A 72089-nucleotide genomic window follows, 5' to 3' on the forward strand; every position below is an offset into this window, starting at 1 on the left:
AAACATACTGTGCACATTACATACTGTACATGCATGCTTCATACACACAGATACTGTACACATTACATACTGTACATGCATTATACACACACACACTGTACACATTACATACTGTACATGCATCATACACACAGCGCACTGTACACATTACATACTGTACATGCATGCTTCATACACACAACACACTGTACACATTACATACTGTACATGCATCATACACAAACATACTGTACACATTACATACTGTACATGCATGCTTCATACACACAGATACTGTACACATTACATACTGTACATGCATCATACACACACAACATACTATACACATTACATACTGTACATGCATGCTTCATACACACACAGCACACTGTACACATTACATACTGTACATGCATCATACACACATATTGTACACATTACACACTGCACATACATGCTTCATACACACAGATACTGTATACATTACATACTGTACATGCTTCATACACACACAACATACTGTACACATTACATACTGTACATGCATCATACACACACAACATACTGTACACATTACATACTGTACATGCATGCTTTATACACACAACACACTGTACACATTACATACTGTACATTCATCATACACACACATACTGTACACATTACATACTGTACATGCATTCTTCATACACACAGATACTGTACACATTACATACTGTAAAAGCTTCATACACACACAACATACTGTACACATTACATACTGTACATGCATCATACACACACAGCACACTGTACACATTACATACTGTACATGCATGCTTCATACACACAACACACTGTACACATTACATATTGTACATGCATCATACACACATACTGTACACATTACATACTGTAAATGCATGCTTCATACACACAGATACTGTACACATTACATACTGTACATGCATTATACACACACACACTGTACACATTACATACTGTACATGCATTATACACACACAACATACATACTGTACACAATACATACTGTACATGCATGCATCATATACACACAACATACATACTGTACACAATACATACTGTACATGCATGCTTCATACACACAACATACTGTACACATTACATACTGTACATGCATTATATACACACACAACATACTGTACACATTACATACTGTACATGCATGCATCATACACACACACACACACACTGTACACATTACATACTGTACATGCATTATACACACACAACATACATACTGTACACAATACATATTGTACATGCATGCTTCATACACACACAACATACTGTACACATTACATACTGTACATGCATTATATACACACATACTGTACACATTACATACTGTACATACATGCTTCATATACACACAACATACTGTACACATTACATACTGTACATGCATGCTTCATACACACACAGATACTGTGCACATTACATACTGTACATGCATTATATACACACACATACTATACACATTACATACTGTTCATGCATGCTTCATATACACACATACTGTACACATTACATACTGTACATGCTTCATACACACAACATGCTGTACACATTACATACTGTACATGCTTCATACACACTCAATACACTGTACACATTACATACTGTACATGCTTCATACACACAACATACTGTACACATTACATACTGTACATGCTTCATACAGACTCAACACACTGTACACATTACATACTATACATGCATGCTTCATACACACACAGATAGAATAGATCAGTGTTTCCCAACCAGGATGCTTACAGAGGTTGCAAAACTACAACTCCCAGCATGCCCAGACAGCCTTTGGCTGTCCGGGCATGCTGGGAGTTGTAGTTTTGCAACAACTGGAGGCACCCTGGTTGGGAAACACTGGTATAGATACACACATGCACTTCATATAGTCATCCACAGTAGTAACACACACACACAGGCACAGTACATAGACATACACATATGTACACACACTTATATATCCACACACACCTGCTTATACACATATATACATGCAGAGACACCTACTGTATTCAGGCACCATGTTGTACAGCCTCTGCGGTCTCCTCTCCTCACAGCTCTGTGCTCTCTACTCCCCCCTCCCCCTCCTCTTGCTCAGACGGCTGAAGGCTGAGAGAAGAGTCCGAGGCTGAGGGAACATACCAAGTGCAGCGGGAGTGGGGGGAGCGTGATTGTGGTAAGGTGAGAAGAACTCCAAAGCTGAAAATGAGTTTATTTAAACAAATGTCAGACATTCAGGGGCCCTCTTGTTTGACTGGGTGCCTGGGGCCCAGAGCTCAAACTCCAAGAGCACGATTGTTAATCCGTCCCTGGTGATGGGGGGAATTGCCCCTTCGCTACAGGACGGGCAAGCACTGGCTGTGCTCGGGGGCCCCCCAGCCAGCTAGGGGCCCCAAGCAATTGCAAGGTTTGCCTGTCCTGTAGCGACGGGCCTGGGTGCCAGATGGCCAGGAGTCTGGTGACCGTAAAGAACGGGAGAGTTCCGGTGAGACTGGTGAATCTCTCTGAAGTAGCTGCGAGACTACCCAAGTATACTCCGGTGGCCCAGCTGAACCACCTGGACTCCAAGGATGTAATCTCCAAGACACAGGCTGTCCGGCAAGGAGCCAATAAGCACCCTATAGAGCCCTGGTGGACGCAATTACAAATTGGAGATGAAGAGACCTCCGAGGAAAAAGTGAAAGGGATAATTCATGTAGCCAAACAACATCATGAAGCCTTCAGCAAATTTCCCACTGACTTTGGCAGGACCACGATGATCCAGCATCGGATCCTTACGGGCGACAGACCCCCCATCAAGGAGAGTCATTGGCCGGTGGCACCTGCAATGTACCAGACCATCAAGAAAATGTTGGAGGAAATGAAGGAGGCTGATATAATTCAAGAAAGCCAAAGTCCTTGGGCGGCTCCCCTGGTTCTTGTAAAAAAGAAGGATGGAACTATCCGTTTTTGTGTAGACTACCGGTGGTTGAACAGTGTGACCCACAAGGATGCCTATCCTCTTCCCAGAATTGAAGAATCTCTGACTGCCTTGGGGTCTGGGTCTGCAGCTTACTTCTCTACGCTAGATCTGACCAGTGGGTACTGGCATGTACCAATGGCTGAGGAGGACAAGAAAAGACGGCGTTTCATGCCCTTTGGGCTTTGTAATGCACCGGCCACCTTTCAATGCCTAATGGAACGATGTTTGGGACATCTCAATTTCCAGAGTGTCCTCCTATACTTGGATGACATCATTGTTTATTGTCGGACGTATCAGGAAGATCTAGACCACTTGAAAGAAGTTTTCCAGGTCCTTATACGGCATGGACTGAAAGTCAAGCCTTCCAAGTGTCACCTGTTAAAGCCACAAGTGCACTATCTAGGACATGTCGTAAGTGCCGAAGGTGTCCAACCTGATCCTGAGAAAATAAGTGCTGTGAGGGACTAGCCTACACCCAAGACAGTGCGAGACATCCGAAGTTTGCCGGCTACTACTGACTGTCACGATGCCGGCTGGCAGGTAGTGGATCCTCTGTGCCAGAGAGGGATTGGCGTGGACCGTGCTAGTGGACCGGTTCTAAGCCACTACTGGTCGGGGCAGGCAGCAAGGATCGTAGTCAGGGGCAACGGCAGAAGGTCTGGAACACAGGCTAGGAACACACAAGGAACGCTTTCACTGGCACAATGGCAACAAGATCCGGCAAGGGAGTGCAGGGGAAGTGAGGTGATATAGGGAAGTGCACAGGTGAACACACTAATTGGAACCACTGCGCCAATCAGCGGCGCAGTGGCCCTTTAAATCGCAGAGAACCGGCGCGCGCGCGCCCTAGGGAGCGGGGCCGCGCGCGCCGGGACAGAACAGACGGAGAGCGAGTCAGGTACGGGAGCCGGGGTGCGCATCGCGAGCGGGCGCTACCCGCATCGCGAATCGCATCCCGGCTGGCAGCGGAATCGCAGCGCCCCGGGTCAGAGGATGTGACCGGAGCGCTGCAGCGGGGAGAGTGAAGCGAGCGCTCCGGGGAGGAGCGGGGACCCGGAGCGCTCGGCGTAACAGTACCCCCCCCCTTGGGTCTCCCCCTCTTCTTAGAGCCTGAGAACCTGAGGAGCAGACTTTTGTCTAGGATGTTGTCCTCAGGTTCCCAGGATCTCTCTTCAGGACCACAACCCTCCCAGTCCACTAAAAAAAAAGTTTTCCCTCTGACCTTTTTGGAAGCTAAGATCTCTTTGACAGAGAAGATGTCCGAGGAGCCGGAAACAGGAGTGGGAGGAACAGATTTGGGAGAAAAACGGTTGAGGATGAGTGGTTTGAGAAGAGAGACGTGAAAGGCATTAGGGATACGAAGAGAAGGAGGAAGAAGAAGTTTATAAGAGACAGGATTAATTTGACACAAAATTTTGAAAGGACCAAGATAGCGTGGTCCCAACTTGTAGCTAGGGACACGGAAGCGGACATATTTAGCGGAGAGCCATACCTTGTCTCCAGGGGAAAAAACGGGAGGAGCTCTTCTTTTCTTATCCGCGAACTTCTTCATGCGTGATGAAGCCTGTAAGAGAGAATTTTGGGTCTCTCTCCATATGATGGAAAGGTCACGAGAAATTTCATCCACAGCGGGCAGACCAGAGGGCAAGGGAGTAGGGAGGGGGGGAAGAGGGTGACGGCCGTACACCACGAAAAATGGGGATTTGGAGGAAGATTCAGAGACCCTGAAGTTATACGAGAATTCGGCCCATGGGAGGAGATCTGCCCAGTCATCCTGGCGGGAGGAAACAAAATGTCGCAAATAATCACCCAAGATCTGGTTAATTCTTTCTACTTGTCCATTGGACTGGGGATGATATGCAGAAGAAAAATTTAATTTAATCTTGAGTTGTTTACAGAGAGCCCTCCAGAATTTAGACACGAATTGGACGCCTCTATCCGAGACAATCTGCGTAGGCAACCCGTGAAGACGAAAAATGTGTACAAAAAATTGTTTAGCCAACTGAGGCGCAGAAGGAAGACCAGGAAGAGGGATGAAATGTGCCATTTTGGAGAATCGATCAACGACCACCCAAATAACAGTGTTGCCACGGGAAGGGGGTAAATCAGTAATAAAATCCATACCAATCAGAGACCAAGGCTGTTCGGGGACAGGCAGAGGATGAAGAAAACCAGCGGGCTTCTGGCGAGGAGTCTTATCCCGGGCACAGATAGTGCAGGCTCGCACAAAGTCCACAACATCCGTCTCCAGAGTCGGCCACCAATAGAAGCGGGAGATGAGTTGCACAGATTTCTTGATGCCCGCATGACCTGCGAGATGGGAGGAGTGACCCCATTTGAGGATTCCGAGGCGTTGGCGTGGAGAAACAAAGGTCTTTCCTGGAGGAGTCTGCCTGATGGAGGCAGGAGAAGTGGAGATCAGGCAGTCAGGTGGAATGATGTGTTGCGGAGAGAGTTCAACTTCTGAGGCATCCGAGGAACGAGAGAGAGCATCGGCCCTAATGTTCTTATCGGCAGGACGAAAGTGAATCTCAAAATTAAATCGGGCAAAGAACAGAGACCACCGGGCCTGGCGAGGATTCAGCCGTTGGGCAGACTGGAGGTAGGAGAGGTTCTTGTGGTCGGTGTAGATAATAACAGGAAAACTTGATCCCTCCAGCAGATGCCTCCATTCCTCAAGTGCTAATTTAATGGCTAGAAGCTCTCGATCCCCGATGGAGTAGTTCCTCTCCGCTGGAGAGAAGGTCCTAGAGAAAAAACCACAAGTGACAGCATGCCCGGAGGAATTTTTTTGTAGAAGAACAGCTCCAGCTCCCACTGAGGAGGCATCAACCTCCAATAGGAAGGGTTTGGAAGGGTCAGGTCTGGAGAGGACGGGAGCCGAAGAAAAGGCAGACTTGAGTCGTTTAAAGGCGTCTTCTGCTTGAGGAGGCCAGGACTTGGGATCAGCATTTTTTTTGGTTAAAGCCACGATAGGAGCCACAATGGTAGAAAAATGTGGAATAAATTGCCTGTAATAATTGGCGAACCCCAAAAAGCGTTGGATAGCACGGAGTCCGGAGGGGCGTGGCCAATCTAAGACGGCAGAGAGTTTGTCTGGATCCATCTGTAGTCCCTGGCCAGAGACCAAATATCCTAGAAAAGGAAGAGATTGGCATTCAAACAGACATTTCTCAATTTTGGCATAGAGTTGATTGTCACGAAGTCTCTGAAGAACCATACGGACATGCTGGCGGTGTTCTTCTAGATTGGCAGAAAAAATTAGGATATCGTCCAGATATACAACAACACAGGAGTATAACAGATCACGAAAAATTTCATTGACAAAGTCTTGGAAGACGGCAGGGGCGTTGCACAGGCCAAAGGGCATGACCAGATACTCAAAGTGTCCATCTCTGGTGTTAAATGCCGTTTTCCACTCATCCCCCTCTCTGATGCGGATGAGGTTATAGGCGCCTCTTAAGTCCAATTTAGTAAAGATGTGGGCACCTTGGAGGCGATCAAAGAGTTCAGAGATGAGGGGTAAGGGGTAGCGGTTCTTAACCGTGATTTTATTAAGACCGCGGTAGTCAATGCAAGGACGTAGGGAGCCATCTTTTTTGGACACAAAGAAAAATCCGGCTCCGGCAGGAGAGGAGGATTTACGGATAAAGCCCTTTTTTAGATTCTCCTGGACGTATTCAGACATGGCAAGAGTCTCTGGGGCAGAGAGAGGATAAATTCTGCCCCGGGGTGGAGTAGTGCCCGGGAGGAGGTCGATAGGACAATCATAAGGCCTGTGAGGAGGTAGAGTCTCAGCTTGTTTTTTGCAGAAAACATCCGCGAAGTCCATATAGGCCTTAGGGAGACCGGTTACTGGAGGAACCACAGAGTTACGGCAAGGGTTACTGGGAACCGGTTTTAGACAGTTCTTGGAACAAGAGGACCCCCAACTCTTGATCTCCCCAGTGGACCAATCCAGGGTTGGGGAATGAAGTTGAAGCCAGGGAAGTCCAAGGAGAATTTCCGAGGTGCAATTGGGGAGGACCAAAAGTTCAATCCTCTCGTGATGAGATCCGATGCTCATAAGAAGGGGCTCCGTGCGGAAACGTATGGTACAGTCCAATCTTTCATTATTTACACAATTGATGTAGAGGGGTCTGGCGAGACTGGTCACCGGGATGTTGAACCTGTTGACGAGAGAGGCCAAAATAAAATTTCCTGCAGATCCAGAGTCCAAGAAGGCCACAGTAGAGAAGGAGAAGGCAGAGGCAGACATCCGCACCGGCACAGTAAGACGTGGAGAAGCAGAGTAGACATCAAGGACTGTCTCACCTTTGTGCGGAGTCAGCGTACGTCTTTCCAGGCGGGGAGGACGGATAGGACAATCCCTCAGGAAGTGTTCGGTACTAGCACAGTACAGGCAGAGGTTCTCCATACGGCGTCGTGTCCTCTCTTGAGGTGTCAGACGAGACCGGTCGACCTGCATAGCCTCCACGGCGGGAGGCACAGGAACAGATTGCAGGGGACCAGAGGAGAGAGGAGCCGAGGAGAAGAAACGCCTCGTGCGAACAGAGTCCATATCTTGGCGGAGTTCCTGACGCCTTTCGGAAAAACGCATGTCAATGCGAGTGGCTAGGTGAATAAGTTCATGTAGATTAGCAGGAATTTCTCGTGCGGCCAGAACATCTTTAATGTTGCTGGATAGGCCTTTTTTGAAGGTCGCGCAGAGGGCCTCATTATTCCAGGATAATTCTGAAGCAAGAGTACGGAATTGTACGGCATACTCGCCAACGGAAGAGTTACCCTGGACCAGGTTCAACAGGGCAGTCTCAGCAGAAGAGGCTCGGGCAGGTTCCTCAAAGACACTTCGGATTTCCGAGAAGAAGGAGAGTACAGAGGCAGTGACGGGGTCATTGCGGTCCCAGAGCGGTGTGGCCCATGACAGGGCTTTTCCGGACAGAAGGCTGACTACGAAAGCCACCTTAGACCTTTCAGTGGGAAACAGGTCCGACATCATCTCCAGATGCAGGGAACATTGGGAAAGAAAGCCACGGCAAAACTTAGAGTCCCCATCAAATTTATCCGGCAAGGATAGGCGTAGCCCAGGAGCGGCCACTCGCTGCGGAGGAGGTGCAGGAGCTGGCGGAGGAGATGACTGCTGAAGCTGTGGTAGTAACTGTTGTAGCATAACGGTCAGTTGAGACAGCTGTTGGCCTTGTTGCGCTATCTGTTGTGACTGCTGGGCGACCACCGTGGTGAGGTCAGCGACAACTGGCAGAGGAACTTCAGCGGGATCCATGGCCGGATCTACTGTCACGATGCCGGCTGGCAGGTAGTGGATCCTCTGTGCCAGAGAGGGATTGGCGTGGACCGTGCTAGTGGACCGGTTCTAAGCCACTACTGGTTTTCACCAGAGCCCGCCGCAAAGCGGGATGGTCTTGCTGCGGCGGTAGTGACCAGGTCGTATCCACTAGCAACGGCTCACCTCTCTGGCTGCTGAAGATAGGCGCGGTACAAGGGAGTAGGCAGAAGCAAGGTCGGACGTAGCAGAAGGTCGGGGCAGGCAGCAAGGATCGTAGTCAGGGGCAACGGCAGAAGGTCTGGAACACAGGCTAGGAACACACAAGGAACGCTTTCACTGGCACAATGGCAACAAGATCCGGCAAGGGAGTGCAGGGGAAGTGAGGTGATATAGGGAAGTGCACAGGTGAACACACTAATTGGAACCACTGCGCCAATCAGCGGCGCAGTGGCCCTTTAAATCGCAGAGACCCGGCGCGCGCGCGCCCTAGGGAGCGGGGCCGCGCGCGCCGGGACAGAACAGACGGAGAGCGAGTCAGGTACGGGAGCCGGGGTGCGCATCGCGAGCGGGCGCTACCCGCATCGCGAATCGCATCCCGGCTGGCAGCGGAATCGCAGCGCCCCGGGTCAGAGGATGTGACCGGAGCGCTGCAGCGGGGAGAGTGAAGCGAGCGCTCCGGGGAGGAGCGGGGACCCGGAGCGCTCGGCGTAACACTGACGTTTCATCCCTCACTTTGCACAAATTACTGGCCCCTTGACTGCCTTACTGAGGGGTACTGCCAAGGAAAATTATAATGGGAGGCTCCCGATACAGTGGGCTGAAGTACCTTCTTACAGAACCTCCTATCTTGGCCGATCCTGACCACGGTCAACCGTTCCGCTTATATACCGACGCCAGTTTCGAAGGACTGGGGGCCATCTTATCTCAGCTGCAAGATGGTAAAGAGAGGGTATAGCCTACGCCAGCCGTCATCTTCGTGGCGCGGAAAGGAACAATGCCAGCTCTTTCAAGTTGGAGCTCCTGTCCCTGGTCTGGGCCATCACTGAAAAATTCAAGGATTACCTGGCAGCCACCTCCTTCATGGCCTATACGGACAACAATCCCTTGGCCCACTTGAACACTGCTAAGTTGGGGGCTATTGAACAGCGCTGGGCCTCCTGGTTGGCCAATTATAACTTCAGTATTAAGTACCACAGTGGAAAATCCAATGTCAATGCGGATGCTCTCTCCCAGATAGCCCCAGGTGAAGAACCCCCTGCAGGGGATGAATGGGAAGATGTGGAGATGCCACCCTTCTACCAACGGTTCGTGAGCCAGAATGCTCTAACTGCCCAAGAAGGTGACGAACCCGGACCTCTGAAAGTCCCTGAAGACCAATACACGTGGAAGACTCTGCAGGATGAAAGCCGGGTCATAGGGGACCTCTTGTATTACTGCCTCCACAAGAAGGTGCCCACTCGACTCCACAAGCAGCAAGGGGACTTTGAACTGAAACGGTTGTGGCGACAGCGAAATCGCCTATTCCTCCATAAGGGGCTGCTAGACAGAAACTCACTGGACCCGGTGTCAGGAGAAGGGGTGCATCAAATTGTAATCCCCAGAAGAGATGCAGCTATGGTCCTGAATGCATATCACGACCAGTTGGGGCATTTCGGAATCCATAAGACAGAGGCCACTATTCGCCGAAGATTTTATTGGATAGGAATGCGAGGAGACATCGAAAAATGGTGTGCTGAATGCACCGCGTGCAATGTCATCAGGAACCCCTGAAAAGATGCAAGAGCACCCTTGCACCCCATCCATACTGAGAGGCCTAATCAAATGGTTGCCCTGGACCATGTGAAGCTGACCCCCACTCGATCTGGCTATTGCTATGTCTTGACCATGGTGGACCATTACTCTTCTACAGCCACTAGATCCAACCCTTGGGGTGTCCCGAAGCAGTCCTCACTGACCGAGGGACGGCCTTCGTAGCTCAGTTGTTTCAGGAACTCTGCCAGCTGCATGATTGTAAGAAGCTCCGAACAACAGCTTACCATCCTCAGGGAAATGGGCTCTGCGAAAGGATTAACCAGGTGTTTATCCATATGCTCCGAGCAGCTTTTGTCTCGATACATGAAGAGTGGCCCCGACTACTGCCTGAGTTATTGGAAATCTACAACAACACTATTCATTGTTCTACATGGTATACCCCCTTCTTTCTCATGATGGGTCGACATGGTCAATTGCCGAAGGACAGAACTTCTTCTGCTACAGGCCCCTTTCAATAATTCCCCTCAAGTCTCGCAGGACTGGGTCTCTGAACATCGCAGGAGGATCGAAGAAGCCCGAGACATTGTGGAGAAGAAAATGGGCGATGCCCAGGGCCGACATAAAATGAGTATAATCGGCATGCCTTGGCTCAACCCCTGGGAGAAAAATGTGGTGGCGGATGTGAGGATACTGTCTGGTGGGAGTGTAGGGTATTTAGGGTGTTGCTGTGCAGGATAGTTAAGGGCGCTGTTAACCCTTGTCACACGTGATGCCAGGGTGAGGGTTAAATGCTGTGTTCTTGATGGGCCTATTGCCACCCTTCCCAAGAGCAATAGGTGATGCAGAAATAAAGGATTGTCCACAACCGCTGTTAACTGAAAACTTGCAGGAACTTTTACTGAGGAATTTCTGTGCATGAAGTAACAGTAACAGTCCAGATAACAGAGTCTCTTTACATAATGTGAATTCGGTTAGAAGAAAACAGACATGGTGCACATCTACAATCTTGTATAATGATCTGATTGCTTCTCAGCATAATATCAAAAACTAACAGGTTGTCAGTATACATTTTTGATCAAAAAGTACAAGCCCACTCGCCACGTCAAGGCCACCTATTTAGAGTGGGTCCCTAACGTCCCTAGCATAAAATGGCGTAGCACCGGGCGGCGACCACCACCGCCGCGACACCAGTGCCCACGGGGGGAACGACCCACTGGCAGAGCAGCCCCAATGCCACTCAAACCAGTCTATGGGTCGCACCTCCCCACAGACACGGCGCCACGGCAGCAACGGACGCCGCACAGCACCACACCAGTGTGAACAAGGTGTAATAGCTCACTTACCATGCTCTCTCAGACTGGGAGGCTGCTAGGAATGAAATGGCCCATGTGTAGCTAACTACTACTTATATAGGGTTGGGCTGAGGGGGTGGGGAAGAGTGCAGCACATGTTCAGACAAAAAAAAGAAAACAGACATGGTGCAAATCTACAATCTTGTATAATGATCTGATTGCTTCTCAGCATAATATCAAAAACTATAATATCAAAAACTCGAGCAGCGATTGACAGTCGGTTGGGATCAGATAAGCCCAATTTAGCTTCTGAAGAATTGTATAGCAGATATCCGCTGGATTTAGGGGAGTATTTAGGTCCAGTGATCTTGCGATGAGTAGCGGGGAATTGCTTAGTCTATCCACTAGGTTAGAGGTCTAGGCCACAAGGCTTTGGCATAGCAAATTGTCTTGTAAGCTGCGAAGGTCCTACCTCTTCCAGAGTCAGTAACCCAAGAGAGGGACTAAGATGGCGCAGGTCCCTTATATGGGCAGGGGCTGGCCGTTTTGGATTGGTCCGTAACGACTGTCACTCACCGTTACAGTGCATTGTGGGTGAATACGTCACGGGAACCTCCAAAGGTCCTGAAGCAAAACCATAGAGTTTCAACCTGATCACGTGACCCGCAGGTAGACAACTAAATATATACATATATATCCTTATATTAATATTGAATAGAACTACTATATAGTCATCGATTAAGTGAGAGGTGACAAGGGGAAAACTACAAAAGAGGGACCCCGACGTCCTAGGGACTCTGACTATGGGGACCTCTATACAGGTAACGTATACAATACGGTACCGGGATACCACACAAAGTTTGGCTCAGGAAATTCCCAAGAACTCATAAGCTGGATTCTCTATGGGAAATAGAACCCTATACTATTACTGCAATTCCTTATCCCGATACGGATATGTATGAGATACAGAAAGAAGGGTTTGAGCCACAAGTTGTCCACCGAAATAGAATAAAGGTGTGCTTGAAGGAAGACTTGCCTGGATCACCTCCTCCTGCACCTCTCCCTACTCCTCCTCCAGCCAAACCAGCGAGGGTATATGTACCAGGAGAAGGAATTTATCCCAGTATGGATGTCCCTTTATTCTCCTCTCACCAACCTGTCATGTATTGGGGTATGCCATGTCCAGCTGCCAGCCAGCCAGCCGCCCCTTGTTGCTCCACCTAGCCAGCCACCACTGGTTGCTCCACCCAGTCAACCGCAACTAGTAGCTCCAGCTAGCACCAGCACCTCTCCTGTTGCTGCTTCAAGTTCAGCAAGACCTTCTCCACACCTTCTCCAATCGAAGATGTTGCTTCTGTTTCCAGCCCTCAAGCTGGTCCCTCGGAGACTGAAGTTTCCACAGAACTATTATTTGAAGAGACTCCTGCCAGCCCAGAGGTGATGTTGCAACGGTCTCAAAGGACTCTCAAAGGTAAACTACCCTTAAGATATCAAGACTGATCTTCCAAATAGTATCTGTACACATAGTACACCAAACAAATCACTTAAAGAGTACTCATCTACTTCTAACATAGTACACCAAAATAAAGTATATCTCACATTAAGAAAAAACACTTTAGGAATTGTAGCCTAAGTCATTCCAATTCCTGCCACTGTTGGGTACACTAATTTCTTTTCTTTCTACGTGTGTGAGATGCTCTACCTGGCCAGTAGTTGCTCTTGCGAGCTAAAAATAGAGACACGTATTTTCTAAAGGTAACCTAGGTAAGGTTATACTGTTGTGTTCTAGGGGTAAGAAGCGTGTAGCCTATAGACCCTAGTAGCTAACTTATTGGTAGATAGCCTCAGGCAAGCCAATATACTTTTCTGTGTACTAACAGGTAAACTTAAATGGCAAAAAAGTAATATGTTTTAGTGAGATATATGTGTCTAGACAGCTTAAGACTAAATGTTATAGAGAGCTGTATAAAAATCTAGGAAGCTTGAGAATAAATTTTTAGAGAGCTTCTTAAAATGTTTAGATAACTGTGTATAAATGTCTAGTGAGATTTCTAGTCATAGGAATGTGTCAGGATGCATATATGTATAATAATTTCATCCTTAGCCTTCATCCTAGTTCCTCTGCCTTAGGGGACAGGCGTCGGGGTTGACTTGTTTTAACCCCTTAAGGACTCAGGGTTTTTCCGTTTTTGAACTTTCGTTTTTTCCTCCTAACCTTTTAAAAATCATAACCCTTCCATATTATGGCTTATTTTTTGCATCACCAATTCTACTTTGCAGTGACATCAGTAATTTTACCCAAAAATTCACGACGAAACGGAAAAAAAATCATTGTGCGACAAAATCAAAGAAAAAACGCCATTTTGTAAATTTTGGGTGCTTCCGTTTCTACGCAGTGCATATTTCGGTAAAAATGACACCTTATCATTATTCTGTAGGTCAATATGGTTAAAATGATCCCCTACTTATATAGGTTTGATTTTGTCGTACTTCTGCAAAAAATCATAACTACATGCAGGAAAATTTATACGTTTAAAAATGTCCTCTTCTGACCCCTATAACTTTTTTATTTTCCCACGTACAGGGCGGTATGAGGGCTAATTTTTTGCGCCGTGATCTGAAGTTTTTATCGGTATCATTTTTGTCTTGATCGGACTTTTTGATCACTTTTTATTCATTTTTTAATGGTATAAAAAGTGACCAAAATACGCTTTTTTGGACTTTGGAATTTTTTTGCGCGTACGCCATTGACCGTGCGGTTTAATTAATGATATATTTTTATAGTTTGGACATTTACACACGCGGCGATACCACATATGTTTATTTATTTTTTTTATTTACACTGTTTTATTTTTTTTATGGGAAAAGGGGGTGATTCAAACTTTTATTAGGGAAGGGGTTAAATGACCTTCATTAACACTTTTTTTTTACTTTTTTTTTGCAGTGTTATAGGTCCCATAGGGACCTATAACACTGCACACACTGATCTCTCATGCTGATCACTGGCGTGTATTAACACGCCTGTGATCAGTGTTATCGGCGCTTGACTGCTCCTGCCTGGATCTCAGGCACGGAGCAGTCATTCGTCGATCGGACACCGAGGAGGCAGGTAAGGGCCCTCCCGGTGTCCTGCAAGCTGTTCGGGACGGCACGGTGAAACAGCCCAAACAGCCCGACTGACTAGCCGGGATACTTTCACTTTCGCTTCAGAAGTGGCGGACCGCCGCTTCTAAAGGGTTAATACCGCACATCGCCGCGATCGGCGATGTGTGGTATTAGCCGCGGGTCCCGGCCGTTGATGAGCGCCAGGACCGACGCGATGTGATGTGGGGTCGCAGCGTGACCCCGCTTCATATCGTGGGAGCCGGCGCAGGACGTAAATATACGTCCTGCGTCGTTAAAGGGGTACTCTGCTGGAAAACATTTTTTTTTTAAATCAACTGGTGTCAGAAAGTTAAACAGATTTGTAAATGACTTCTATTAAAAATCTTAATCCTTCCAGTACTTATCACCTGTTATATTATCCACAGGAAGTTCTTTTCTTTTTGAATTTCATTTCTGTCTGACCACAGTGCTCTCTGCTGACACCTCTGTCCATTTTAGCAACTGTCCAGAGCAGGAGAGGTTTGCTATGGGGATTTGCTTATACTCTGGACAGTTCCGGACATGGACAGAGGTGTCAGCAGAGAGCACTGTGGTCAGACAGAAAGGAAATTTAAAAAGAAAATAACTTCCTGTGGAGCATATAACAGGTGATAAGTACTGGAAGGATTAAGATTTTTTAATAGAAGTCATTTACAACTCTGTTTAACGTTTTGGTACCAGTTGATTTAAAAAATGTTTTCCAGCGGAGTATCCCTTTAAGTAAGGGGGTTTGTGGTGTCCCGGTACCGTATTACATACAGTACCTTGGTATGGGTCCCCAAAGTCAGAGTTCCTAGGAACCGTGGGGTCCTCAGGTTTAGTCTTCCCCTAGTCACCCTTTAGATAGTGAGTATATTGTAAAGGTAATTGTATATAAATGTACATAGAAAGTGTATTTACCTTGCGCTAGCGTCGCAGGACCTGCGGGTCATGTGACGAGGTTTAGTCTCTACGGTTAATGCATAGGACCTTTTGAGGTTCATAGGCCATGTGATACCCACAATGCTTTGTGAGGCTGATTAATAGATGGCGTGGACCAATCCTAGAACGGCCAGCCCCTGCCCATATAAGGGAGCTGCGGCCATTATTCTCTCTCTTGGGTTGTTGTCACTGAATGAGGTAGGACCTCCGCAACTTTCAACGACAATTCCTAGGCCAAAGCCTTACGGCCTCGGCTGAATAGCACAGTGAGTTATTCTAAATTCTCAGCAATTATTCGCGAGGACCCTGGACCTAAATATATCCCTAAATCCAGTGGATCTGCGCATACTAAATTCCTACAAGTTAAAGAACTTACTACAAGTCCCAACCAACGGTCAATATCAGCCAAGCTGTTAATAGACTCTGTTACAAAGACTGTTCTTATGTTTGCATGCTACAGAAAATCTTCAGTAAAGTTTGTGCAAGTTTTCAGCGAAGCTCTGGTTGTGGACAATACTTTATACTATCGTCCTTGGGAAGGGTGGCGATAGGCCAATACACTCAGCATTTAACCCTCACCATGGCGTCACGACTGACAAGGGTTAATAACACCCTTTATAACCTGCACAGCAACATCCCGACCACCACTCACACCCTAAAGGCGATCACCACAGATGTGTCCACATTTTTATTGGTCAATGTAAATATGCTTTTTGCTCGTGGCCACATTTTAATTGGTCAATGTAAATACGCCCTTTTGCCCTTTTTATACTGATGCTTGATGCAATAAAGTCAGAGTGTGTTCGCCATACTTACTTGTCTGTTATCTTTTCCTATGACGGAGACCCTCTCCTGGGGCCAGTAAAGGTTACACAAACCAAGGTAGAACTAAGACACTATATGCCAGGGGTATATAGTGAGGAGTAGCAGATCCTTTCAGAAGGATTAAGAATTTTTTATAGTAATTTACTGCACTAAATTACTAAATCTGGTGCTGGGAATCGCACCTGCACCTCCGGGAAGTTTAATTGTGTAGAAGCCAGTAGTGCCATCCTCCACTTTCTTTCTTTTGTGTAATTTACAAATCTGTTTAACTTTCTGGCACCCGTACTCCACCGGAGTACCCCTTTAACCACTTAAAGGTCAACTATAGTGGTACACTTTTATATATGCCCGTGCCCGGGCCTAAAAAATAAACAAAATAAACTCATACATACCTTCCTACGAGCCCCCGTTGGTCCGGCACAGGCCTCACGGTCCGGCAGTGCTGACATCATTCCACTTCCTGGAGACGGGGGCGCCGCAGAGCCGTCGGCGTATCACCGGCCGTAGCGATGTCCCACCCCGGTCGGTGATAGGCTGAGCCCAATCTCCTGTAAGGAGCTCTGGCCGGCTTCTTACATGACATTGGGCTCAGCCTATCACCGGCCGGGGTCAGTACATCGCTACGGCCGGTGATACGCCGACGGCTCTGCGTCGTCCCCGTCTCCAGGAAGTGGAATGACGTCAGCACTGACGGAAGGCCTGTGCCGGAACAACGGGGGCTCGTAGGAAGGTATGTATGAGTTTATTTTGTTTATTTTTGAGGCCCGGGCATGGGCATATATAAAAGTGTACCACTACAGTTGTCCTTTAAAGGGGTACTCCAGCGCTTAGACATCTTATCCCCTATCCCCCTCCCATAGGCTGGCATTGAGGGGCAGAGTGTGACTTCACACGGGGGCGGAGGCGTGATGTCACACGCCGCCGGCCCTGTGGTCGCCGGTAATCAGACCCGGAACAAGCATGCTCCGGGGACTGATTTTAACTGGGGTGCTGCGTGCAAGATCATGGGGGTCCCCAGAGGCGGGACTCCCGCGATCAGGCATCTTATCCCCTATCCTTTGGATAGTGGAAAAGATGTCTAAGCACCGGAGTACCCCTTTAAGGACCCAGGACGTACCTGTTCGCCCTGAGTCCGCCCCCGTTCTATAACCAAAATAGCGTATTTTTGGTCACTTTTTATATCATGAAAAAATGAATAAAAAGCAATAAATAAGTCCGATCAATACAAAAATGGTACCGCTAAAAACTTCAGATCATGGCGCAAAAATTGAGCCCTCATTTCGCCCCATACGCGGAAAAATAAAAAAGTTATAGGGGTCAGAAGATGACAATTTTAAACATATAAATTTTCCTGCATGTAGTTATGCACAATCAAACCTATATAAGTAGGGGATCATTTTAATCGTATGGACCTAGAGAACAAACATAAGGTGTCATTTAAATAAATTAAAAAATGTACTGCGTAGAAACAGAAGCCCCCAAAAGTTACAAAATGGCGTTTTTTCTTTAATTTTGTCGCACAATGATTTTTCTTTTCGTTTTGTTGTCGATTTTTGGGTAAAATGACTGATGGCATTACAAAGTAGAATTGGTGGCGCAAAAAATAAGTCATCATATGGATTTTTGATGCAAAATTGAAAGAATTATGGGTTTTTTTAAAGGTAAGGAGGAAAAAACGAAAGTGGAAAAATGGGCTGAGTGCCTAAGGGGTTAAAACTAGCCAGATAGAGATGACTTGTCACCATGGTAACAGAAAGCTTGGAGACAATCAAAATGTATTATTGCGCTTCCTAGAGCAGTGTTTCCCAACCAGGGTGCCTCCAACTGTTTTAAAACTACAACTCCCAGCATGCCCGGACAGCCAAAGGCTGTCCGGGCATGCTGGGAGTTGTAGTTTTGCAACAGCTGGAGGCAGCCTGGTTGGGAAACACTGTCCTAGAGAGAGCGAGGGAAGCATACGAGTCTATTGATAGGCTAATTTTCCTGTCGATCAAAATGATTGACAACTAACTGCTCCTGTCCAGCGCTCAGGAGACAACCAATCAGCGAGATCCGCTCTAATCCCGCCTCTCGTCATGGAAACCTTGTTCTTCAGCCAAACCTCAGACGCTTTGACCTACCTTGCTGTGGGTTAAGAGTGAACCAATAGAATGACTGGGATATCGGATTGACAGCACTGCTATCCAATGAATCGCCGCGAAGTCTGTTAATGGGCGGGCCTTGTTAAATGTCCTTTGCAAAGTGGCCGAGTGAAGGGGACGATAGTACAGGTGATGTTGGCATGGTGTTGGCTCTGGTGCAGATCGTCACGTATATGTCTGTCGTGTGTCTGTAGTAAAACAAGACTTTTATAAAAGCAGCATATTTTTTTACACTAACTGTGGTTGTGTACGTGCTAGTTGTGTGGTGACACTTTTTTTTATGCTTTTGGACTCACGTGATGCGGCTTCTGTGCGTCTTTTTTTTTTTTTTTTATGTTTTTCCAGACTATTGTCAGCAGTGGGAATATGGAACAGATTCAGTCTTGCAGCATTTTCTATTGAAATCAATAGAGGTCATCAGAGTCACATGACAAAGAGGTGACAGTCACTACAGCTGCCATGTTGTGTGACCTGATGTCCTGGACCAGTGTTTCCCAACCAGGGTGCCTCCAGCTGTTGCAAAACTAGAGGCTGTCTGGGCATGCTGGGAGTTGTAGTTTTGCAACAGCTGGAGGCACCTTGGTTGGGAAACACCGTCCTGGACACTTGAAGACGGGATTTATTTGATATTATTTTATTTTTCCTTAATATTTTTGGTCAAAATTGTGTTTTTTTTTATTTTTTATTTGGATTGGCGGTGTGGTGGCGGGGAGGGTTTTGTATTGCCGGTATTTTTAAAGGGGTAGTCCAGTGGTGAAAAACGTATCCCCTATCCTTAGGGGATAAGTTTGAGATCGCGGGGGGTCCGACCGCTGGGGCCCCTTGCGATCTCTCTGTACGGGGCCCCGGCTCTCCGCCGAGATAGCGGGTGTCGACCCCCGCACGAGGCGGCGGCCGACACGCCCCCTCAATACATCTCTATGGCAGAGCCGGAGATTGCCGAAGGCAGCGCTTCGGCTCTGCCATAGAGTTGTATTGAGGGGGCGTGTCGGACGCCGCCTCGTGCGGAGGTCGACACGCCCCCTTCCCGCGGGCTGTCGGGGCTCCGTACAGGAGATCGCAGGGGGTCCCAGCGGTCGGACCCCCCGCGATCTGCAACTTATCCCCTATCCTTAGGATAGGGGATAAGTTGCTCACCACTGAATCACCACTGGACTACTCCTTTAATATAAAAACTTAAAATACCGGCCAGGTGACAATCCTAGTGACTGCATGAAATCTATAAAATTCCATTTCTAAAATGAACTTGACCTATTTGATGGGTATTGGTTCCCAAACCTGATTCCCAATATGGTGCCCTACACTCCAGCTACTGTTTCCCCTTAAAGGGGTATTCCCAGAGAGGTCAGCAGAGAGCACTGTGGTCGTGACATCAGAGAAATCCAAAGAGGAAAGAATTTCTTCTGTAGTATACAGCCCCTAAAAAGTACTGGAAGGATTAAGATTTTTTTTAATAGAAGTAATTTACAAATCTGTTTAACTTTTTGACACCGATTCATTTAAAAAAAAAAAAAGTTTTCCACAGGAGTACCCCTTTAAAGGTGACAATCCTAGTGACTGCATGAAATCTATAAAATTCCATTTCTAAAATGAACTTGACCTATTTGATGGGTATTGGTTCACAAACCTGATTCCCAATATGGTGCCCTACACTCCAGCTACTGTTTCCCCTTAAAGGGGTATTCCAGGAAAAAACTGTTTTTTATATATCAACTAGGTCCAGAAAGTTAAACAGATTTGTAAATTACTTCTATTAAAAAATCTTACTCCTTCCAATAATTATCAGCTGCTGAAGTTGAGTTGTTCTTTTCTGTCTGACAATAGTGCTCTCTGCTGACATCTCTGCTTGTCTCGGGAACTGCACAGAGTAGAAGAGGTTTGCTATGGGGATTTTCTTCTAAACTGGGCGGTTCCCGAGACACATGTCATCAGACAGCACTTAGACAGAAAAGAACAACTCAACTTCAGCAGTTCATAAGTACTGAAAGGATTAAGATTTTTCTTAAAATCTGTTTAACTTTCTGGAGCCAGTTGATATATAAAAAAACAGTTTTTTCCTGGAATACCCCTTTAAGGGGAAACAGTAGCTGGAGTGTAGGGCACCCTATTGGGAATCAGGTTTGGGAACCAATACCCATCAAATAGGTCAAGTTCATTTTAGAAATGGAATTTTATAGATTTCATGCAGTCACTAGGATTGTCACCTGGCCGGTATTTTAGCTTTTATATTAAATAGAAGATAAATCCAAAAACGAAAAGCATTTCCTCTGTAGTATACAGCCCCTTAAAAGTACTGGAAGGATTAAGATTTTTAATATAAGTAATTTACAAATCTATTTAGCTTTCTGGCACCAGTTGTTTTAAAAAAAAAAAAAAAAAAATTCCACGGGAGTACCCCTTTTAATAAGCAAAAATGAAGCTTTTAGCCTGGGGCCCTAAAAAGAATCTGCCATGTTATACATTCAGCTGCCATGTGACTTATATAATAATGGTATTTTATGTGGCGGAGTGGTCTTCTGGCCTTCTCCCACCAGCGCTGCTACATTGGCCCCCACTACATCTACACCCCTGGGCCAATGTGCTTTAGAGAAAATGTATGCAATAGGGTACAAGGTGCGGATATTATTGATGGACATAAATTGGAGAGAGCTGGGGTCACACCATGTTTTTGCAGTACAGTTCCCGAATCAGGTTTTTAGTAAAAAAAATAAAAAATGGATTCCTCAAAACCTGACACCACATTTTTGCTGTACAGTTCCTTTATACAGTTTCAGGTTAAAAACCGTATGGAACTGTATAGAAAACCGTATGCATTGACTTAACATTGTAAACTGTATGTCAAACGCATCATCCGTTTTAGTCCGTATGTTTAGTATGTTTTTTTTCCCGTACCCAAAACCGTAGTCTACCACGTTTTTTGGTTTGGGTGAAAAACTGTATTAAACCGTATACAGTTTTTTTTTTAACATGGGAGTTAATGGGAACCGTACAGAACTGTATGTGCGTACGGTTCCATCCGGTTTACACTAGGGGTGTGAATTGCCAAGAATTTGTGTGGCAATTCGATATATCCCGATATATCGCGATACCGTCTAGGTGACGATACATCGCGATATATCCCGATTCTGTCTAAGAAACAATGTCTTTTACACTTTTATTAAAACTTTATTTTAATTTTATTTTTTTTATACACTTTATTAGTCTTTTAGGAATCATTAGATTCCTCAGACAGATGAATAGATTCTATTGAACTCCATTTATCTGCGATCCATTGATAGAGTCTGGTCCAGCCAGGATCTATCAATGACAGAGCCACGGAGAGCAGGGAAGCAGTGGATCGGCCGCCCGCAATCGCGCTGCGGGGGGGGCGATCTAGCCCACCAGGGAGCATACACATGTCCCTTTAGACGCCGCTGTCAGCTTTGACAGCGGCAATCTAAAGGGTTCATAGCCAGCCGCGGCGATCGCCGCATGCTGGCTATTAGCGGTGGCCCCCGGCTACTGAGAACAGCCGGGGGCTGCAGAGTATGGTGCGGGCAGGAGTCTGTAGCCCGCTCCATACACACTGCAGAGCACCGCATGCTGGATATTAGCGGCGGTGATGCATCAGCGGCCCCCGGATACTGAAATCAGCCGGGGGCCGCAGAGTATGGAGCGGGCTCGAGTCAGAGCCCGCTCCGTACACCCAGAGCGCCGCCGCCGCGTCAGATCCGGCTGACAAAATGTGGAACTTGTATCTCCTGATGCCCAAGACATGCTGTTCTGTGCATCAGGAGATACAAATTCCACATCACTAAAAGAATCGATTCAAAAATATTTTAAATCGATTCAGTATCGGCAAGTGAAAAATCGCGATAATCGATTTTTTCTTACATCCCTAGTTTACACCATATGGATTTTGACTTTGCACAGTTGTTTTTCTTGGAATTTCAATCAAACAAGTGAAACTATATTCAAAATGGAGTTAAAAGTTCAAAACGTATACGTTTTTTTTTTCTTAAAAAACAGATGTAACCGGACATCATTTTTCAAACCGTACATGGCTTAAAATTTGTACACACGTTTTGATACAGTTTAATCAGGTTATGAGGAATCCGTTTTTCATCAAAAACCTGATACGGGAACTGTATTGCAAAAACGTGGTGTGCATGCAGCCTTAACAGTATAAAACCGTGTGTATAAATTTTTATCCGTATACAGTTGAAAACCGTATACCAGTGGCCTTCAACCTGCGGACCTCCAGATTAGGGGTGTGAATCGCCAAAAATTTGGCGATACGATTCGAATCGCGATACCAGTGTGGGGATTCGATATATTCCGATATATCGCGATACCATCTAGGTGACGATACATCGCGCTATATCCCGATTCTGTCTCGAAAACAATGTCTTTTACACTTTTATTAAAACTTATTAGACTTTTAGGAGGAATCATTAGATTCCTCAGACAGATGAATAGAGTTCTATTGAACTCCATTGATCTGCGATCCATTGATAGAGCCTGGTCAAGCCAGGATCTATCAATGACAGAGCCACAGGACAGCAGGAAGCAGAGGTAAGCCCTCCGGCTACCTGCACTGTGGATTGCCCGCCTGCGATCGCGCTGTGGGGGGGGGGGGGGGGGGGCGATCCACCCCACTAGCCCACCAGGGAGCATTCACAGATCCCTTTAGATCTTAAGGGTTAATAGCCAGCCGCGGCGATCCCTGCATGCTGGCTATTAGCTGCAGCCCCCGGCTACTGAGAACAGCCGGGGGCTGCAGAGTATGGTGCGGGCACGAGTCCGTAGCCCGTTCCATACAGACTGCTGAGCGCCGCCTGCTGGCTATTAGCGGCGGCCCCCGACTACTGAAATCAGCCGGGGGCCACAGAGTACAGAGCGGGCAGGAGTCGGGAGCCCGCTCCATACACCCTTCTGAGCGCCGCATGCTGGATATTAGCGGCGGTGATGCATCAGTGGCCCCCGGCTACTGAAATCAGCCAGGGGCCGCAGAGTACGGAGCGGGCACGAGTCGGAGCCCGCTCCATACACCCAGAGCGCCGCCGCGTCAGATCCGGCCTGCCCGGCTCCACAAATGTGGAATTTGTATCTCCTGACGCCCGGGACATGCTGTTCCGGCCGTCAGGAGATACAAATTCCACATCCCTAAAAGGATCAATTCAAAAATATTTTGAATCGATTCAGTATCGCCAAATGAAAAATCGCGATAATCGCGCAAATCTATTTTTTCTTACATCCCTACTCCAGATGTTGCAAAACTACAACTCCCAGCATGCCCGGACAGCCAACGGCTGTCCGGGCATGCTGGGAGTTGTAGTTTTGCAACATCTGGAGGTCCGCAGGTTGAAGACCACTGCCATATACGGTTTGAAGAATGATGTCCGGTTGCATCCGTTTTTTAAGATAAAAAACGTATACGTTTTTAACTTTTCACTCCATTATGAATAAAGTTTCACTTGTTTGATTGAAATTCCAAGAAAAAACCTGTGCAAAGTCAAAAACCGTACGGTGAAAACCGGGTGGAACCATACCCACATACAGTTCTGTACGGTTCCCATTGACTCCCATGTTTAAAAAAAATGTATACGTTTCAATACGGTTTTTCACCTGGACCAAAAACCGTGGAAGGCTATAGTTTTGGGTACGGGAAAAAGAAACTGACAAAACCGTATAAGATGCAAAACGGACACAACCTGATGCATCTTTTGGCATACAGTTTTCAATGGCGAGTCAATGCATACGGTTTTCAATACGGTTCCGTACGGTTTTCACATTGAAAACATATACGGGAACTGTATTGCAAAAATGTCGTGTGGACCCAGCCTACCACCTGTGATGCCAGGGCATGTTTTGGCTCTGTCTTTTGGTGCAGTGGTGAAGCGTGGCCATTGGAAGGATCTCACATTTGTCTTTTTGTCGCAGGTGGTGAAGCAGCAATGCAGTTTTACGTGTCTCGTCTTCTGCTGATGGTGACCCGGGCTGCTCTGAAGGTATCTGGTGTGCTATTCTGGATACTAGTCTATGTTGCATCTCTTTTGGCAGCAGCCTCCTACCTGCCTGATGCTCTGAGGCTCGTAGCCAAGGGACCTTTCAGGGCTTTTCGTTGGAAGCCACGTAAGATTGCCCCAGCCTGCCTAACAAGCAGCAAGCATGGCCAACACGGGCACGTCCGCATAAAGGTAAGATTTATAGATGAAGGAGACATTATATATATTTATCAAAACCTGTCCAGAAGAAAAGTTACCCAGTTGCCCATAACAACCAATCAGATCACTTCTTTCATTTTTAACAAGGCCTCTGCAAAATGAAAGAAGCGATCTGATTGGTTGCTATGGGCAACTGGGCAAGTTTTCCTTTGCACAGGTTTTGATAAATCTCCCCCGATGTAGCTATAGTGGGAAAAGTAATGTTCTCCATAGGAAGATGAAGATGAGAAGTACATGGCGCAGTAGGGGGTCACTTATTCCTAATCTTCTGTTTGGGTTTTTCAGAAATCGGGCATACGCTTCCATTATGTGGCATCAGGAGAAAAGGGTAACCCATTAATGCTTCTCCTGCACGGCTTCCCTGAGAACTGGTAATGTCTCCTAAAAGTTATGTTTATAGGGATTGTTAAGTACAGGATCAGTAATGTAATGTATGTACTCCGTGACCTTATCAGCAGAATAGTGAGTGCAGCTCTGGAGTATAATACAGGATATAACTCGGGATCAGTACAGGATAAGTAATGTAATGTATGTACACAGTGACTCCACCAGCAGAATAGTGAGTACAGCTCTGGAGTATAATACGGGATATAACTCAGGATCAGTACAGGATCAGTAATTAATGTATGTACTCCGTGACCTTATCAGCAGAATAGTGAGTGCAGCTCTGGAGTATAATACAGGATATAACTCAGGATCAGTACAGGATAAGTAATGTAATGTATACACACAGTGACCTCACCAGCAGAATAGTGAGTACAGCTCTGGAGTATAATACAGGATATAACTCAGGATCAGTACAGGATAAGTAATGTAATGTATGTACACAGTGACCTCACCAGCAGAATAGTGAGTACAGCTCTGGAGTATAATACAGGATATAACTCAGGATCAGTTCAGGATAAGTAATGTAATGTATGTACACAGTGACTCCACCAGCAGAATAGTGAGTACAGCTCTGGAGTATAATACAGGATATAACTCAGGATCAGTACAGGATAAGTAATGTAATGTATGTACACAGTGACCCCACCGGCAGAATAGTGAGTACAGCTCTGGAGTATAATACAGGATATAACTCAGGATCAGTACAGGATAAGTAATGTAATGTATGTACTCTGTGACCTCACCAGCAGAATAGTGAGTGCAGCTCTGGAGTATAATACAGGATATAACTCAGGATCAGTACAGGATAAGTAATGTAATGTATGTACACAGTGACCCCACCAGGAGAATAGTGAGTGCAGCTCTGGAGTATAATACAGGATATAACTCAGGATCAGTACAGGATAAGTAATGTAATGTATGTACACAGTGACCCCACCAGCAGAATAGTGAGTACAGCTCTGGAGTATAATACAAGATATAATCAGGATCAGTACAGGATAAGTAATGTAATGTATGTACACAGTGACTCCACCGGCAGAATAGTGAGTACAGCTCTGGAGTATAATACAGGATATAACTCAGGATCAGTACAGGATAAGTAATGTAATGTATGTACACAGTGACCTTTTTTTGCACATTCTTTCTGTAAAATGATGTCCCAACATAACTAATGGTAGTCATTGTCAAGCTTACAGGCTTCTTAAAGTAAAAAGGGAAAGGTCATCAGGTTAATAGACCTAAGCAGCATCAAAGGAATGTAAGGCTTCTTACACAGCAGTGTGACGGCCTCGGGAGAGCCGAGCAGATTAGCGTAGTTTTCTCCCGCTACTCATAACGGCGCCCTAGCGGCATCCCATAATAGTAAATGGGAACCGCCGGGACCCTATGTTGCCCATTGCTCCCCGTCATGAGAACGGCCATTAAAGTAACCTTGACAAAGTTTCTAAGAAAGCCATACATTTCACATATCTTCTGAGTGATTTAAAGGGGTTGTCTATACACAATAGTGCCTCCAATGTGAGTAGCTGATCACCTCAGAACCTGCTCCTGGCATCACTGGGAAACAGCTACTTTTGCTGGGTGAAGTTGCAGCGTCCTCTGCAGGAATAATGTAGTATAGTCGATTGGATGGAAAGTAAGCAACTCTTTTCTGGATTGTTTGGGGGAACCCTAATAGGGCCTATAGATGGGCCCTCAGTATTAACTTAATAATCTTAAACAGTATTTCCCAACCAGGGTTTCTCCAGCTCTTACAAAACTACAACTCCCAGCATGCCCGGACAGCCTTTGGCTGTCCGGGCATGCTGGGAGCTGTAGTTTTGCAACAGTTGGAGGCACCCTGGTTGGGAAACACTGATCTACAAAGTCCAGCAATCCTGCTAGCCGGCTGATACACCTGTGACTACATTTAAAGGGGTACTCCGGTGGAATTTTTTTTTTTTTAAATCAACTGGTGCCAGAAAGTTAAACAGATTTGTAAATGACTTCTATTAAAAAAATCTTTACCCTTCCAGTACTTTTTAGCAGCTGTATGCTAAAGAGGAAATTCTTTTCTTTTTGAATATCTTTTTTGTCTTGTCCACAGTGCTCTCTGCTGACACCTCTGTCCATGTCAGGAACTGTCCAGAGCAGCATAGGTTTGCAATGGGGATTTTCTCCTGCTCTGGACAGTTCCTGCTACAGACATCGGGTGTCAGCAGAGAGCACTGTGGACAAGACAAAAAAGAAAATAATTTCCTCTGTAGCATACAGCTGCTAAAAAGTACTGGAAGGGTAAAGATTTTTTCATAGAAGTCATTTACAAATCTGTTTAACTTTCTGGCACCAGTTGATAAGAAAAAAAAAAAAAATTTCCAGGGGAGTACCCCTTTAATAGAGTTTTTATCAGGATGCTCTTCTTCTTCCTCTTGTGTTCTATAATATAATTCAATTATTTTTCTTGCCAGGTACTCTTGGCGATACCAGCTGGATGAGTTTTCCCAGGAATACTGGACTGTGGCCGTAGATCTAAGAGGATTCGGGAGCTCGGACGCTCCTCCGGAACTGCGGGATTACCGAATGGAGACGCTACTGCAGGACATCCAAGATCTCATAACTGGACTAGGTGAGGAGGACTTTGTGTCTCACAGGTCTGATTGGGATATCACTATAATCACTCTACCTTCTCTTCTCCCCCTAGGGTACTCAGACTGTATTCTAGTGGGACATGACTGGGGGGGCACCTTGGCATGGACCTTTGCCGTTCGTCACCCCGACATGGTGTCTCGACTCATCGTGATGAATGCTCCTCACCCGTCGGCCTTTCATGGTGATGTATTCATTTACCTGTAGCAGTGTTCATTTTGACAGCAAATGTTGGTATAGGGTTACTTTTGGCTTGTCAACTAAAAAGTCAGTTCCTGACATGAACAGAGGTGTCAGCAGAGAGCACTGTGGTCAGACAGAAAGGAAATTCAAAAAGAAAAGAACTTCCTCTGTAGTATACATCATCTAAAATGTACTGGAACCAGTTGATTTAAAATAAAATTTGCAGTGGAGTACCCCTTTAAGCACTACATTACACTTTAACTAAACCTGTAGATAAAGGGGGAGATTTATCAAAAAAAGTTGAACAGTTGCCCATAGCAACCAATCAGATGGCTTCTTTTATTATTAACCCCTTAAGGACACATGACGTACTGGAACGTCATGTGTCCACTCCCGATCTATAACGCGGGGCCATGGCGTGGCCCCGCGTCATAGCGGTTCGGGCCCGGCCTCTAACAACGGCCGGGACCCGTGGCTAATAGCGCGCGGCATTGATCGCTGTGCCGCGCGCTATTAACCCTTTAGACGCGGCGTTCAAAGTTGAACGCCGCGTCTAAAGTGAAACCGAAAGCATGCCGGCTAGCTCAGTGGGCTGTTCGGGATAGCCGCGGTGAAATCGCGGCATCCCGAACAGCTGACAGGACAGCGGGAGGGCCCCTACCTGCCTCCTCGCTGTCCGATCGCCGAATGACTGCTCAGTGCCTGAGATCCAGGCATGAGCAGTCATGCGGCAGAATCATCGATCACTGGTTTCTTATGAGAAACCAGTGATCAATGTAAAAGATCAGTGTGTGCAGTGTTATAGGTCCCTATGGGACCTATAACACTGCAAAAAAAAAGTGCAAAAAAAAAGTGAATAAACATCATTTAACCCCTTCCCTATTAAAAGTTTGAATCACCCCCCTTTTCCCATAAAAGAAAAAACACAGTGTAAATAAAAATAAACATAAATGGTATCGCCGCGTGCGGAAATGTCCGAATTATAAAAATATATCGTTAATTAAACCGCACGGTCAATGGCGTGCGCGCAAAAAAATTCCAAAGTCCAAAATAGTGCATTTTTGGTCACTTTCTATATCATGAAAAAATGAATAAAAAGCGATCAATAAGTCCTATCAATGCAAAAATGATACCGTTAAAAACTTCAGATCACGGCGCAAAAAATGAGCCCTCATACCGCCCCATACACGGAAAAATAAAAAAGTTATAGGGGTCAGAAGATGACAATTTTAAACGTATACATTTTTCTGCATGAAGTTATGATTTTTTCCAGAAGTGCGACAAATTCAAACCTGTATAAGTAGGGTATCATTTTAATCGTATGGACCTACAGAATACATATGAGGTGTCATTTTTACCGAAAAATGTACTACGTAGAAACGGAAGCCCCCAAAAGTTACAAAATGGCGTTTTTTTTTTCAATTTTGTCTCACAATGATTTTTTTTCCCGTTTCACCGTAGATTTTTGGGCACAATGACTGACGTCATTACAAAGTAGAATTGGTGGTGCAAAAAATAAGCCATCATATGGATTTTTAGGTGCAAAATTGAAAGAGTTATGATTTTTTAAAGGCAAGGAGCAAAAAACGAAAATGCAAAAACGGAAAAAACCCCAGTCCTTAAGGGGTTAAAGGCCTCTGAAAAATTAAAGATGCCATCTGATTGGTTGCTATGGGCAACTGATCAACGTTTTCTCTGCACAGGTTTTGATAAATCTCCCCCTTTATCTACAGGTTTAGTTAAAGTGTAATGCAATGCTTAAAGGGGTACTCCACTGGAAAACATTTTATTTTAAATCAACTGGTGCCAGAAAGTTAAACAGATTTGTAAATTACTTCTTTTAAAAAATCCAAATCCTTCCAGTACTTATTAGATGATGTATACTATAGAGGAAGTTCTTTTATTTTTGAATTTATTTTCTGACTGACCACAGTGCTCTCTGCTGACACCTCTGTCCATGTCAGGAACTGTCCAGAGCAGGATAGGTTTGCTATAGGGATTTGCTCCCGTTCTAGACAATTCCTAAAATGGACAGAGGTGTCAGAAGAGAGCACTGTGGTCAGACAGAAAGGAAATACAATAAGAAAAGAACTTCCTCTGTAGTATATAGCAGCAGATAAGTAATGGAAGGATTGGGATTTTTTAATAGAAGTAATTTACAAATCTGTTTAACTTTCTGACACAAGTTGATTTAAAAGAAAATGTTTTTCAGTGGAGTACCCCTTTAAATAAAGCAAACGGATTATATGCTCCTGAGATAAATCGCTATTAACCTGCTATTACTTATGGCATTAACCTTTTGGAGACACAGGACGTACCTGTACGCCCTGGCTGCCTGGTACTGGTACATGTATGTCCTGAGTTCCTTCCGGACTATGAAGCAAGCGAAGCAGCTGCATTTGCTTCATAGAGCGGGGGTCCCAGCCGTGGACCTGCCACTAATAGCGGAAATCAGTAATCACACTGATGCCCACGATTAACCCTTCAGAGTAAAATATTAAAGGGGCATACAGAGACTCATCGGAACACCCACATCACAATTGAGGGGCTCTGATGAATGAAGATGGCGGTCGGAGGTCTCCTCACCTGCCTCCAGGGCCACTCTGGAGATCCTCTTTTATGGTCTGCCACGGAAATTCTGCCACGTGCACGAGGCAGCAGAATCCCATCCAAAATTCTGACGTGTGAACAAGGCATTAGACAGAATACAGGGTTGTTTTTTATGCTTTTAGGGGTTGCGGAGGTGTAAAAAAAACAAAACATGGCTGCTTTCTTCCAGAAACAAACCTCATCTGTCTATGGGTTGTTTCTGTTATTACAGCTCAGCTGCATTGAAGTGAATGGGCCTGAGCTGCTACACAGCCTGTAGACATGGGTGGAAGGATAAGCATGTGCAGGGGACTTCCAGTAGTGTGGTCCCTATTAATTGAATGACTCTTTCTCATAAAGGAAGCAGTAGGGTTAATTGTAGCATAGTAGGGTATTGCCGTTTTGGTGCATTTCTGTTTGCCTCTGACACTGATGTTATTCTCTCTCCGTAGATTACGTGTTGGCTCATCCATCTCAGCTCTTCTCCTCCCGTTACGTCTTCCTTTTCCAGCTCCCCATCCTACCTGAGATCCTCCTATCATTAGGTGACTTTGAGGTGAGCAGCTTTCGCTGTGCGTCAAGTAGTTTCAGTTTGGGCAGCCTAGGACATTACAGGGGCATCAGAAGTAGCTTCATCTGAAATCTAACTTGGTAAGCGTCTTATTGCTTCCACAGTACATCCGGAAACCACTGGTAGATGCCAGTATGGGGATTCAGAATGAGGAGCGGAGGCTGAGCAAAGAAGAGATAGAGGCCTTTATATACTTCCCCTCCCAGAAAGGAGCCTTGACTCCTGCACTTAACTACTACAGAAACCTATTTGGGTAAGAATAACAAGGGGTAATGCTGGAACAATTACTTTTTTCTGCCTACAGTCACCTCTAGGGGGAGCTCTCTGCATTGGGATTTTTTGTTAGCTCCCATTGAACTCTGTTTGGCTGTGTAGATGGAATGTATAATGTACATTTTAATGTAATATAGTCTACATTCTTTATTGTTTGTATACATGTATATTAACCCCTTAAGGACGCAGGATGTAAATGTACGTCCTGGTGCGGTGGTACTTAACGCACCAGGACGTACATTTACGTCCTGTGCATAACCGCGTGCATCGGAGCGATGCCCGTGTCATGCGCGACTGATCCCTTCTGCTGATCGCAGCCAGGGACCCGCCGGCAATGGCCGAAGCCCGCGATCTCGCGGGCGTCCGCCATTAACCCCTCAGGTGCCGGGATCAATACAGATCCCGGCATCTGCGGCAGTGCGCGATTTGAATGATTGATCGGATCGCCCGCAGCGCTGCTGCGGGGATCCGATCATTCCGAACGCCGCACGGAGGTCCCCTCACCTTCCTCCTTCCGGCTCCCGGCATCTCCTGCTCTGGTCTGTGATCGAGCAGACCAGAGCAGAAGATGACCGATAACACTGATCTGTTCTATGTCCTATACATAGAACAGATCAGTATTAGCAATCATGGTATTGCTATGAATAGTCTCCTATGGGGACTATTCAAGTGTAAAAAAAAAATTTAAAAAATGTAAAAGTTAAAAAAAAAGGGAAAAATCCCCTCCCCCAATAAAAAAGTAAAACGTCAGTTTTTTCCTATTTTACCCCAAAAAGCGTAAAAAATAAATTTTATAGACATATTTGGTATCGCCGCGTGCGTAAATGTCCGAACTATTAAAATAAAATGCTAATGATCCCGTATGGTGAACGGCGTGAACGAAAAAAAAAAAATTGCTACTTTTTTTATACATTTTATTTAAAAAAATTTTATAAAAAATGTATTACAAGTTTTTTTATATGCAAATGTGGTATCAAAAAAAAGTACAGATCATGGCGCAAAAAATGAGCCCTCATACCGCAGCTTATACGGAAAAATAAAAAAGTGAGAGGTCATCAAAATAAAGGGATTATAAACGTACTAATTTGGTTAAAAAGTTTGTGATTTTTTTTAAGCACAACAATAATATAAAAGTATGTAATAATGGGTATCATTTTAATTGTATTGACCCTCAGAATAAAGAACACACATCATTTTTACCATAAATTGTACGGCGTGAAAACGAAACCTTCCATAATTAGCAAAATTACGTTTTTCTTTTTAATTTCCCCACAAAAATAGTGTTTTTTGGTTGCACCATACATTTTATGATATAATGAGTTATGTCATTACAAAGGACAACTGGTCGCGCAAAAAACAAGCCCTCATACTAGTCTGTGGATGAAAATATAAAAGAGTTATGATTTTTAGAAGGCGAGGAGGAAAAAATGAAAACATAAAAATAAAATTGTCTGAGTCCTTAAGGCCATAATGGGCTGAGTCCTTAAAGGGTACCTCTCATCAAAAAAACTTTTGATATATTATAGATTAATGTATGCAGAATAACTTTACAATTGCATGTTATTAAAAAATATGCTTCTTTCTATTAAATTTTCCACTTTGAAGAAACGACCACTAGGGGTCTCCCTACCAGTCCTGGCAGCAAGCATTTCAGACTCATGCTGGAGTCCTAAACACTACGAGCTGCCAGTCTGCTTTGTTCACAAAGGAGAACACTCAGAGCTGCCAGCCTGCTTTGTTCACAGGTTGGCTGCGCACACTGTTTGGCTGTGAACAAAGCAGGCTGGCAGCTCTGAGTGTTTAGGACTCCAGCATGAGTCAGAAATGCTTGCTGACAGGACTGATCGGGAAAAATACAATAGAAAGAAGCATATTTTTCATTAACATGCTATTGGAAAGTTATTCAACATTCATTAATCTAAAATATATCAAAAGTTTATTTGATGAGAGGTACCCTTTAACCCCTTAAGGACGCAGGACGTAAATGTACGTCCTGGTGAGGTGGTACTTAACGCACCAGGACGTACATTTACGTCCTGTGCATAACCGCGGGCATCGGAGCGATGCCCGTGTCATGCGCGGCTGATCCCGGCTGCTGATCGCAGCCAGGGACCCGCCGGCAATGGCCGACGCCCGCGATCTCGCGGGCGTCCGCCATTAACCCCTCAGGTGCCGGGATCAATACAGATCCCGGCATCTGCGGCAGTGCGCGATTTGAATGAATGATCGGATCGCCCGCAGCGCTGCTGCGGGGATCCGATCATTCATAACGCCGCACGGAGGTCCCCTCTCCTTCCTCCGTCCGGCTCCCGGCGTCTCCTGCTCTGGTCTGTGATCGAGCAGACCAGAGCAGAAGATCACCGAAAACACTGATCTGTTCTATGTCCTATACATAGAACAGATCAGTATTAGCAATCATGGTATTGCTATGAATAGTCCCCTATGGGGACTATTCAAGTATACAAAAAAAAATGTAAAAGTAAAAGTGAAAAATCCCCTCCCCCAATAAAAAAGTAAAACGTCCGTTTTTTCCTATTTTACCCCCAAAAAGCGTAAAAAATTTTTTTATACACATATTTGGTATCGCCGCGTGCGTAAATGTCCGAACTATTAAAATGAAATGTTAATGATCCCGTACGGTGAACGGCGTGAACGAAAAAAAAAAAAAGTCCCAAATTCCTACTTTTTAAATACATTTTATTAAAAAAAATTTTATAAAAAATGTATTAAAAGTTTTTTATATGCAAATGTGCTATCAAAAAAAAGTACAGATCATGGCGCAAAAAATGAGCCCCCATACCGCCGCTTATACGGAAAAATATAAGTTAGAGGTCTTGTGATTTTTTTTAAGCGCAACAATAATATAAAAGTATGTAATAATGGGTATCATTTTAATCGTATTGACCCTCAGAATAAAGAACACACCTCATTTTTACCATAAATTGTACGGCGTGAAAACGAAACCTTCCAAAATTAGCAAAATTGCGTTTTTCGTTTTAATTTCCCCACAAAAATAGTGTTTTTTGGTTGCGCCAAACATTTTATGATATAATGAGTGATGTCATTACAAAGGACAACTGGTCGCGCAAAAAACAAGCCCTCATACTAGTCTGTGGATGAAAATATAAAAGAGTTATGATTTTTAGAAGGCGAGGAGGAAAAAATGAAAACGTAAAAATTTAATTGTCTGAGTCCTTAAGGCCAAAATGGGCTGAGTCCTTAAGGGGTTAAAGGGGTACTCCGGTGAAAAACTTTTTTTTTTTTTTTTTTTCAATCAACTGGTTCCAGAAAGTTAAACAGATTTGTAAATTACTTCTATTAAAAAATCTTAATCCTTCCTGTACTTATTAGCTGCTGAATACTACAGCGGAAATTCTTTTCTTTTTGAAACACAGAGCTCTCTGCTGACATCATGAGCACAGTGCTCTCTGCTGACATCTCTGTCCATTTTAGGAACTGTCCAGAACAGCATATGTTTGCTATGGGGATTTCCATTTACGCTGGCAGTTCCTAAAATGGACAGAGATGTCAGCAGAGAGCACTGTGCTCATGATGTCAGCAGACAGCTCTGTGTTTCAAACGGAAAATAATTTCCACTGTAGTATTCAGCAGCTAATAAGTACAGGAAGGATTAAGATTTTTTAATAGAAGTAATTTACAAATCTGTTTAACTTTCTGGCACCAGTTGATTTAAAAAAAAAGTTTTTCACCGGAGTACCCCTTTAAGCTCTGTGCCCGGGCTGCAAAAAAAAATAAAAATAAAAAAACTTTATCTCCCCTTCCTACATTCTCCCGTTGTGCCGATATCGGCGTCCCAGTCCTCTGGCGCTGGTCCTCTTCCTGCTTCTTAGGGACGGTGAGTCATACTGCGCTCAGCGTATCGCCGGCCGCAGCGATGTCCCATCTATCATGGAAGGAGCTCGGGCCCTGCCTTCTCCCTGCTGCCCGGGCTCCTTACATGACAGTACGCTCAGCCTATCCCGAGGTAGGACATCGCTGCAGCCGGCGATACGCTGAGCGTAGTATGACTTACCGTCCAGAGGAAGCAGGAAGAAGACCAGCACTGGGACGCGGATATAGGTGCAATGGGGGAACATAGAAAGGGGGGAGAGTTTTTTTTTAAGTTTTTGCAGCCCGAGCACAGGGCTAAAGGAATCTTTTTCACTACAGTTTTTCTTTAATGGGGTACTCCGCTGCTCAGTGTTTGGAACAAACTGTTCCAAACGCTGGAGCCGGCGCTGGGAGCTTGTAACGTCATAGCCCCACCCCCCTCATGACGTCACGCCCCACCCCCTCAATGCAAGTCTATGGAAGGGGGGGGGGGCGGGATGTGACATCATGAGGGGGAGGGGCTATGACGACACAAGCTCCCGGCACCGGCTCCAGCGTTCGGAACAGTTTGTTCCAAACGCTGAGCAGCGGAGTACCCCTTTAAACCTTCCAGTACTTATCAGCTGCTGTATACTACAGAAGAAGTTGTTTTCTTTTAGAATTTTTTTTTCAGTCTGACCACAGTGCTCTCTGCTGACACCCCTGTCCGTGTCAGGAACTGTCCAGAGCAGGAGCAAATCCTTATAGCAAACCTCTCTAGCTCTGGACACTTCCTGACATGGACAGAGGTGGCAGCAGAGAGCACTGTGGTCAGACAGAAAAGAACTACACATCTTCCTGTGGAGCACACATCAGCTAATAAGTACTGGAAGGATTAAGATTTTTTTAATAGAAGTAATTTACAAATCTGTTTAACTTTCTGGCACCAGTTGATTTAAAATAAATAAATAAATTTCCACCAGAGTACCCCTTTAAGAATTGCCTTGTAAAAGCTGCAGTTGCAACTTCAAATCCGCAGTGGATCCTGTGTGTGAATGCACCCTAAAAGTTGTTAAATGTCCATTTGCGGACCCACAACTGTGGATTTTTCATGGAAATTCTTATTTACTTTTGGCTGCTTTCTAATACTTGAACTGTTGATCCGGTGTGTGTGAATAGACCCTATTAGTGTATTTGGGGCAGTCTGTCTGTCCTGTGTTCACATAACTGTGGTTCTTGTGTCTCTACAGATTCTTCCCAGTGAAAGCCCAGGATGTTCTTGTGCCCACACTGCTGCTCTGGGGGGAGAAGGACACTTTCCTGGAGGCTGCCATGGTCCCAGAAATGAAGCAGTACGTCCATGCCCCCTTCCAGGCGGAGATTATACACAATGCCAGTCACTGGCTGCAGCAGGACCAGCCAGAGGCGGTGAACAGGGTCATGTGGGACTTTCTAAGACAGGAGATGCCAGTGTCCACTCACTGACTGTATATAGTGTGTACATACAATAGACTGTATGGAGGAGTCTGCTGATCCGCCTCTGCTGTATATAGACAATAACTGCATCTATAGCTTTTATAGAGAGCCGTAATGTCTATATAGGATTACTGACTCTATATAGTGATTAAAAGGGTACTCCACTGGCCAGCATTCAGAACATTTAGTTCTGAACACTGTGTGCGCACTGCGAGGGTCGGCCATGCCCCCTCGTGAGGTCACACCCTGTCCCTCAATGCAAGTCTATGGGAGGGGGCGTGACCTAGAATGCATATATACCATTGAGTATACAGATTTGCTGATCCAGCAATAATTTGTGTATATTTACATGAAACTGTAACTTGTATATATATATAGAGATCTGAGAACCCACCTTTAATTTGTATATAACATTATTGACTGAACTTGTGTATAGAGATCCATTAAAGGGGTATTCCGGGCAAAAACATCTTATCCCCTATCCAAAGGATAGGGGATAAGATGTCTGATCGCAGGGGGGCCCGCAGCTGGGACCCCCGCGATCTCCCTGCAGCAACCGAATTATATGCGGGGCTGTGCCTCCCGTTTTGGAAACCTCCGGGTTTACGGGACTGGGGACGTGACATCACGCCACGCCCCCTCCATTCATGTCTATGGGAGGGGGCGTGATGGCCGTCATATCCCATAGACATGAATGGAGGGGCGTGGCATTACGTCATGTCTCCAGTCCCGGAAACCCGGAGGTGTCCGAAACCAAAGATGCAGCCCCGCATAGAATGCGGGTGCTGCAGGGAGATTACGGGGGGTCCCAGCAGCGGGCCCCCCCGCGATCATACAGCTTATCCCCTATCCTTTGGATAGGGGATACAATGTTTTTGCCTGGAATACCCCTTTCATCCCACTACATACAATGTATGTATATACAATGACTGAGCATACCATGTATATAGAAATCTGGGGTTATGAACTAATCTGTATATATCACCACAGAATCTATAGTTGGGTGTCTGGGATTGAGCTATAGTGGGTGTTTATACTAGACTCCCCCAATACTGTGGCCTGGTATATGTTTGGCAGCTATCTGATCAGTCATTTCTCCTTGGTGGGTTATTTGCCTGTTTTTATAATCCTAGGATATCTTCTAACCTTGTAGCTGCCGCATGTGGAAGAGTCCATACTTGCGTGCAGTGGTCAATGGTTGCTGTTTTTTGCTGGTAATACATTGCGCAGGCATTGGTCACCATATGTGGGCATGGTTTCCTCCACAAAACTTTTTGTAGCACTACAGATTGAAAAAGGTTGGCCAAATCTACAAATTTTGGTGGGACTGACTAAAGTGTATGGGGGCCTTCCAACTCTCCCCTGACAGATGATGTTGGGAAAATAAGGATCGGGCTTATTGTGTTTCGATTGCCCGATTCTTTTATTTTGTTGGAGAGATAAGACACCATTAAAAGAGTCTGGCAGTGGCTTACCCCCCACTCTTCATTCAGAATATATGAACATTTATGTGTCAGTGCTGAGACTCCCTCCGATCAGGAGAAGGAGTGAGGAGAAGCGCTTGGTAGTGCCCTTTACTTCTCGGATTTCTGCATACATCTTCTCTTTAATCGCTTGCTGTCTAAGGATGAGCCGGCTCGTCCTGAGATGGCAAGCGGTGTATGGCGTGGGCTCCTTACTCAAGCCCGCGCCATACCGGTCGGCCCCCAGCTGATTCCTGTAGCTGGGGGCTGCCGTTAATAGACGACATGCGGCAATCGCCTCGGCCAGCTATTAACCCTTTAGATCTGAAGGAGCCAGAGAGCTTACCTTTCGTCCTGTGCTGGCTGCGGCTCTGTTATTGACAGAGCCTGACTGAACCAGGCTTTATCATTTGAGCGCAGAGCACACAGATCAATGTAGTTCTATGGAATTACATTGATATGTATGATGAATCTTATGATGACTAATAAAGTGTAAAAAAAAAATAAAATAAAAAAGTTTAAAAAAACACATAAACCCCTTCCATATTAAAAGTTTGAATCACCCCCTTTTTCCCAAATTCCATATAAAAAATATGTAAACAAAATAAAAATAAACATATGTGGTATTAAACCAAAGTTTATGTAAAAAAAATACCAAAGTCCAAAATTGCATATTTTTGGTCACTTTGTATACCCTAAAAAAATGTATAAAAAGCGATCAAACCTTCAGATTACGCTGCAAAAACTGAGCCCTCATACATCCCTGTATTCAGAAAAATAAAAAAGTTATAGGGGTCAGAAGATGACAATTTTAAACGTACTAATTTTGATGTATGTAGTTATAATTTTTTTAGGTAGTAAAATAAAAATAAAACCTGTATAAGGCTGGGTTCACATCACGTTTTCTCCCATACGGGAGCGCATACGGCAGGGGGGAGCTAAAACCTCGCGCTCCCATATGCCTTTCTATGCGCTCCCGTATGTAATTCATTTCAATGAGCCGACCGCAGTGAAACGTTCGGTCTGGTCGGCTAATTTTTGCGCTGTATGCGCTTTTACAACCGGACCTAAAACCGTGGTTGACCACAGTTTTAGGTCCAGGGAAAAAGGGCATACGGGGCAAAAATGAGCCGACCGGACCGAACGTTTCACTGCGGTCGGCTCATTGAAATGAATTACATACGGGAGCGCATAGAAAGGCATATGGGAGCGCGAGGTTTTAGCTCCCCCCTGCCGTATGCGCTCCCGTATGGGAGAAAACGTGATGTGAACCCAGCCCTAAATTAGGTATCCTTGTGACCAGATGGACCTACAGAATAAAGATAAGGTGTCAAAATGGTGGGCTTTTTTTAAATTTTGCCCCACAAATTATTTTTTTCTGGTTTCGCCATAGATTTTGTGATGAAATGATTGATGTAATTACAAAGTAAAATTGGTGGCGCAAAAAACATGCCCTCATATGGGTCTGTAGGTGGAAAATTTTAAAGCGCTATGATTTTTGGAAGGTGAGGAGGAAAAAACGAAAGTGCAAAAATGAAAAAAAAAACTCTGGTCCTTAAGGGGTTAAGACCCCATAGACTTATAAATAGGGCTGCAGGAAGGAGATCGCCATGACCCGGGAGTGAAGTGCACGATTACATGTTTTCCATGCTTATTCTTCTAATTGGTTGGGGTGTCAACACTGAGACCCCGACTGATCACAAATTTTCACGTGAGATATAGCTGCAGTCCAGAGGAATTTATTCTGCACAAAATTCTTAGTGTAGCCCATGCCTAGGATTAAAGGGGTATTCCAGGAAAAATATATTATATATATATATATATATATATATATATATATATATATATATAAAAAATCAACTGGCTCCAGAAAGTAAAACAGATTTGTAAAATACTTCTATTAGAAAATCTTAATCCTTCCAATAATTATCAGCTGCTGAAGTTGAGTTGTTCTTTTCTGTCTGACAACAGTGCTCTCTGCTGACATCTCTGCTTGTCTCGGGAACTGCACTGAGTAGAAGAGGTTTGCTATGGGGATTTGCTTCTACTCTGGACAGTTCCTGAGACAGGTGTCATCGGAGAGCACTTAGACAGAAAAGAAAAACTCAACTTCAGCAGCTCATAAGTACTGAAAAGATTAAGATTTTTTTAATAGAAGTAATTTACAAATCTGTTTAACTTTCTGGAGCCAGTTGATATATATATATAAAAAAAAAGTATTTTTTCCTGGATAACCCCTTTAAATCTAGCAAAAAATTGTGAAATACTGAACACTAGTGTACTTGAAGCATTGGCCTGTGCCCTATACAGCATACTGAATGTTTTATTGTATATTTTAACTGCTTACTAACCTTTTAATGATTGTACTGATATACGGTTGTGGGGCTCAGACTGCCCGTGTTACTGCTGTGGTCCATAGGAATACCTTCAATTGGGAGTAGGCAGATTTTGTGACAGTGTGACACTGTTTTCAGGAGATTTTCAAATAAGTGATGATGAGCAGTTTGGCGTGATCCTGTGACAGCTTTTTTTTTTTTTATTGTTTGTTTTTATTTGATGATTTCCTCTTTTAAAGCGGATGTCCACAGGATAGGGCAGTGTTTCCCAACCAGGGTGCCTCCAGCTGTTGCAAAACTACAACTCCCAGCATGCCCGGACAGCCTTTGGCTGTCCGGGCATGCTGGTAGTTGTAGTTTTGCAACAGCTGGAGGCACCCTGGTTGGAAACCACTGGGGGTTGTAGATAAGTGTCTGATGGCTGGGGGTTCCAGTACTCCGCTATCACTGGTGCAACCATAGAAACAAATGATATGGCATCTACAGCTCCAGAATATGTGGAGAGCTGGGGTTCCTGCTATGGAGATTCCAGGGGGTCCCAGCGGTCAGACCCCCTGCAATTAGACACCTGTGGATAAGGGATACTTTCTTATTCATGGCTTGACAAATCCCTTTAAAGGGGTACTCCTCTGGAAAAAAAAAAAATGTTTTAAATCAACTGGTGCCAGAAAGTTAAGTAGATCTTTAAATTACTTCTATCTAAAATTCTTAATCCTTACAGTACTTATCAGCTGCTATATGCTCCACAGGAAAGTTCTTCTTTTCTTTTTGAATGTATTTTCTGTCTGACCACAGTGTTCTCTGCTGACACCTCTGTCCATGTGAGGAACTGTCTGGAGCAGGAGAGGTTTGCTATAGGGATTTGTTCCTACTCCGGACAGTTCCTGACATGGACAGAGGTGTCAGAAGAGAGCACTGTGGTCAGACAAGAAGGAAATTAAAAAAGAAAAGAACTTCCTGTGGATCATAACAGCAGCTGATAAGTACTGGAAGTATTAAGATTTTTAAATAGAAGTAATTTACGAATCTGTTTAAAGGGGTACTCTGGTGGAAAACCTTTTTTTTTTTTTATAAATCCACTGGTGCCAGAAAGTTAAACAGATTTGTAAATTACTTCTATTAAACAAATCTTAATCCTTCCAGTACTTATTAGCTGCTGAATACTACAGAAAAAAATATTTTCTTTTTGGAACACAGAGCTCTCTGCTGAATCACGAGCACAGTGCTCTCTGCTGACATCTCTGTCCATTTTAAGAACTGTCCAGAGTAGGAGAAAATCCCCATAGCAAACATTTGCTGCTCTGGACAGTTCCTAAAATGGACAGAGATATCAGCAGAGAGCACTGTGCTTGTGATACAGCAGAGAGCTCTGTGTTCCAAAAAGAAAATAATTTCCGCTGTAGTATTCAGCAGCTAATAAGTACAGGTACTGGAAGGATTAAGATAGAAGTAATTTACTAATCTGTTTAACTTTCTGGCACCAGTTGATTTAAAAAAAAAAAGTTTTCTACCGGAGTACCCCTTTAACTTTCTGGCACCAGTTGATGTTTAAGATACCCAGGCTGCCGCAACTAAAATAACAAACGGGTGTCAGATGACTTTGGTCCTTAGGCCATTTTAATGTAGCTGTAACACAACTGTATTTTAGTGTTTAACACCAGGACCACTCCATGCGTGTTGGTTTTCCACTCGTTCTTTTTGGTGGTAAAAAGTTGCAAAATTTTGCACAGTGGATCAAAATGTTGCAAAAGTTTGCCCAATGAATAAACCATACAAAACCTCTTGAGACACACAGGGGGTGCCCACAGGGGCCCTCTCCCGTGGATAGGAGATTAGTTTTATTCCCATTTAAAAGAAGCTTTATGGTTGTATTAACATAAAACTAAACCATTGTACAATGAATAGTTCTGGATTTTCTACAATATTTTGTGAATCAATTTGTAAAGGTTTTCAAAATATCTGCTTGCTGTCAATAGCATTTTGTTCACAGAGGGTAGAATTTTGTGTTGATCATGTCTGACTGACCTAGGTACATGGGACTTTAAATGGGCACTGTCATATCCAAAACCTTTTTATTGCTTGTTAGTGATGAAAACGAATTTCAAATATTTAATAAAGAAAATGGCTCCTGAAAATCCCACCACTAGTGGATTCCATACCTACTGGGACACTAACCAGTCCTGACCTCCCACCACCACAAGGAGGGACACACCCCTCCCACCACACACCAATCACATCCCACCTTCACAGGGGAGGGACACACCTCTCCCACCACACACCAATCACATCCCACCATCACAGGGGAGGGACACATCCCCTCCCACCACACACCAATCACATCCCACCATCACGGGAGGGATACACCCCTCCCACCACCACAAGAAGGGACACACCCCTCCCACCACACACCAATCACCTCCCATCACACACCAATCACCTCCCACCACCACAGGGGAGGGACACATCCCCTCTCACCACACACCAATCACCTCCCACCACCACAAGGAGGGACATGCCCCCTCCCACCACACACCAGTCACCTCCCACCACCACAAGGAGGGACATGCCCCCTCCCAACACCACAAGGAGGGACATGCCCCCCTCCCACAACACACCAATAACCTCTCACCACCACAAGGGACACACCCCTCCCACCACACACCAATCACCTCCCACCACCACAGGGGAGGGACACACCGCTCCCACAACACACCAATCACCTCCCACCACCACAAGGAGGGACATGTTCCCTCCCACCACACACCAATAACCTCTCACCACTACAAGGGACACACCCCTCCCACCACACACCAATCACCTCCCACCACCACAGGGCAGGGACACATCCCTCCCACCACACACCAATCACCTCCCACCACCACAAGGAGGGATACACCCCTCCCACTACACACCAATCACCTTCCACCACCACAAGGAGGGACATGCCCCCTTCCCCTGAGAGGATTTCTAACACTGTGAGCTAATGAAAAGAGGGATTTTTATAGTAAATATAGATTATAGAGGCACCAGGGATCTGACAGGTGCACTTTAAAGAGAAGTTTTCACTTACTCTTAATACCGACATATTTTTGCATTCGTATTATGGCTTTAAGTTCTGGCACAACCATGGGCCACTGGAAATGTGGTTGGGCCAGAACTTGTGTAATATGGACACCCAACTATCGTACACTTATATGAGAACACCCTTACCGTGATCTGACACACAGTAACAAACCCTGCACCTGTATCAGCCAGACATGGTCAGGACATGTCATCCATTCAGGAACAGCAAGAAGAGATCTTGAATACGGTGCAGATATGATATACAAGGGTAACTTGAACCAGAACTGTGTATATGGATGTGGTGCCTTGGAGTTGACACATACCTGTGTGTATATGTGTGTGACGGTAATTTTATTGCAGTACTATTTATTTTATTGACTGTCATGGCTCATACATCTGTTCATGTCTATTGGGCCAAAAATACATTTCTGGAACTAAAAAAAATAAAAAAAAGCTATCCAAACCTGTATATGTTATATTTCTTTGCATTTATTTGGATGTGTGCACAGGGGCGTACACAGGAAAGATCCATAGGAAATGTCTGAGAGCTCTTCAGGTGTATACACTATGGTGACATCCACAATCTACATATATATGGAATGGAGTAGACTCGGAAGCTGAGCCCGTTCCATACGCAGCAGGTATATATTACCACATTTAACCCCTTTGGGGTTGTAGATAATGCAGGTCCCCTATTTGTAATGGCGTTCACTGTGCAGTAAAAATGATGTTATCTTCATTCTGTGGGTCAGAATATAGCTTTTATGTTCTTTTTACTTTTCAAAGCACAATCCTTTTTTGTTCTCTTTATTGTGTACAGTTGCCATGTTTTTCCTCCGACGCCAATGTTAGGTCTTATTTATTGGCGAATGAGCTGTATGCTTTATTGATACTATTTACTACTTTTTCATCATTTTGATTCTATGTTTTTGACCAAAATTAGCGATTTTTGTGCCTTTTTTGATGTTTTGTTTGTTTAAAGCACTCCGCTCCACCCATTTGGCCCAGGCGTTTTTAATTACAGGAAACTGCATAAGGGTTTCCTCCTTCCATTCTCCCTGTCCTCTGGCAGTGAGCACATGGTAGGTTTCATACTGGTGTGGTTCTCTGTGGCGGCCATTGTTTCTGTGATGCTTTGTCTGTGGGGTGGGGTGGAGTGGCTCAGAGCCAGGGGCTTGGTCGGGCAGTAGTGGGGCTGCCTGGCCACTGGGTCGCTCCCCCCATTGGGCGCCACGCCAGTGTCAGGTTAGGGACCCACTCTAACGAGGTGGCCTTGACGTGGCGAGTGGGCTTGTACTTTTTGATCAGAATGTATACTGACAACCTGTTAGTTTTTCAAATTATGCTGAGAAGCAAATAGATCAAATTACATATGGTGGATGTGCGGCTGTGTTTTCTCTTTTTGTGTTGCACTTTTGATTAAAGTGTACCTGTCATTACCAAAAACCAGGGCTGTGGAGTTGGAGTCGAGGAGATGGACGAAATTTTGGGTACCTGGAGTCTGAGTCGGCAAACAATGCTCCGACTCCTACTAAATTTAGATTGGAATAAAAAAAAGCAAGTTTAAATGTCCCAATTAACAAAAAGTTATAATTAATGACTTCTCTACTTTAAGAATAAAGACCAATGCATGCAGTGCCTCACGTAACCGCAAAACGAACACGTTAAGTGACTGTGAAGAAGCATGCTTTTCATGTGCTTTACTATATGGCACACAACGCACAATTAGGACTTATACTTTCCATAGTGTTGTGTTCTGCTGTTACAGGGAACCCATGGGTAACCTAGCCTCTCACTGATAAGGGGTTAAGGAAATATGTTTTTTGCAGGACTAGAGACCCTTGTATAAGTGAAGGGAATGGAGGGTCAATAGTTCAAGACTGAAGCTGTTAACCATTGGAAAAACTGCTGCCATTCAGCTAAGGCTATAAAAACTTGTAAACTCGATTGTTAGCTTAAAGGGGTACTCCGCACCTAGACATCTTATACCCTATCCAAAGGATAGGGGATAAGATGTCAGATCGCCGGCGTCCCGCTGTTGGGGATCCCCGGAATTGCCGCTGCGGCACCGCGCTATCATTACTGCACAGAGTGAGTTCGCTCTGTGTGTAATGACGGGCGATACAGGGTTGGAGCACCGTTATGTCATGGCTCTGCCCCTCGTGATGTCACGGCCAGCCCCCTCAATACAAGTCTATGGGAGAGGGTGTGGCAGTCTTCACGCCCCCTGCCATAGACTTGCATTAAGGGGGCGGGCCGTGATGTCACGAGGGGCGGAGCTATGATGTTACGCTGCTCTGTCCACTGTATCGCTCTGCATCCGTCCCCCGAACTCGCTCTGTGTAGTAATGAAAGTGCGGTGCCGCAGCGGCGATCCCGGGGGGCACCAGCAGCGGGACCACGGGGATAAGATGTTGGCTTCCCAGCCAGTAGTCCTATGGTAATGGCAGGTATGTTACCTTTCTTTCCTTCAAGGAATGTATAAAATACATTCATATATTAATACAGAGGAGTCGGAGTTGGAAGTACAGAAAACTCCGGAGTCGGAACATTTATCTACTGACTCCACAGCCCTGCCAAAAATGTTTTAAATAATGCAGAAAATAACATATGTTTATTTGCAATATACATTAATTAAAAATGTGTATATTTCTGGGAAAGAAAAGGGTGTCCCTTCAACTATTGCACGTGTGTCTCTATGATGAGTCCAAATACAGGAAATGTGGGCCGGACAAGCAGGGCTCTGTGCAGGCTTCTGGTTTGTCAATCATCCTGATGTGAGCTGGGGGCATGTAACAGAGCCTCTGTGCACAGAGCCCCCCTTGTCCTCCGGTGCGCAGAGCCCCGCTTGTCCTCCGGTGCGCAGAGCCCCGCTTGTCCTCCGGTGCGCAGAGCCCCGCTTGTCCTCCGGTGCGCAGAGCCCCGCTTGTCCTCCGGTGCGCAGAGCCCCGCTTGTCCTCCGGTGCGCAGAGCCCCGCTTGTCCTCCGGTGCGCAGAGCCCCGCTTGTCCTCCGGTGCGCAGAGCCCCGCTTGTCCTCCGGTGCGCAGAGCCCCGCTTGTCCACCCACACTTCCTGTATTTGGACTCCTCACAGAGACACATAGACAAAAGCTGCAGGGACAAAAATATACACTTTTTTTTTAATATTAAACAATCTTTTATTTATATATATATATATATATATATATATATATATATATATATATATATATATATTTATATATATATTTTTTTTTACTTCTTGTTATACTATGCTGCAGTATAGTATAGCATCTGTACTGCAGCATAGTATAACTGTAAGCCTATGGCTGGATCTCACAGGCTTCCGTACTTGGCAGACAGGAGATCATCAGGTGGCTTCCTGCTGGCTAGAACTGTCCATAGCATCAATGGGGTTAACACTGACAAAACCTATGCAATCGTGGTCTTGGCAGTGTGATTGACAGCCAGGTTTTGCCTCTGATTGCCTGCAGAGCAGGAGATCAGTAGGATGTATGCTTATGTCCAATCGCAGGAATGTATGTAGCGGGAAGGGGTTGAAGGGTTATCCAGGAATAGAAAAACAGAGCTAATTTCTTCCAAACACAGCACCTTACCTCTCCTCAGGTTATGTGTGGGTCTACAACTTGGCTCAGTTCGCTTCAATGGAACTTAGCTGCAATACCACACAGAACCTGAGGGCAGGGGTGGCGCTGTTTTTTGAAAAAATGATCTCTGCTTTTCTATTCCTGGATAACCCCTTGAACTACTGAGGGGTCTGTGGTAGTGAACGCCAGATGGATTTTTCCCTTAACACATAAGCCATGATGTGTATTTCCGGAACTGCGCAGTAATTCCCAAATTGTACCAGTTCTATGGGGAGCGGCATACACGCTGGTGATGAGTAAGAGAAGGAAAATGATCTTGGGTAAGAAATCTCCAAAGCTTTTTCTATTATTCAGACATATTGCACAAGAGTAATGTATCACTTGGCGAGTTTCACTTAAGACATTTCAATTATGCAATTTTAAAGAAGACGTGACACCATTTTGCTACTTAGGATTCTGGGAGAGCTGGGTAACCATCCCTGTGTTAGCTGCCATGGCGGGTACATTGTTGTCACCAGCTTTCCTGGAACGAGATATAACTCAAAAGCAGTGAAAAAATTATTTTCCCAATTTGACAAATGCCAGTGAATCTGTTTTTGTTTTTTTTGTTTTTTTTTTAAGGAATGCTGCTTAAAGGGGTACTCCAGTGAAAAACGTTTTTTTTTTTTTTTTTTTTTTAAATCAACTGGTGCCAGGAAGGTAAATAGATTTGTAAATTACTTCTATTAAAAAATCTTAATCCTTCCATTACTTATTATTTGCTGTATACTACAGAGGAAATTCTTTTCTTTTTGGAACCCCGTGCTCTCTGCTGACATCACGAGCACAGTGCTCTCTGCTGACATCTCTGTCCATTTTAGGAACTGTCCAGAGCAGCATATGTTTGCTATGGGGATTTTCTCCTACTTTGGACAGTTCTTAAAATGGACAGAGATGTCAGCAGAGAGCACTGTGCTCGTGATTCAGCAGAGAGCTCTGTGTTCCGAAAAGAAAAGAATTTCCTCTGTAGTATTCACAGCTAATAAGTACTGGAAGGATTAAGATTTTTTTAATAGAAGTAGTTTACAAATCTGTTTAACTTTCTGGATCCAGTTGATATATAAAAAAATACATAAATAAATAAATACGTTTTCCACCTGAGTACCCCTTTAAAGAGATTTCCCAAAATTAGGGAAACAGAGCTAAAAATAAATAAAATAAATAAAAAAAAGAAGCCCCATATTAACCCCAGTGTGTGTGTGTGTGTGTGTGTGTGTGTGTGTGTGTGTGTGGTATTACAAGTTGGCTCCAATCATGTCAATGGAACTGAGCTGCAGTACCACACACAACCTGAGGACAGGTGTGGCGCTGTTTTTGATAAAAATTAGCTTTGTTTTTATGATCCTGGATAACCTCTTTAAATGGACACTGTCACTTGAAAAAACTTTTGACATGTCCTGGAGGCATTCAAAAATTTTGATCGGTCAGCGTCTGAAAGAGATCGAGTCAAGAGAAGATCACTCTAAGCGCGTTCACTCATGACCGTGTTTTCCTACCAAGGTGCCTTCAGCTGTTGCAAAACTACAACAGCTGGAGGCACGCTGGTTGGGAAACACTAACTCATGAATTTGTCTCATGCTGTGGTCTCAATGGAGATGGTCTCAATGCGGACGGGTCTTCATTGCGCCGGTCACATGTTCGTGTACGAAACGGGAAAAACACTACATTTAAATGGTCACTCTTATTAAAGTAAACTTTTGATATAATATAGATTATTAAATAATAGAAAGCTTTCTAATATATTCCATAAAAAAATACTTTTAACACTTTTTTTGACCTTTGAAATCCTGGCCACTAGGTGTCACCCTACTGGGTCCAGGAAGCCTTTTGTCCTCCTCACAAGGGCACGTACGGACCACTGCTGGCCGGGCAGTGGTCCCACTCTAGGAATTCACATCCGCAGCTCGCTCTATGCTTGTATATGAAACAGACAGAAAGCACGCCTAATTTAAATATCTCCACCCCCTGATTCTCCCCCTTCTCCTCCTGTATTATTCATCCCGCTGCACGCAACCCCAGTCCAGCGCGAGCGGTGGAGGAGAAAGGACGAGATAAACTGCGCAGCCAGGAGGAAGAAACCTATTGTGGTTAGTGCTGCGGCTGTATGCCTGCTCCTGAGAGTGACCGCAGCATACAGAAAGAAGGGCGGAAGCCGGCCCTGGCAGACATCAGATGAAGTTGCGCCTGCTGGGCCACACCCACTTCCTCCCTCAGCAGGCTGAGAAGCCTGTTAAAAAAAAAAAAAAAAAAAAAAAAAAAAGAGGGGGGGGGGGAGGGGTTTGAAAATAATAAGGCAGGATTAGTATCAGGATGAGTCAGGGAAAGAAAAAATAAAAAAAGGAGAGAAATACTTTTGATGTCTCTTTTGCTGCCGCCATTCTGTGGCCTTAAAGGGAAAAGAAAAATAATTTTGCCACATGGATAAGAACTAAAACTAAATTTTACCTGTGGTTTGTGATTTTTTTTTTTTTTTTTTAACCAATTTCTGTGTATACAGGTGAGATCCGTGCGGAATCTGCATAAATATCTGACGCAACGTATACGGCCGGTGGCAGATCTGAATAACAATAATGGGGGAGATTTATCAAAACCTGTTCAGAGAAAAAGTTGCTGAGTTGCCCATAGCAACCAATCAGATCGCTGCTTTCATTTTGCAGAGGCCTTGTTAAAAATGAAAGCACCGAGCTGATTGGTTGCTATGGGCAACTCAGTAACTTTTCCTCTGGACAGGTTTTGATAAATCTTCCCCTATGGGCTTTAATTTGAGGCGGAATTCCGAAAGCGGAAATTCTGCCATGTGAATTGACCCTTAGGGTACATTCCCACACGGCGTATTTGCTGCGTATTTGCTGCTGCGTATTTTATTTTCTCTGTTGAAGTCAATGAGTAGGAAAATACGCAGCAAATACGCAGCAAAATACGCCGTGTGGGAACGTACCCTTATAGTGTAAAGTTTTTGTATTATGGGGGAGATTTATCAAAACCTGTGCAGAGGAAAAGTTGCTGAGTTGCCCATAGCAACCAATCAGATCGCTTCTTTCACTTTTGAAAAGGCCTCTGCGAAATGAAAGAAGCGATCTGATTGGTTGCTATGGGCAACTGGGCAACTTTTCCTCTGGACAGGTTTTGATAAATCTCCCCCAATATGATTTTCATGCCGTTACTCTAAGGCTATGTTCACACAGCGGAATGTCTGTGCGGAATTCCGCCGGAATATTCCGCACGAACATTCTGCTGCAGCAGAGTCCCTTTGATTTCAATGGGATTCTGCTGCACTGTGCACATGGGGAAAATCCGGATTCCGGCGTCCACAGAAAGAATAGACTTGTCTATTCTTTCTGCGGATTCCACTGGAAATTGTATTACCGTCTATGAGGCGGCACATCTCTGAGCGGTCCTAGCACCTTCCCGATTATTCAAATGCACAGAATGTCAGCCTGGGTATTCCGGGGGAACATTGCGCACATTTTCCGAATGGACTTAATAGGGTGTATTTATTTTGTGTACCTAGGGCAGCTGGTGTGCATAACGTATATTGTGCTGCCTCATCAGTACAGACGATGGAGAATAATAACATTTCTGTCATTCATAACCCCCAGGCTGAGGTTGAGCAACTAGTTTGGGTTTTATATATCATGAACAAAGTAACGATGCCTGAAGTGAATCTGTTCCCGCGAAACACGACCAAACGGCGGGAGCGGAGCATGGGAGAAAATGGGGCAAAAATATTTATTATTTTTTAATTTTATTTTTTATATTTATTAATTTATTTATTTTTTTGTGTGGTTTTGGGCACAGTAGCAGATTACAAAAATCATAGCATGTTGAGCCTGTTGGGGAGATTTAGCCAGTTGCCCATGATAACCAATGAGATCACTTCGTTTATTTTTAAGCTGATTGGTTGCTATAGACAACTGGTCAGCTTTTCCTCTACACAGTTTTCGATATACTTTCTTTTTTAACAACATATTGGTGTTTCTCTCCCATAGGAGTCTATGTGAGAAAAAAAAAAAAAGCCATATCTTTACAATATACCAGTGGTCTCCAACTTGCGGACCTCCAGATGTTGCAAAACTACAAATCCCAGCATGCCCAGACAGCCAACGGCTGTCCGGGCATGCCGGGAGTTGTAGTTTTGCAACATCTGGAGGTCCGCAGGTTGAAGACCACTGCCATATACCATACTTTAGTGCAATGTTTCCCAACCAGGGTGCCTCCAGCTGTTGCAAAACTTCAACTCTCAGCATGTCCAGAAGGCCGTTGGCTGTCCTGGCATACTGGGAGTTATAGTTTTGCAACAGCTGGAGGCACCCTGGTTGGGAAACATTGCTTTAGTGAGTGTAATCCTGAACATCTTTTACTTCACCACAACTCCCAGCATGCGCAGACAGCGTTTGGCTACCCAGGCTTGCTGGGAGTTGTAGTTTTGCAACATGTGGAGGTCCGCAGGTTGAAGGCCACTGCCATATACCATACTTTAGTGCAGTGTTTCCCAACCAGGGTGCCTCCAGCTGTTGCAAAACTACAACTCTCAGCATGTCCAGGAAGCCTTTGGCTACCCAGGTTTGCTGGGAGTTGTAGTTTTGCAACAGCTGGAGACACCCTGGATGGGAAATACACGGTTTTTGGCTGTCCGGACATGCTGGGAATTGTAGTTTTGCTACAGTTGGAAGGCATTCTGGTTGGAAAGCACTGCTTTAGTGAGTGAGTCTAACCCAGAACATCTTTTATTGCACTACAACTCCCAGCACGCCCAGACAGCCTTTGGTGAGTTGTGGTTCTGCAACAGCTGGAGGCACGCTGTTTAGGAAATACTGGCCTAGATTATAACCAGAGAATAAAACCTGTCGAAAATACTCCCTTTTGTCCACCAGATGTCGCTATAAATGCAGGCAAATAGTGTTATACCCTCCTTGAACACTAGGTGTCACTAGAGTGTAATAGTGAACTTGCTGAACTTGTCCTCAACTTTCTCATGTTCTGTAATAGAATAGCAAACACTTTGCTGAGGGGGGGAAGAAATGATGGAGGATGGAAAGACAAAGAAAGATGAAGTTTTAGTAATGAGGGAAGTAAAAAGTAAAAGTTGTGAGAGAAAAATAAGGAGCTAGGGAGGTAACTATGAATAAAAATGGCAGAATATGACAACAAGAAGAGGGAGGGTAAGTCGTATTAAGTAACATTTCTTCCGGGCTGGAATGTTCTCACAGTGCGCCCTATGAGGGTAAACGCCAAGTTTAGATGGACAGATAATGCATTGGCCCAGACCCAGAGGCAACTAACCTCTCCCCTACAGAGCGCTGCAGGCTGCACACAATGCTCACAGGCCCGGGCTCCCTCCTGCTGAGGGCCCAATGCATGGAAAGCCAAGGAGATTGACAGCCAGACCTGGCCTTTATTAACTCCCTCATACCCGACAAGTCTATCTCTGCTAGGATTTAAAGGGGTACTCCGGTGAAAAACTTTTTTATTTTTGTTTTTTTTTAAACCCATCACTGTCTGGCAGTTACGTACAGTGATCCCTCAACTTACAATGGCCTCAACATACAATAGTTTCAACATACAATGGTCTTTTCTGGACCATTGTAACTTGAAACCAGACTCGACATACAATGCTATGGAATCTGCGAAACGTGTCAACGTGGCTGAAGAACTGACCAATCAGAATGGATATTTCACTGGTAAAACCCGTATAGTCCTAAAGTGCATGCACTGACTGGTGTCTGGTAGCGCCCCCTACAGTACAGGGAGGTATTACATGTTCTGTACCCGTTACCTGTGCCAGGGATAGCTGCTCCTTTGGGCATCAGGTGAGGGCGGCTCTATTTTCTCTTTTTTTTTTATTTTTTTTTTTTGTGTGTGTTCTGTACAGGACCATGAAGAAGCTCCTGTCCTCTACATAGACCAGTGTTTCCCAAAGAGGTTGCCTCCAGCTTTTGCAAAACTACAACTCCCAGCATGCCTGGACAGCCAAAGGCTGTCCGGGCATGCTGGGAGTTGTAGTTTTGCAACAGCCGGAGGCAACCTCTTTGGGAAACACTGACATAGACAGTGATTACAGCTCCCATCAGATCTTTCTTACTTTTATATGTCAGGATTTGTTTTATCTATATTAGTTATCTACTTATTTTTCTTTAATCCTCACTTATTCCTATTTTTTTGGATGCATTTTGGAGCTTCAGAACCAATTACCAGGTTTCCATAGAGTTCTGGTCTCAACATACAATGGTTTCAACATACAATGGTCGTCCTGGAACCGATTAATATTGTAACTAGAGGGATCACTGTTCTAAAATCACTTTATGGTGGATAACCCCTTAAGGACCAAGGACGTACCGGTACGTCCTTGGTCCTGCTCTCCTGATATAACGCGGGGTTACACGGTAACCCCGCATCATATCACGGCGGGCCCGGCGTCATAGTGAAGCCGGGACCCGCCTCTAATAGCGTGCAGCGCCGATCGCGGCGCCTCGCGCTATTAACCCTTTAGCCGCGCGCTCAGAGCTGAGCCGCGCGGCTAAAAGCGAAAGCGAAAGTTGCCGGCTAGCTCAGTGAGCTGTTCGGGATAGCCGCGGCGAAATCGCGGCATCCCGAACAGCTTACAGGACAGCGGGAGGGCCCCTTCCTGCCTCCTCGCTGTCCGATCGCCGAATGACTGCTCAGTGCCTGAGATCCAGACATGAGCAGTCATGCGGCAGAATCGTCGATCACTGGTTTCCTATGAGAAACCAGTGATCAACATAGAAGATCAGTGTGTGCAGTGTTATAGCTCCCTATGGGACCTATAACACTGCAAAAAAAAAGTGAATAAAGATCATTTAACTCCTCCCCTATTAAAAGTTTGAATCACCCCCCTTTTCCAATAAAAAAAAAAACACAGTGTAAATAAAAATAAACATATATGGTATCGCCGCGTGTGGAAATGTCCGAATTATAAAAATATATCATTAATTAAACCACTCGGTCAATGGCGTGCGCGCAAAAAAATTCCAAAGTCCAAAATAGTGCATTTTTGGTCACTTTATATATTTAAAAATGATCAATAAGTCCTATCAATGCAAAAATGGTACCGTTAAAAACTTCAGATCACGGCGCAAACAATGAGCCCTCATACCGCCCCATACACGGAAAAATAAAAGTTATAGGGGTCAGAAGATGACAATTTTAAACGTTTTAATTTTCCTGCATGTAGTTATGATTTTTTCCAGAAGTGCGACAAAATCAAATCAATATAAGTAGGGGATCATTTTAATCGTATGGACCTTTTACCGAAAAGTGTACTACGTAGAAATGGAAGCCCCCAAAAGTTACAAAACTGCGTTTTTTTTTTAAATTTTGTCGGACAATTATTTTTTTTTCCGTTTCACCGTAGATTTTTGGGCAAAATGACTGACGTCATTACAAAGTAGAATTGGTGGCGCAAAAAATAAGCCATCATATGGATTTTTAGGTGCAAAATTGAAAGAGTTATGATTTTTTAAAGGCTAGGAGCAAAAAACGAAAATGCAAAAACGGAAAAACCCCCGGTCCTTAAGGGGTTAAAGGGGTACTCCGGTGAAAACTTTTTTTTTTTTTTTTTAATCAACTGGTGCCAGAAAGTTAAACAGATTTGTAAATTACTTCTATGAAAAAATCTTAATCCTTCCTGTACTTATTAGCTGCTGAATACTACAGCGGAAATTCTTTTCTTTTTGAAACACAGAACTGTCTGCTGACATCACGAGCACAATCTCTGTCCATTTGAGGAACTGTCCAGAACAGCATATGTTTGCTATGGGGATTTCCTTTTTACCCTGGACAGTTCCTAAAAATGGACAGAGATGTCAGCAGAGAGCACTGTGTTTCAAACGGAAAATAATTTCCTCTGTAGTATTCAGCAGCTAATAAGTACAGGAAGGATTAAGATCTTTCTGGCACCAGTTGATTTAAAAAAAAAAAAAAAAAGTTTTTCACCAGAGTACCCCTTTAAAGGGGTTATCAACCAAAAAGTGATTTTAGAACAGTGGTCCCTCAAGTTACAATATTAATCGGTTCAAGGACGACCATTGTATGTTGAAACCATTTTATGTTGAGACCAGAACTCTATGGAAACCTGGTAATTGGTTCTGAAGCTCCAAAATGTCATCCAAAAATAGAAAAAAGTGAGGATTAAAGATAAATAAGTAGATAACTAATACAGATAAAGCAAATTCTTACATATAAAAGAAAGAAAGATCTGCTGGGAGATGTAATCACTGTCTATTTCAGTGTTTCCCAACCAGGGTGCCTCCAGCTGTTGCAAAACTACAACTCCCAAAAAAAAAGTAACATGGAGCCGCCCTCACCTGATGCCCAAAGGAGCAGCTATCCCTGGCACAGGTAAAGAGTACAGAACATGTAATACCTCCCTGTACTGTAGGGGGCGCTACCAGACACCAGTCAGTGCATGCACTTTAGGACTATACGGGTTTTACCAGTGAAATATCCATTCTGATTGGTCGGTTCTTCCAGCCATTGACACGTTTCGCAGATTCCATAGCATTGTATGTTGAGTCTGGTTTCAAGTTACAATGGTCCAGAAAAGACTATTGTATGTTGAAACTATTGTATGTTGAGGCCATTGTAAGTTGAGGGATCACTGTACGTAACTGCCAGATAGTGATGGACATGCTTAGGAAGTATCTGCGCTTGTCTTGGGGCTAAATGGCTATGTTGTGAGATTTCCATAATGCTGTGGTCATCTTTCTGTGAATTGGCAATTTCCGGTTGGAGTTTGTTCTCTCAAACTAAAAGTCCCATGATTCCTTGTTTGTAAGTGTAAGGATATTTTTCTTCCTCCCACACACCAGCCACCCCACCCATTGAAAAACACATATGCGGCCTTCAATGCAATAGACCAGTGTTTTCTGACCAGGGTGCCTCCAGCCGTGGCAAATTCTTGAAGAATGATCTCCCAAGTGGCGGTTCTGCCTACAGGCGAAATAGGCTACTGCCTAGAGCGTCCACTTGATGTGGGCGCCGCTCTGCCCGCTGCAGGAAAGTTACCAACCAGCCAGCATCTGAAGCACCCACCCAGCCAGAACCACCGTTGTGTGAGGAGGGGGTTTGTTACAGTGTGTCACCCCAGTAGTGAGATTACATGAGGAGGAGGTTTGTTACAGTGTGTCAGCCCAGTAGTAAGGAGATTGCATGAAGAGGAGGTTTGTTACAGTGTGTCAGCCCAGTAGTAAGGAGATTACATGAGGAGGGGGTTTGTTACAATGTGTCAGCCCAGTAGTAAGGAGATTACATGAGGAGTGGATTTGTTACAGTGTGTCACCCCAGTAGTAAGGAGATTATATGAGGAGGGGGTTTGTTACAGTGTGTCACCCCAGTAGTAAGGTGGGGCTTGTCAAAGGGCGGAGCCAATGGGCAGGGTCAATGGCAGCAAAACTAGCTTTCCCCTAGGGTGGCAAAAATCCTTTCACCAGCCCTGCTCCTACCTAGCGGTTGCTTCACCCATTGAAGCCAAGCCAGGCTCCCTCTGAACACCTGACTAGTGATGTAATGTCTCATGCTGCACTGAAATCTGGGAAAACCTGAGACACTCATTTTGTATTTCCTTAAAAAAAAAAAATGTAGGGTGAAAAATTACAGGAAAATTTCGAGACCCCCATGAAACACAGGTACAGACACTATATTGTGGACTACACTAACTTTACAGCCCCTTTAGCATAGTCAAATAAAAAGATAAAAAAATCCCGGAATACCCCTTTAAGGTCAGTCTGCATATTTCATAAATGTTTTCATACAGGCACGGTGGTGTTTGCTAACCTGTGGCTCCCCAGCTGTCGCAAAACTACAGCTCCCATCATGCCCTGACAGCCGAAGGCTGTCAGGGCATGATGGGAGTTGTAGTTTTGGGACAGCTGGAGAGCCACAGTTACATCACAAACCTTTGAAACAATCTGTGTGACACCTTACAGAGTAGAGTGCTTACGTGGGAGACTGGGCCGCAGGTCAATATTCCAACATGATAATGACCCCAAACACCTCCAAGATGACCACTGCTAAAGAAGCTGAGGGTAAAGCTGATGGACTGGCCAAGCATGTCTCCAGACCTAAACCCTATTGGGCATCTCTGATGCATCCGCAAATGGAAGGTGGGGGTCTCAAACATCCATCAGCTCCGTGATGTCATCATGGAGGAATAGAAGAGGACTCAAGTGACAACCTGTGAATCTCTGGTGAACTCCATGTCCAAGAGGCTTAAAGGGGGTACTCCACTGGAAAACATTTTTTTTTTTTAAATCAACGGGTGGGCAGCAAGTTAAACAGATTAGTAAATGACTTCTATTAAAAAATATTAATCCTTTCAGTACTTATCAGCTGCTGTATGCTCCACAGGAAGTTCTTTTATTTTTTAACTTCCTTTCTGCCGGACTACATTGCTCTCTGCTGACACCTCTGTCCATGTCAGAGCAGGATAGGTTTGCTATGGGGATTTGCTCCTGCTCCGGACAGTTCCTGACATGGACAGAGGTGTCAGCAGAGAGCACTGTGCTCAGACAGAAAGGAAATCCAAAAAGAAAAGAACTTCTTGTGGATCATACAGCAGCTGATAAGTACTGGAAGGATTTAGATTTTTTAATAGAAGTAATTGGCAAAAAACTTTATGGCAGCAGTTGATTAAAAAAAAAAAAAAAAAATGAAAAAAAGATTTCCAGTGGAGTACCCCTTTAAGGCAGTGCTGGAAAATAATGGTGCCCACAAAAAATATTGACACTTTGGGCCCAATTTGGACTTTTCCACTTGGGGGAGTAAGTGTACTTAGGAGTAGTCTTTGGTTGCCAGGGTTTAGATATTAATGGATGTGTGTTGAATTATTTTGAGGGGACACAACATTAAACACTGTTATACAGGCTGTGCACTCACTACTTTTACATTGTAGCAGAGGGTAATTTCTTCAGTGTTGTCACATGAATGGATAGAAGAAATTATTGTGGTGGCCCAGTATGGGAAGTGTTACCTGTGCTCCTGTTCTGTCAGGCAGCCTCCTTCAGTGTCCCCAAGGTGCCCTGCACTTGTTTCCCCATTGTAAATATGTTTTACCATGTAAAGCAGGGGTCTCAAATTCATGGCCCGGGCAGGTGATTTCGGGCATTTAGCCCTGCTTCGGGCAAGCAGCGCTAAATGCCGGAAGATTTCACACACATCCGCACACACTGCTACTGTACTTACATCTCCCTGCTGCAGTCTAAAACGAGCCTTCCTGGAGGGATGCGCGAGATTGGTGACGTCATCGCATCCGCAGCGCAGGATGCCGGGACGCTGACATCCTGCACGGCACATGTGATGACGTCACCTAACGTGCGCATCCCCGCAAAGAAGGCTAATTTTAGGCTGCAGCAGAGAGATGTAAGTACCGTAGCTGTGAAACTTAACTTGCCTAATTACTTGCCTAATAAGGACCTGCTTATCACCAGGGGCTAACCTATCTTCTTATGAGGCATAATTGTTTAATTAGGAGCCCTACCTGCTGCCAGGAAAGTTCCATCCCCCAGTCCCTCTGGCTCAGCCGAGAGGGCCAGAAGAGAGGCTCAGGTGGCCGAGATCGTAGATGGACTGAGGGCACAGAGAGTGGAGTGATATGGGCCAAAGCTACTGCCATATGAGGTGCGACAGGCACAGCAACAGGACACCAAAGCATTAGAGGCCCTGTACATCAGAAAATTCCCTGAGAGGTAGAGCCACCCCTGGAACTCCACCGCGCTACAGTGGTGAAATTCGACAAAGTGGGGGGTTTGGCACCCTCATGGACTGTTGTCATTGAGAGACCATCCTGGTCCATCGTCGGGCACTGAAGAAAGACTATCTTCCCCCGTCCATGCATTCTCTAGAGAGCGGGGAGATTGTGGAGTACACTCCTGTACAGAGCTTGAGAGGAGAGTGGGCGGCTGCGGTTACCCGTCCGAAGAATCGAACCCAGATTCCATTTGCCTACTTCCCATTGGACGACTGGGATGTCGATCCCTTTGGGTTGCTGTCGCATAAAGTCAGAGGTACTGTCCTTGAGGAGGAGGTATACATGCCTGAAGTGCCTGTCGTGGCACCAAAGTATCTACCACAGTTGTCTGTGAATGTGCCCAGGCCTACTCCTGTGGTCGAGGATGTTTGGCCTAACCAGCGGGCACCAACTGAAGTGCCTCAGCCTACTCCCGCAGAGGAGGTTTGTCCTGCCCAACAGGGACCAACAGTTGTTCCAGTGGCGCAAGCCGCTGCAGTGCAAATGGTTGTCACCATCAGCACCACCATTAGAGTCCACGTTGTCCCGGGTGAACTGGAACACCCAAGTGAGTCCATAAGTGAGGCTGGGATGGCAAGTTCCCAAGTTATGGAAGTCTACCCGTGATAATTCTAATATATATATATCATTAACTTTCTTTGTGAAGTACTTTTGTTCTTCACAGGTTATGTAATGTTTAAGAAAACTGCCTGATGAACTTGTCAAGAAGTTTATTTGTAACCAATTGCGTAAATGTACGTGCCCGGCTTCTAGCCGTGATTCTTTACTAAGGACTCTAAAATGTACCAGGACTGTGGAGCGGTACAATAAAAATATGTACATACCGTTAGAGTAATATATTTTTGCTCATTACCTTTGCACAAGTAAATACTTATATTGGTGTACTATAATGGTTATGGTGTGCTGTAATAAAATGTGTATAATATGTTTGTACAGGGATGTCTGTTGTATAGTGTAACAACATATATTGAGAACTGGGGAGAAGAGTTGAGAACCGAGGGGCCCCAGCAGGCAAGGCATTGGGTATATAGCCTCCGGCAGCCCAATCCGTGAATCTTGTATATTGATATGTATATTGTTGTCTTGAGTGTCTTCAGAAAGCAGTTACAAAGTCAAATTAAGCCCATATGTTTAAAGAGCATGTATGGACAGTCACCATGCCACATGGACTCATCTTCATCTTGTTTTGTAATCCAGACCTGAGAAGGACATTGGGGGAGATTTATCAAAACCTGTGCAAAGGAAAAGTTGCCCATAGCAACCAATCAGCTTGCGTCTTTCATTTTTAACAAGACCTCTGCAAAATGAAAGAAGCGATCTGATTGGTTGCTATGGGCAACTGAACAACTTTTCCTTTACACAGGTTTTGATAAATCTCCCCCATTGTGCATAAATGCCCCAGAAACTGTCACTAGGCCTCATTGGCCACTTCAGGCCTCCGCCTTCCAGGACTGGGCTTCGAGGACTACTTTAATTAAGAGGGGGAGTTTGTGGTTGCCCAGTACCGGAGGTGTTACCCCTTGCTCCTGCTGTCCTGTCAGGCAGCCTCCTTCAGTGTCCCCAAGGCCCCCTGCACTTGTTTTCCCATTGTAAATATGTTTTACCATGTAAAGTGTATACCCAGGCGGTACCAGTGACCAGGTCATCCCAAGAGTGACCTATGGGCTCCCTGCTAGGCTCACCCATATAAGCCCTGGGTGGAGCTTCTCTCTCTTTGAGCTCTGCTCTTCTGCTAAGCTGAGGTCCAGTGCAGTCGTGCCAAGTGTGTGTGTCCAGAGTTTTGAAGACCTCAAAGTCCAGTCCTGCAGCCACCATCAATTGATATTGATATACTGTATATATAATGTGAGGGGTGGACTCACTTATGGGAGATACTGTATGTATATATATATATATATATATATATATATATATATATATATATATATATATATATAATGTGAGGGGTGGACTCACTTATGGGAGATACTGTATATATATATATAATGTGAGGGGTGGACTCACTTATGGGAGATACTGTATATATATATATAATGTGAGGGGTGGACTCACTTATGGGAGATACTGTATATATAATGTGAGGGGTGGAGTCCCTTATGGGAGATATTGTATATAATGTGGGGGTGGACTCACTTATGGGAGATACTGTATATATAATGTGAGGGGTGGACTCACTTATGGGAAATACTGTATATAATGTGAGGGGTGGACTCTCCTATGGGATATACTGTATATAATGTGAAGGGTGGACTCTCCTATGGGATATACTGTATATATAATGTGAGGGGTGGACTCTCCTATGGGATATACTGTATATAATGTGAGGGGTGGACTCTCTTATGGGATATACTGTATATAATGTGGGGGGTGGACTCTCCTATGGGATATACTGTATATATAATGTGAGGGGTGGCCTCTCCTATGGGATATACTGTATATAATGTGAGGGGTGGACTCACGCGTGGGAGATACTGTATATAATGTGAGGGGTGGACTCACTTATGGGATATACTGTATATAATGTGAGGGGTGGACTCACTTATCGGAGATAATGTATATATAATGTGAGGGGTGGACTCACTTATGGGAGATACTGTATATAATGTGAGGGGTGGACTCACTTATGGGAGATACTGTATATAATGTGAGGGGTGGACTCACTTATGGGAACTACTGTATATATAATGTGAGGGGTGGACTCACTTATGGGATATACTGTATATAATGTGAGGGTTGGAGTCACTTATGGGAGATACTGTATATATAATGTCAGGGGTGGACTCACTTATGGGAGATACTGTATATAATGTGAGGGGTGGAGTCACTTATGGGAGATACTGTATATATAATGTGAGGGGTGGAGTCACTTATGGGAGATACTGTATATATAATGTGAGGGGTGGACTCACTTATAGTAGATACTGTATATATAATGTGAGGGGTGGACTCACTTTTGGGAGATACTGTATATATAATGTGAGGGGTGGACTCACTTATGGGAGATACTGTATATAATGTGAGGGGTGGAGTCACTTATGGGAGATACTGTATATATAATGTGAGGGGTGGACTCACTTATGGGAGATACTGTATATATAATGTGAGGGGTGGACTCACTTATGGGAGATCCTGTATATAATGTGAGGGGTGGAGTCACTTATGGGAGATACTGTATATAATGTGAGGGGTGGAATCACTTATGGGAGATACTGTATATATAATGTGAGGGGTGGAGTCACTTATGGGAGATACTGTATATATAATGTGAGGGGTGGACTCACTTATGGGAGATACTGTATATAATGTGAGGGGTGGACTCACTTATGGGAGATACTGTATATATAATGTGAGGGGTGGAGTCACTTATGGGAGATCCTGTATATAATGTGAGGGGTGGAGTCCCTTATGGGAGATACTGTATATATAATGTGAGGGGTGGACTCACTTATGGGAGATACTGTATATAATGTGAGGGGTGGACTCACTTATGGGAGATACTGTATATATAATGTGAGGGGTGGACTCACTTATGGGAGATCCTGTATATGTGAGGGGTGGAGTCACTTATGGGAGATACTGTATATAATGTGAGGGGTGGAGTCCCTTATGGGAGAAACTGTATATATAATGTGAGGGGTGGAGTCACTTATGGGAGATACTGTATATATAATGTGAGGGGTGGACTCACTTATGGGAGATACTGTATATAATGTGAGGGGTGGACTCACTTATGGTAGATACTGTATATATAATGTGAGGGGTGGACTCACTTATGGGAGATACTGTATAAAATGTGAGGGGTGGACTCACTTATGGTAGATACTGTATATATAATGTGAGGGGTGGACTCACTTATGGGAGATACTGTATATATAATGTGAGGGGTGGACTCACTTATGGGAGATACTGTATATATAATGTGAGGGGTGGACTCACTTATGGGAGATACTGTGTATATAATGTGAGGGGTGGACTCATTTATGGGATATACTGTGTATATAATGTGAGGGGTGGACTCACTTATGGGAGATACTGTATATATAATGTGAGGGGTGGACTCACTTATGGGATATACTGTATATAATGTGAGGGGTGGACTCACTTATGGGAGATACTGTATATATAATGTGAGGGGTGGACTCACTTATGGGAGATACTGTATATATAATGTGAGGGGTGGACTCACTTATGGGAGATACTGTATATATAATGTGAGGGGTGGACTCACTTATGGGAGATACTGTATATATAATGTGAGGGGTGGACTCACTTATGGGAGATACTGTATATATAATGTGAGGGGTGGACTCCCTTATGGGATATACTGTATATATAATGTGAGGGGTGGAGTCACTTATGGGATATACTGTATATATAATGTGAGGGGTGGACTCCCTTATGGGATATACTGTATATATAATGTGAGGGGTGGACTCACTTATGGGAGATACTGTATATATAATGTGAGGGGTGGACTCACTTATGGGAACTACTGTATATATAATGTGAGGGGTGGACTCACTTATGGGAGATACTGTATATAATGTGAGGGGTGGAGTCACTTATGGGAGATACTGTATATATAATGTGAGGGGTGGACTCACTTATGGGAGATACTGTATATATAATGTGAGGGGTGGACTCACTTATGGGATATACTGTATATAATGTGAGGGTTGGAGTCACTTATGGGAGATACTGTATATATAATGTCAGGGGTGGACTCACTTATGGGAGATACTGTATATAATGTGAGGGGTGGAGTCACTTATGGGAGATACTGTATATATAATGTGAGGGGTGGAGTCACTTATGGGAGATACTGTATATAATGTGAGGGGTGGACTCACTTATGGGAGATACTGTATATATAATGTGAGGGGTGGACTCACTTATGGGAGATCCTGTATATAATGTGAGGGGTGGAGTCACTTATGGGAGATACTGTATATAATGTGAGGGGTGGAATCACTTATGGGAGATACTGTATATATAATGTGAGGGGTGGAGTCACTTATGGGAGATACTGTATATATAATGTGAGGGGTGGACTCACTTATGGGAGATACTGTATATATAATGTGAGGGGTGGACTCACTTATGGGAGATACTGTATATAATGTGAGGGGTGGAGTCACTTATGGGAGATACTGTATATATAATGTGAGGGGTGGAGTCACTTATGGGAGATCCTGTATATAATGTGAGGGGTGGAGTCCCTTATGGGAGATACTGTATATATAATGTGAGGGGTGGACTCACTTATGGGAGATACTGTATATAATGTGAGGGGTGGACTCACTTATGGGAGATACTGTATATATAATGTGAGGGGTGGAGTCACTTATGGGAGATACTGTATATAATGTGAGGGGTGGAGTCCCTTATGGGAGATACTGTATATATAATGTGAGGGGTGGACTCTCTTATGGGATATACTGTATATATAATGTGAGGGGTGGACTCACTTATGGGAGAAACTGTATATAATGTGAGGGGTGGACTCACTTATGGTAGATACTGTATATATAATGTGAGGGGTGGACTCACTTATGGTAGATACTGTATATAATGTGAGGGGTGGACTCACTTATGGGATATACTGTATATATAATGTGAGGGGTGGACTCACTTATGGTAGATACTGTATATATAATGTGAGGGGTGGACTCACTTATGGGAGATACTGTATATATAATGTGAGGGGTGGACTCACTTATGGGAGATACTGTATATATAATGTGAGGGGTGGACTCACTTATGGGAGATACTGTATATATAATGTGAGGGGTGGACTCTCTTATGGGAGATACTGTATATATAATGTGAGGGGTGGACTCACTTATGGTAGATACTGTATATATAATGTGAGGGGTGGACTCTCCTATGGGATATACTGTATATATAATGTGAGGGGTGGACTCACGCGTGGGAGATACTGTATATAATGTGAGGGGTGGACTCACTTATGGGAGATACTGTATATATAATGTGAGGGGTGGACTCACTTATGGGATATACTGTATATATAATGTGAGGGGTGGACTCACTTATGGGAGATACTGTATATAATGTGAGGGGTGGACTCACTTATGGGAGATACTGTATATATAATGTGAGGGGTGGACTCACTTATGGGATATACTGTATATATAATGTGAGGGGTGGACTCTCCTATGGGATATACTGTATATATAATGTGAGGGGTGGACTCTCCTATGGGATATACTGTATATAATGTGAGGGGTGGACTCTCCTATGGGATATACTGTATATATAATGTGAGGGGTGGACTCTCCTATGGGATATACTGTATATAATGTGAGGGGTGGACTCACTTATGGGATATACTGTATATATAATGTGAGGGGTGGACTCTCCTATGGGATATACTGTATATAATGTGAGGGGTGGACTCACGCGTGGGAGATACTGTACCTGTTGCTGGTGATGCATTGTACTTAGACTTACACATTGTAACAAACCTTCAGCCATGTGAGCTGCCTGGACTCATTTAAAAGGGTTATCCTGGAATAGATAAACACATTTAATTTCTTCCAAAAACAGCACCACACCTGGTTGTGTGTGATAAAACATCTTTCATTCTCTTTAACGAAACTTCCCTGTAATACCACACACAACCTGAGGACAGTTTCTTTGGAACAAATCAGCTCTGTTTTTCTAATCCTGAATATCCTTTTTAAGGCCTTCTGAGGTCTTCATTCTCTGACAACAAGCAGAGTTCTTGGTGAGGAATTCGATGGTTGGATGGCGACCAACAGAACGTCGTATAGGCTGCCAATAATGCACACCATGATGCAGACTCAGCGCCGGCGCGTCCAGAATAAACACCAGGGCTGCTTATACTGAGATGTGAGGGGGATACTGTATATGTGAGCTGGAGATTGTCATTTATGGTAGAACAATAAATCATGAGAAAGGCTCCATATCCAATATCCTTTATTCTACACCACAGAAGATGGAGACGATATTCACATCCCCTACGAAAATCTATTCCTATTCAGCCATGTCATAGCTATATCCAAAACTAGGCGATAACATATGTGGACTTTATTAGCAGTTATTGATTGCATAGAGGAGTCCAAGAAAGTTGGGTCATAACCATTGTTGGATTTATAACGGCAGCCATATTGGTTGACACCCAGCTTTCCCAGAAACCGCTGAGACCCCTGACACTTAGGGTCTATTCACACGGCAGAATTTCACCTTAAATTAAAGCCCATAGGGGAAGATTTATCAAAACCTGTGAAGAGGAAAAGCTGCCCAGTTGCCCATAACAACCAATCAGATCGCTTCTTTAATTTTTCACAAGGCCTCTGCAAAATGAAAGAAGCGATCTGATTGGTTGCTATGGGCAACTGGTCAACTTTTCCTCTGCACAGGTTTTGATAAATCTCCTTCATAGGGTGCGTTCACTGAGTAATTAAAGAGGAATTTACTCGAGTAATTCCTCTTGAATCCTCCGCTCCAAATTAATGCACATCTCCTCTGCCCATTGACTTTAATGTTATTTCTGCTGTCCTGTTCACACTGCGGAAATTCTGCTACCGGAATTCCAACGCTGAATTCCTTTCCGCTTGAAAAAAAAAGAGCATGTTCATTCTTCAAGCGGAATCTGCGAGCAGAATTCAATAGAAGTTAATGGTAAAAAAAATTCGCACGTAAATGGCTGAAAAACCCTCCCCATCTTTCTCCCCCATTTCCACGCGAATTACGATCGAATTCCGCGCAAATAGAAAATTATTTTTCCCGCACATAATTATTTCAGCGTGAATTCCTCTTGATTTACTCAGTGTGAACGCACCCATAGACTCTCATTCACCCTTCTGAATTTCCACTTGCGGAATTCCGCAAGCGGAAATTCAGAAGTGTGAATGGGAGTGCAGAATCCCATAGAAGTTTCTGGGCTTTAATTTGAGGCAGAAATTTTGCTGTGTTAATAAACCCTTAGGGTGCGTTCACACTGAGGAATTCACGAGGAATAATTTCGGTCAGGAAATTGTTGCCTTCTGTAATTTTATCCATAAAGCGGAATTCGAGCGGAATTTCCATGCGGAAATGAAGAGGAATGAAGGAGGAGGCTATTTATTCTACTTTTCTGAATTCTGCTTGAATTCCGCTCAAATTCCGCTTGAATTCCGCTTGGAAACGATGTCAGGCTGAATTTTTTTTTTTACCATTGACTTCTACTGGATTCTGCTCACGGATTCCGCATGAAGAATGAACATGTTCTTTCTTCAAGCGGAAAGGAATTCAGCATTGGAATTCTGCTAGCAGAATTTCCGCAGTGTGAACAGGACAGCAGAAAAAACATTAAAGTCAATGGCCCACATTTATGATTGTAGGTGTAAGTGAAGCATTTATCATTGTAGGTGTAAGTGAAGCATTTATCATTGTAGGTGTAAATGAAGCATTTATCATTGTAGGTGTAAGTGAAGCATTTATCATTGTAGGTGTAAGTGAAGCATTTATGATTGTAGGTGTAAGTGAAGCATTTATGATTGTAGGTGTAAGTGAAGCATTTATCATTGTAGGTGTAATTGAAGCATTTATCATTGTAGGTGTAAATGAAGCATTTATCATTGTAGGTGTAAGTGAAGCATTTATCATTGTAGGTGTAAGGGAAGCATTTATCATTGTAGGTGTAAGGGAAGCATTTATCATTGTAGGTGTAAGTGAAGCATTTATCATTGTAGGTGTAAGTGAAGCATTTATTATTGTAGGTGTAAGTGAAGCATTTATCATTGTAGGTGTAAGTGAAGCATTTATCATTGTAGGTGTAAGTGAAGCATTTATCATTGTAGGTGTAAGGGAAGCATTTATCATTGTAGGTGTAAGTGAAGCATTTATCATTGTAGGTGTAAGTGAAGCATTTATCATTGTAGGTGTAAGTGAAGCATTTATGATTGTAGGTGTAAGTGAAGCATTTATCATTGTAGGTGTAAGGGAAGCATTAATCATTGTAGGTGTAAATGAAGCATTTATCATTGTAGGTGTAAGTGAAGCATTTATCATTGTAGGTGTAAGAGAAGCATTTATCATTGTAGGTGTAAGTGAAGCATTTATCATTGTAGATGTAAGTGAAGCATTTATCATTGTAGGTGTAAATGAAGCATTTATGATTGTAGGTGTAAGTGAAGCATTTTTCTACACCATTTTTTGTGTGCTGTAATGTGTAGGAACACCAAATTTATTAAATGGTCAAAGAGCATTAGATACATTTTGTGCAGGTCACATTTTCTGAAATTTCTCTCTTCACATACACCAAAAAGCTAAGCTAAGTCTGGGCTGGTGTAGTTTTAGAGACTTTTCAGTGACTTTGTGCCATTTTGCTCCTTTTGACAAAAAAGGTGCAGTTCATAAATCCCTTCCATATCATGTGTATTGCCAAAATCAGTGGATTACAACTCAAAATCAGCAGAAATGTGTAAACCAAATAAACCCTGCTTGCGCCTTGTTTGCACCTTTTCTAAACACAAAAAACTGTCTAAAGACAATGATAAATGTCGGCCAAAGGGCAGAGGAGATGTGCATTAATTTGGAGAGGAGAATTCAAGAGGAATTACTCAAGTAAATTCCTCTTGAATTACTCAGTGTGAACGGAACCTTAGGGTGCGTTCACACTGCGGAATTTCCGCTCGATGAATTCCGCGAGCGGAGATTCCGCCTGGTGGCCGCCGATGGTAGTTCAGCGCTAGGGCTTGCTGGGCACTAAGCCGTCACCATTGACGACTATGCAGTGCTCGCGGAAATGAACATGTTCTTTCTTTGCGCGGAACAATTTCAGCGGCGGAATTGTCCGCCACTGAAATTCCGCTGCTGAATTCCGCTCACAGAGTTCCGCTCAAGGAATTCGGCGGGAATTCCGTAGTGTGAACGCACCCTTACTGTAAAGCTCTGTGCCACTTCATCTCCTCATAGCGTTATTTGGCATGGATGGCCCACATAAATTGGCAAAGGTTGCATATCCAAGAGGTATGGCACCAATGTGGACACAGGCAAAGGGGTAAATAATAAAAATAAAAAAAATAAGTTAAATGCAAGAAAGTAAATAAATAAATCTTTATGTCAAATGTTATTACGTGTTTGGAGGGTTAAAGGGGTACTCCAGTAGAAATGTTTTTTTTTTTTTTTAAATCCACTGGTGCCCGAAAGTTAAACAGATTTGTAAATGACTTCTATTTCAAAATCTTAATCCTGACAGTACTTATCAGCTGCTGTATACTACAGAGGAAAATCTTTTCTTTTTGAATTTATTTTCTGTCTGACCACAGTGCTCTCTGCTGACCCCTCTGTCCATGTCAGAAATTGTCCAGAGCAGGAACAATTCCCCATAGCAAACCAATCCTGCTCTGGACAGTCCCTGACATGAACAGATGTGTCAGCAGAGAGCACTGTGGTCAGACAGAAAAGAAATTCAAAAAGAAAAGAACTTCTATCCTTCATATAAGATAGGGCCAGGGACTATTGATAGGATTCAGATTATTGGGCAGACTAGATTGGCCAAACGGTTCTCATCTGCCAATACATTCTATGTTTCTATGTTCCTCTGTATTATACAGCAGCTGATAAATACTGGAAGGATTAAGATTTTTAAATAGAAGTAATTTACAAATCTATTTAACTTTCTGGCACCAGTTGATTAAAAAAAAAAATGTTTTCCACCGGAGTACCCCTTTAAATCCTGGAAATCATCTGCTGTGCTGTTGTATTTTGTCCATAACCACTCGTACACTAGTTCCTCTCTACGGCCATCAGCTTTGTGCTTCTTCCCTTGGTTCCTGAGAGAACCAGACAGATATAGATCCTGAGAGGATGAGAAAGTTTTAAATCCCACGAGCCAAACGTCACCCCTCTAGAAAACACTGCACGGGAGCGGGAAGGAGGGAGAGTGCGGACACACAGAATGAGATATGGACGGGGGGGGGAGAGAAATAAGGGACAATGATGGAAATAGGACAGAGGGATGATAGGAGTGATTGGGGCAGGTGGGGGGTATGTTGTATCATACTGTTAGCTGGACCCACCAATATTGGGTGTACAGTGGGGATCAAAAGTTTGGGCACCCCAGGTAAAAATTTGTATTAATGTGCATAAAGAAGCCAAGGAAAGATGGAAAAATCTCCAAAAGGCATCAAATTACACATTAGACATTCTTATAATATGTCAACAAAAGTTAGATTTTATTTCCATCATTTACACTTTCAAAATAACAGAAAACAAAAAATGGCGTCTGCAAAAGTTTGGGCACCCTGCAGAGTTAATATCTTGTACTGCCCCCTTTGGCAAGTATCACAGCTTGTAAACGCTTTTTGTAGCCAGCCAAGTGTCTTTCAATTCTTGTTTGAGGTATCTTTGCCCATTCTTAGTTACAAAAGTCTTCCAGTTCTTTGAGATTTCTGGGCTGTCTGTCACGCTCTGCTCTTTTAAGGTCTATCCATAGATTTTCAATTATGTTGAGGTGAGGAGATTGTGAAGGCCATTGCAAAACCTTCAGTTTACGCCTCTTGATGTAATCCCCCGTGGATTTCGAGGTGTGTTTAGGATCATTATCCATTTGTAGAAGCCATCCTCTCTTTAACTTCAGCTTTTTCACACATGGCATCAAGTTAGCATCCAAAATTTGCTGAAATTTTATTGAATCCATTTTTCCTTCTACTCGTAAGATGTTCACTGTGCCACTGGCTGCAATACAACCCCAAAGCATGATTGATATACCCTCCATGCTTAACAGTTGGACAGAGGTTCTTTTCATTAAATTCTGTTCCCCTTCTTCTCCAAACGTACCTTTGCTCATTCCGGCCAAAAAGTTCAATTTTAACCTCATCGGTCCACAGAACTTGTTTCCAAAATGCATCAGGCTTTGTTCATTTGCAAAGTTCAAACGCTGATTTTTGTGGTGAGGACGTAGAAGAGGATTTCTTCTGATGACTCTTCCATGAAGACCATATTTGTACAAGTATCTCTTTATAGTGGAATAGTGTATAACAACTCCAGTGTCTGCCAGATCTTTCTGGAGGGATTGTGCAGTCAAACGTGGGTTTTGAATTATTTTTCTCACAATCCTGCAAGCTGTTCTGTCTGATATTTTTCTTGGTCTTCCAGATCTTGCTTTAACTTTCACTGTTACTGATGACTGCCATTTCTTAATTACATTCCGAACAGAGGATATTGGCATCTGAAAATGTTTTGCTATCTTCTTATAGCCTTCTCCATCTTTGGGAGCATCAACTATTTTCAGTTTCAGATTTCTAGACAACTGCTTCGAAGAACCCATGGTGCTGATTGTTGTGGCAAGGTCAGATGAGTCTGGGCATTTAAAACCTTTGAGATTGACATCACCTGGTCTTCCCAGATGATGATTGAGAACAATCTATGACACTGGCAGGTCTCAGCTTTGCAAAGGGGGCAGTGCATGCTATAAATTCTGCAGGGTGCCCAAACTTTTGCAGACGCTATTTTTTTGTTTTCTGTTATTTTGAAAGTGTAAATGGAAATAAAATCTAACTTTTGTTGACATATTATAAGAATGTCTAATGTGTAATTTGATGCCTTTTTGAGATTTTTCCATCTTTCCTTGGCTTGTTTATGCACATTAATACATTTTTTTTACCTGGGGTGCCTAAACTTTTGATCCCCACTGTATATGACAGCAATCTACTGATGGCAGATGTCGGAGCAGAGAACCATTGGGCATGTTGGATTTCAACAGCCTGGTCCTTTTGCTCTCAAGGAGATAAGCTGCTGCCAGGGGACTCCAGCATTCAGCCATAAATGTGCACTGCTCAATCAAACCTTTTTATACCTTATACATCTTCGCAAAACATTAAAAGGGTACTCCGCCGGGAAGCATCTTATCCCCTATGCCTGGGGAACCCCTCGTTCTTCACTGTGGCACCCCAGTCACTCCGCTCCATGCCAGATGACTGACAACTACAGCCACACGCCCCCTATTCATGTCTATGGGAGGAGGTGTGACGGCTACATACTAGCCGTCACGCCCACTCCCATAGACATGCATGAAGGGGGCGTGGCCGTTGCTGGCCCGGAGATCGCAGAGGTCCCCAGCGGTGGGACCCTCATGAACAGACATCGTATCCCCTATCGTTTGGATAGGGGATAAGATGTTTTTTCGGTGGAGTACCCCTTTAACCTTTCTAATATACTTCAGAAAAAAGTTATCTCCTTTTTATACAAATCATGGCTTATGAAAAATTACGACTAGGTGTGCCCATGCCATTCAGAACATAATCCTGTCCGCCTGCAGCATCATCTTTGTCCCAGCTGAAGCACAGGCTGGGACAAAGTCCAGTAGCTCTCCTTTGTGCTCACTCCTGTCCTATCAAAC

General features: G+C 44.2%; 1 protein-coding gene across 3 annotated transcripts; it reads left to right on the top strand.

Moving 5' to 3' along the window:
* The first annotated feature begins 18250 nt into the window (after positions 1-18250).
* LOC130367895 (epoxide hydrolase 3-like) lies at positions 18251-36938 on the top strand. Of its 3 annotated transcripts, none has more exons than XM_056570872.1 (8): positions 18251-18477; positions 24271-24527; positions 24840-24925; positions 27389-27546; positions 27622-27750; positions 30791-30894; positions 31014-31162; positions 36243-36938. In XM_056570872.1, exons 1-8 carry the CDS (start codon positions 18435-18437, stop codon positions 36475-36477), a joined length of 1161 nt encoding a protein of 386 aa, XP_056426847.1. In that variant the 5' UTR covers positions 18251-18434; the 3' UTR covers positions 36478-36938. The 3 variants fall into 3 exon arrangements, with proteins under 3 accessions (XP_056426847.1, XP_056426849.1, XP_056426848.1); XM_056570874.1 differs by lacking the exon at positions 18251-18477 and adding an exon at positions 18506-18523; XM_056570873.1 differs by lacking the exon at positions 18251-18477 and adding an exon at positions 18765-18786.
* Positions 36939-72089: the final 35151 nt, after the last annotated feature.

This window comes from Hyla sarda, chromosome 4, assembly GCF_029499605.1.
Source record: "Hyla sarda isolate aHylSar1 chromosome 4, aHylSar1.hap1, whole genome shotgun sequence".
Lineage (NCBI taxonomy): Eukaryota > Metazoa > Chordata > Amphibia > Anura > Hylidae > Hyla > Hyla sarda.

Excerpts from the sequence above, each read along its gene's own strand:
- LOC130367895 (XM_056570872.1), top strand. The coding sequence starts at position 18,435 with ATGTCCTTTGCAAAGTGGCCGAGTGAAGGGGACGATAGTACAG. Across the intron at positions 24,528-24,839 it reads ACGGGCACGTCCGCATAAAG|AAATCGGGCATACGCTTCCA; the intron begins GTAAGATTTATA and ends TGGGTTTTTCAG. Across the intron at positions 31,163-36,242 it reads TACTACAGAAACCTATTTGG|ATTCTTCCCAGTGAAAGCCC; the intron begins GTAAGAATAACA and ends GTGTCTCTACAG.